Source organism: Oratosquilla oratoria, chromosome 16 (assembly GCF_046742065.1).
Source record: "Oratosquilla oratoria isolate Oo_2021 chromosome 16, ASM4674206v1, whole genome shotgun sequence".
NCBI lineage: Eukaryota > Metazoa > Arthropoda > Malacostraca > Stomatopoda > Squillidae > Oratosquilla > Oratosquilla oratoria.
The window spans coordinates 53,859,040-53,931,128 of NC_134792.1; the positions used below are offsets into that span (position 1 = coordinate 53,859,040).

The 72,089-nt window shown below is 40.4% G+C and overlaps 3 protein-coding genes across 3 annotated transcripts in view; all 3 read left to right on the forward strand.

Moving 5' to 3' along the window:
* The first annotated feature begins 4,742 nt into the window (after nucleotides 1–4,742).
* On the forward strand, nucleotides 4,743–5,540 carry LOC143033774 (52 kDa repressor of the inhibitor of the protein kinase-like). The gene is made up of 3 exons (XM_076199261.1): nucleotides 4,743–4,992; nucleotides 5,096–5,263; nucleotides 5,367–5,540. The coding sequence occupies exons 1-3, from the start codon at nucleotides 4,961–4,963 to the stop codon at nucleotides 5,383–5,385; spliced, it is 219 nt and encodes a 72-aa protein (XP_076055376.1). The 5' UTR covers nucleotides 4,743–4,960; the 3' UTR covers nucleotides 5,386–5,540.
* An 18,503-nt stretch (nucleotides 5,541–24,043) lies between these two features.
* On the forward strand, nucleotides 24,044–41,092 carry Rheb (Ras homolog enriched in brain). Its single transcript, XM_076199856.1, has 5 exons — nucleotides 24,044–24,231; nucleotides 28,775–28,866; nucleotides 38,947–39,134; nucleotides 39,259–39,388; nucleotides 39,493–41,092. The coding sequence occupies exons 1-5, from the start codon at nucleotides 24,183–24,185 to the stop codon at nucleotides 39,577–39,579; spliced, it is 546 nt and encodes a 181-aa protein (XP_076055971.1). The 5' UTR covers nucleotides 24,044–24,182; the 3' UTR covers nucleotides 39,580–41,092.
* Nucleotides 41,093–61,430: 20,338 nt separating this feature from the next.
* Nucleotides 61,431–72,089, forward strand: part of LOC143033682 (transmembrane protein 26-like) — a 29,428-nt gene continuing 18,769 nt past the window's right edge. Inside the window, exon 1 of the mRNA XM_076199170.1 lies at nucleotides 61,431–61,621. Coding sequence (XP_076055285.1) covers nucleotides 61,431–61,621 — 191 coding nt within the window. The remainder of the gene's footprint in view (nucleotides 61,622–72,089) is intronic.

A 72,089-nucleotide genomic window follows, 5' to 3' on the forward strand; every position in this document is an offset into this window, starting at 1 on the left:
TAGGTGCATACTTACTCCATATTATCACACATCAAATCGCTTGAAATCTAAATATCATCATATCCTTAAAAAGGAGTCTAGAGTATATATATATATATATATATATATATATATATATATATATATATATATATATATATATATATATATGAAGTTATTTATATCTGACGGGTTATAGACTGGTATCACTGCACAGTCGCAGAATGCAGTGTCTGGACGCTGTTAACGGCAAATCCCCGTCCAGACACTGCATTCTCCGACTGTGCAGTGATACCAGTCTATAACCCGTCAGATATAAATAACTCTATATATATATATATATATATATATATATATATATATATATATATATATATATATATATATATATATATATATATATATATATATATATATATATATATATATATATATATATATATATATATATATATATATATATATATATATATATATATATATATATATATATATAAAGTTATTTATATCTGACGGGTTATAGACTGGTATCACTGCACAGTCGGAGAATGCAGTGTCTGGACGCTGTAACGGCAAATCCCCACCCAGCCTTGGTTTTTCCACACTTGTTTATATGAGAGTGAATTATCACACAACGGCACTAGCCCTCTCTGCTGCGTAGACGCTCAGCAGACGACGTCTGCGTAGTAAAGGACGTTCGAGACGTAGGCGGTGTGAGAGGCATGTGCGCAGGAAGGGATCACGTTCAATCACTGATTAAGTATGACCACATGGGATTCTACTTATGATGATAAGACATCCACTGCACCACACGTGACTAAAAATTGTAACAGAATAGCATAAAGCCACGGATATGATCCTGGGAGGAAATACTATGGGGGGGGGGGGTTGTAATTAATTAAGCATATTTAATATCTAGACATACTCGTATATAAGTTATTTATCACTTCTGGTTGATGAGTGTTTCGTATGCTGAAATTGAAAATGTTTGCAGGATTTCTCTATTACGTTTTTCAGCTCATCCGCATACAGTTCGTGTACGCACAGCATGTTATGCATTAAATTTGTGAAACGCAATAGCTTCTTTGTAGCATAAGCTTCAGTTGTTGGTCTCTGTCACTTGTAGGTTAGAACTAAATGTATAATCAATGTCTTTTCCACTCTGGTGTCAGGTTTTGTATACCAGTGCGTTTACTTCCTTCACTATTACGATAGAAATTATGTAAATGCAAAAATTAAAAAATATGTAAGTCTTCAAAACATCATTAGCTGTTATGACCAGTAATTTGATTTAAAGGACAAATATAGATGTTATAACATCAGAATCTATGCACAATGTTTGATAGCTTCGTTTACTATCAGTTATGAGGCACCTCACACTTAGAAGACACCCCGAGAATATTGACAGCGAGTGACGATGAGTCTAGTGCGTATTAGACTAAATCGACGACAATATGTATTCAAAATTCAAATTTAATTCTTCCATAGGGGAACCCTATTTCCTAAGTCAAACAGTTCTTAACGAACTTGCTCGCAATTTGAAATTGTCTGCGAAATAAACTGAACTTTCGGGTTCTAAGATGAATGGGTGGATTTTTTTTTTATGGAAAAATAATGTTTGTTTTTCGTTCTGATCGCCATAACGTAAGGTATTTTCTCCCGTGAGGATAGTCTGGTGTTTTGCAGTTATGCAAGTTCATGGAAACATTAATCCACAACTATAATACAGGAAAGTTGTGCTAGTTAACTGATTCTTCAAAATAGATTTTGATATTTCTACTCCTCAAAGAAAATATGTTTTCACCTCCGTACTTTGGATCATGCAACTAACACAAAGGTGTCTTATGATAATGCAAAGCTTCTTTTGAAAAAAGTAGGTATAGGGACTAATTAAGTAGAATGCATATGATGACTTAAAGGTCAGATATCAAGACTTCCGTAAGTTTTTGTATTTACAGTTTAATATACATAAAAAAGCATACTGACAGTATTCTATATAATTCCACCATCTACATCTTATCAAATTTGGCAAAAACAGTTGTTTGTCTTCATCTAATTGCGTCGTCTGCTATTCGAAACAACCCGCCCGTGCGCTTCGGGAACGTTCGGGGAATTCCGCGTTCGTGACGTCACAGTTGCCAAACAATATTGTTATTCTGAGAGTGCATCGTATCGCTTTTGCATTGTCAGTCGTGTGTCGTCTCTTGAGTGTCTAATTTTTTTTTTTTTATTGTCACAAAATTGTGATAATAATGGTGTACTGCGTTGCCGCAGGCTGCAACAATGGTAGTGGAAGTGGGAGGAGTTTCTTTCAATTTCCTACGGAGCCAGCCCGACGATCAGAATGGATAGAAAGGTGAACAGAGCAGGCAAAAGACCGGGCAAGCTGTGGGAGCCTTCGAAGTTTTCAGAACTTTGCTCTGACCACTTCGAAGAGGAATGCTTCGAAATGAATCTAGCGTTATCGATTGGATTTATGGAGAAGACCAGGAGACATCTAGAACCTGATGCCGTGCCCTCAATTTTTGCAGCTACTACAAAGCATTCCACGCCGAAACCAAAAAAAGAAAAGTAGGGGGTCAGCGTTTGATAAACGCCGGAGGCTTGAGGTACCGTAGGCAGTTTACTTTTCCTGACTCCATGCATCATGTGCATGCGTTAGGCTTAGGCCTATGCCTATGTCAGAGAGGGCTTGTTATAAATTCCATGGACATGCAGGATGGCCTATATAGGCCTAGTGAATTAAACTGGACCGGAGCAGTGGCGGCGCCAGGGGGGAGGGGGCTTGGGGGGGCTTTAGCCCCCCAAAAAAGTGGCCAGCCCCCCCAACTGAAATGAGCAAATAGAAAATTTAAAACTCATTGAAATAATTTTATTAAGTGGAATTTTTAATTGCCTGGGCTAAAGATTTGTCAGCCATCAGTGCTAGCCCTACCATTAACCCCCTCCCCTTCTGAAATGAGGATAATATATGTGTATTATCATATTACTATTAGCCCCCCAAAAATTTGCTCAGCCCACCCTTAGCTTCCCCAACTAAAAATTCCTGGCGCCGCCGCTGGACCGGAGGTATAAAATATTGCAGATACCTACAAAAGACACACTAAATCAGATGTAGTGTCTGAAAGACAATCGCGAACACGGTTTAATCATTGAAGCACTGACTAGGTTGTGTACAGCAGCAGTATTGCCATCACATAAACATGATAAAGAGTCAACAGACTAGTACATGGTACATGAATTTGTAATCAAACTAACATTGATTTCATAAGTCCACATTGCTTCCTGATATTTCTATCACATGTCATTGCGTTCACATCAAACTTGGGGATATTTGAAACCACAGTATGTATAGTCCTCACTTTCCCACTGTGCACGAATTCGTGAGACTGCACAAGATGGCAAAACTTTTCTGTTTTTTTTTTTTACCAAGGATGTGGTAAATCCATCTGGTGAAGTGCCGGTAAGCAATATATCTGTATAGCCTGAAAGAAACAACTGCATAAATATTGATAGTCATTTTATGATGTTTTTCCTTGTACATATTTTTATTTTTATGCACTTTACTGTGTTTAGTACATATACCATACATACATATACCAAGGCTTTTTCCCCCTTCCAAGGGAGGTAGCCAAAAAGGGAAAGGCATAAAAACACTCCCACCCTTCCTCTCATCTGAGCACCTCCTGGATGACGGGTCATCCCTGCACCCTGCCCACCGCCCTGGGTCAGAAGCAGTGTCGCAAGACACAGTACATCCACAGCAAGGCCGCTTCATTTAATCGGCGACCCCCCCTCTCCGTCCCCCTTTGCATATAAGGCGAGGACGGGGAGAAATCCCTTCGGGCTGCGTCAAAATTTACTCACACATACTACCCCACCCCCCCGCCCATTCCTCCTCATGCAGTCACAACATCATCCATATACAACCATTCTCCACTCTCCAAATAGAAAATACACAGTTGACAGTACTTATTAAAAGATTATTTGGCTTCATTTTATTTACATGTATTCATTCATTCATTCCAGTAGTTTAAATGAATAATCTCGATCTTGCGGGAAGAAATGGCCACAAGGCAATTCATATCATTTAATTTTCCCCCCATGCTTGGAATTTTAGAGAGAGACTGACAAATGATCGTCGACATAAAAACAAAGGACCCCATCCCATGCTTGCAATGATAGCCTAAATAAGGTAGGAATAATGCACTGAATTTCATACCAGTTGGTATTCCCAATCCTATGAGAGTGGTCAGATCTTTTGCGTTTGGGTCTAGGAGGGGTGGTAGGCCCATCTTGATTCTCGGCACCGTCTAAATCAACGTCGCCGTCGAATTCCGTCTCCTCCCCCGTGGTCTCGGGTTCTGAGTCTGACAAATCGCTTTCCCCTTCTTCTTCGCTATTTTGTTCACCACTTTCTTCCTCTTCACTTGCACTGTATTCCGACGAAGAAACGGGCTGTTCTATTATCAGTTCGAACTGGTAAGGCTTTACAATGCGATGTTAGGCGATATCAAACTCCTCTTCCTCTTCTTCTTCCACCATACATACTATCCTTCCGAATTGGAATGCACAGTGGGCCATTTTTGCGAACAAATTTGGATTAAAAACGAACATGAAGATGAATAACTCGATTGGAATGACAGAGCTGAACTACAGCGTGTGTTTCTTTGTCCGATTGTTTGGCAACTGTGACGTCACCGCCGGTTAACCTAGCGGCGATTACTGGTACTAATTACTAATCGACTAGAACATCTAGACCAAAGACTATATACGAAAGACTGGAAGGCACGAAAAAGGTGTAAATAGCCTAACTGATTACTCATGAGTTTAGTTACTTCAACCAACGCTAGAGATCGCTGTGCTTTATTCGGAAAGAATTAGCGGGCTTTTTGGATCGTCTGCATGTTTACATTTCAGCCATATGTGACTTGGAACACATGGTTGGTTCAAACGGTCCAAAAGTTCTCATCCTGAATTCATGTACCATCGGTTTCCTAAAGAACCACAAAGGTAAGTGTATATTGTACTGCCAACATTAAGTATTATAGACATATAAGTGTCATTTTATTCATTAAGTAAAATTGTAAATCAACATTCTCTTCTTTTTTGATAGATGTTCAAAGTGGATACAAGTAACCGGTATATCGACATTAAGGAAGAAAACACCTACACAATTAAATAAAAGTCAAAGGATATGTAGCCATAATTTTTCTCAACGGCAATATGCATCATCAACCCGTTTGTGCCCCAATGCATACCCAGATCAAAATTTGCCTGCTGAGTGAGTCAATGCAGTTTTATATATACATTATCATAAGATTACAATAATTAACATTGTTTGGTAAGAAGTAATGATTTTCATTATGCGTTATATTATCTATCAGATCCAGCACACCCAGATGAGCCAGAAATAACCAGTATGGATGCAGGTAAGTGCTTGATCAATGTGTAAATAGTATAGTACAGTTATAAGGTTAATTGAAATGACTTTATTTTATTAGCACATTGCATTTGAAACAAAACATTGGTTGTCTCTATATATTATATATTTCTGTATTACTTTAAAGTTGAACATTATTTATAATATTCTTTCATTGCCATTAGTAGTGGTGGGCAGCTACCGGTAAAGTTACCGGTTTTATCGGTAACAGCCTTGACGGTAGCTTACCGGCAATAATTCTGCTACCGTTAAGGTTCCGTTAACCGATAAGCTATACCAAACACTCGTGGAGCGGTAAGCACGTCTCGGCTTGGTGGTACTGAGTGACGGTAGTGGTGGGCAGCTACCGGTAGTTACGGGTTTTATCGGTAACAACCTTGACGGTAACTTACCAGCAAAAAATCTGCTACCGTTTAGGTTCCGTTAACCGATAAGCTATCCCATCAAGATCTAAGAATATAACCTTGTATCCCATAATACTCAGAGAGCGGTAAGCACGTTTCGGCTTGGTGGTACTGAGTGACAGTACTGACGGCCCTACGTAGGATGAAAATTAACAGGAACGTATTCAACGTGCTAGATCGTCCTGCTCCCTTCTCGGCCCACAGATGCACAGTACGAAATGTACGTATTCGAATATGAAAATTAACAGTCGTGCTAGATCGTTTTGTTCGCATCTCGGCCCGCAGAGGTTCAGTGCAAAATGTACGTATTCGATTAGTCAGCCTATGTTCCGGTGGGCATGTATCCAAATGGATGCACAGAATAAAAAATTAAAATAAAACATATGCGTGTGTTTTTTGTCCATTTAAAGGTACTATAATATAAATATAGGGATCGTAGAGTCCTGCTAATACAAAATTAACGTAATTCCAATATAAAAAATGGCAACTATGAACAATTGAAAAAAAACTTTGACAGAAATTCAAAGGGTTGAGATTGTGTTCCTGAGCCTAATATAAGAGGAACTTGGTAAAAAAAACATTATGAAAATGACCTACGTATGTCAATTCATCTCGCACAAAACCTTTAAAACCTCAATTGTACAAAAAAAACTTTGTCCTGACTAAATGAAAAATGGGTGATTTTGGAAATGAATTTTTATGTGTAATGTGTAAAAATGATGCATGTAATTATTTTTCTTTTATGAAATTGTGTTTCTATGTGAAAAATATATTCTTTGTATGAAATTGCACTTACATAGAGACGGAAGTGGAGTGTGAGAGGGGGAGGGGGGGATTGGTGCGTAGGCCTATGCACTGAGGGAGAGGAGGTAATGCTGTGACCTTACACGCACCCCCTCCCCACGAGAGTTGGAGTAACGACTCGGAGCGCAGGATTTTTATAGTGACGACGTTACAAAACTTGTGACTACACACCATAGTAGGATGAAATTTGTTTAGATTTAAGTCATAAAGGCGACTCGAACTTGGGACGTCACTACTACCTCACGAGTCTTTTACCGGTAAATTACCGGTAATTCCGGTAACGGCATTGTTGTTTACCGGTAATTCCGGTATTGAAATTAGCGGTATTTGCCCAGCACTAGCCATTAGCTAATTTTTGTATTTGCACAAAACATATTTCAACTTGAAATTACAAACTAAATTCTGAGCATAGATACCTTACATACATTATCTGTTTATAACTACAAAACATCACATATATTATTTTACAGATATTGACCTGCACTTGGATACTGCAAGTACTTTGCAAGTACTTTGCATCACCAGCAAATTGAAATGGAAATCTTGCCAAGTTCATTGGATGAGAACTTTGGTTAGTACTGACCATTTATTAGCATTGCATAATTCTATAAGACCTGTAAATCATAAAAAGTAAGCAACATATGTCAAATTGCAACAACAGATATTAGTACCACAATTGAGTCCACAGTTATATAGATGTTTTATAGACCTGCTTCACACTCTTGGCATAAATGTGATAATGTGATAAGAATAGAAATTGTTCTGGTAGATGTTCTTTGGAATTAATAAAATTATGAAATAAAACCTAAGCTTTCATTTGCCCATATTACCACATATAATACCCATGAAGACTAATGATAAAGAAATTCATATGTATATAAATCAAATAAGAGAATTATATATATATATATATATATATATATATATATATATATATATATTATGTGTGTGTGTGCGTATGTATATGTGTGTGTGTGTATATTATAATTTTTCTTTATATTTTATGAAAAATTCAGAGGTATGAAAGATATTATATATACGAGATATTGTCAAATGTCAAGTATGTGAAAGCAAATACTATTTACACAGTAATGGTTACAAATGAAGTAAAAAAAAAAGTATTGAACTAAAATAATAATCATATACAAGGCCGAAAATATCAATCAATATATAATTCTAAAAATATATAAAATACAATAAAATGGCAACAATAGCTATCGCTTCGATTTTTAAATTTTCAACCGCTCAATAGATGGCGTTAAAACCCCAATAATCTAGCGGTATTTGGCATTAATTCTGGCTACATATTTTTGCTAAACACCTTACGAACCCTTCCTGTCTTTCTTTTATAGTCTTTGATCTAGACTTCGGAAAAGTGGTATGTGAGGCGCAATTAAAAGTGAATTTTCTGAATAAATTCTTCTGTAACAGGTAAAAACTTTATTTCTATGCTTTTGTAGTGACGCAGCCACAGGCGGTCACACACTTCCCATAGTTGGCAAGAGGTGAATATGAGCTAGCCAATCAGGAGCCAGCAAATGATGGAATGACCACACGTTCTGGGCGAGTGATACGAAGGCCACACCGATTCAACCACGTCGCGCGCGTCGCTCCCTATCTCCCTCGACGCCCGCTCTCGAAGAGAGGGGGAGTGGTGTAGTGACGCAGCCACAGGCGGTCACACACTTCCCATAGTTGGCAAGAGGTGAATATGAGCTAGCCAATCAGGAGCCAGCAAATGGTTCTCGAGCGGCTAGCGACCTCTCTTGCCAACTACGCTGAGCCGCGAGCGACCCTTAAATAGGGCAGCGGCGGCTAGTCAGGACAGAATGGTAATAGCCACGGCAGCAGCAACAACATCTCGTCCAGTCTTGTAGCAGTTCCATCGAGCCTCGCCGTCATCAGCCGCCACCGCCTCTGACGTTCGGCTCACCGTCCAGCTACGACTGATCAGATCCACTAACCAGTGGCTATTACTTGTGGTTTTACCAAAGAGATTAGAATAAGAGACCAAAGTGAATTTCATTTTCCCTGGCTTGTTCGAACCAAACCACTACAAATTGGTGACCCCGGTGAAAGACAACCAGGATTATGGAAAATTCACAAGTGAAACTTCCCAGTTTCTCCCGTGACTTGGAGAGCTGGCTACTTCACACAGAAGCCTATTTAGCCACTCAAGGTGACGTTCCAGACCACCAAGCCTTCGGCGCGTACATCGCCGCTCTACCAACGGACGTCATCGCCCTTGTCCGTAACGCCGTCTCTTCTCCTCCGGAAGAAGGCAAGTGTGCCGCCCTCAAGACTGCCTTACGGAAGCTATGCGCCAGGCCTGACGACCAGCTCTACCGAGATATCCAGCAGAGCGAACTCGGCGACACCACCCCCTCACAGCTATACACCCGTATGGCCAACCTCAACACCCGTGCAAAGGTGGCATTGCCCAAGGAACTCCTCCGCTCCATTCACCTCTCCAAGATGCCGGACGCCCTCCACTTACACCTGGAAGCTTTAGCCGGCGATAAGGACGACGAACAATACTGCGAAATAGCAGATAGGTTGTTCCAGCGACATACCTCGGTACACAAACCAGTGCATAGTGTTCGCGCAAAGTGTAGTGACAACCCAGGTGTTACCGACCATAGTGCTGTGAGTGAAAACAATCCCATGTCATATAGTGCCAGTGACCAAAGTATGCAGCAACTACGGCAGGAAGTCGCCGACATGAAGACCTTGCTCAACCAGTTGCTTGCCGAGAAGGGAACCCCCCCTCAACCACCACCTAGCCCCGCTCCACGACAGGATACTGCCTCCTGTTGGTACCATACCCGCTTCGGAGCCAAGGCGCTCAGATGCACACAACCATGCAGCTGGTCGCAGGGAAACGCCAAACGCGGGGGTCGGTAAGCACTCCTACCCCCGCTAACCATACTCACACCCTCCTCTCAGTGCGTGATCGCCACTCTGGCCTCTCTTTCCTGGTAGACACGGGCTCAGCCGTCAGCATCATACCCCCGACGGAAGAACCCAACCACGGTACACGGTGGCCATCCTACGACCTGCTTGCAGCCAACGGTACGCCCATTGCAACGTACGGCAGCCACCACAGCGTCCTGGACCTCCACGATGTCAAGTTCCCTTGGACATTCGTCATAGCAGCGGTCCAGCACCCCATTCTTGGCTACGACTTCCTCCAGCATTACAATATGGTAGTAAACGCCAAGGATAACTGCTTGTACCACGGCACGACAAGCATACCGGGAACCACCACTAACGCCAAATCCCACCAGATATCGTCCCTCCAGTCCGCTGGCGATTATGTACGCATCCTGCAGGAGTTTCCCCAGCTAACATCGCCAGACAAGACCAACACCACCACCACCCCTCACAACATCATGCACCACATCCAGACATCTGGACCGCCAGTACACAGCAAGCCTCGACGACTTTCCCCAGAGAAGTTGGCCGCTGCCAAACAGGAGTTCCAAGAACTCCTAGACCAGGACATCATCCAACCATCGGAGAGTGCTTGGGCATCACCACTCCACATGGTTCCCAAGCCACCCCCACCGCCCAACCAATGGCGGGCTTGCGGTGACTACCGTCAACTTAACCGCATCACGAAGCCCGACCGCTACCCCATCCCTCACGCTCAAGACTTCCACTTCAAGCTTCACGGGAAGCAGGTCTTCTCCAAAATTGACCTGGTCAGGGCGTTTCATCAAATCCCTGTAGCGCCGGAAGACGTCCAGAAGACAGCCATAGCCACTCCGTTCGGCCTCTTCGAGTGGAAGATGATGGCCTTTGGCCTCCGGAATGCCGCCCAGACGTTCCAGAGGTTCATAGACCATGCCCTCAGAGACTTTGACTTCATCACCGTTTACATCGACGACATCCTCGTAGCCTCCGATACCCACGACCAACACCGCCAACACCTCCGCCTCCTCTTCCGCCGCCTCCAAGATTATGACCTCCGGGTACATCCGTCCAAGTGTCTCCTCGGAGTTTCATCTCTCGACTTCCTCGGACACCGCATCTCAACAGCAGGTCTGTATCCTCTCCCTCAGAAAGTAGACACAATCCAAGATTTCCCACAGCCAACAACCATCAAGATGCTCCGACGATTCCTAGGAATCGTCAATTATTACCACAGATTCATCCCCAACGCAGCTGCAAAACTCGCTCCCTTGAACGACCTCACCAAGAACCATTCCAAGCGGTCGGTCAAACCTGTGAGATGGTCTTCCGAAGCGACCCAGGCATTCGAACAAGCCAAGGCGGCAATCGCTGAAGCCGCCCGCTTGTCCTACCCAGTAGCTCACGCACCCACATTCCTTACCACTGATGCCTCCTCCACAGCAATTGGCGCCGTCCTCCAACAGAAGATCAACGGCCAGCTCCAGCCTATCGCCTTTTTCTCCAAACGTCTGGAACCTCCTCAAATTCGCTACAGCGCCTTTGACAGGGAACTGCTAGCCATAGTCTCGGCTGTCAAGCACTTCCTTTACTTCCTGGAAGGCCGGCCTTTCGTTATCCTTACAGACCACAAGCCACTCGCCCATGCCCTAGACAGAGTCTCCGACCATCACTCCCCAAGAGTCTCCCGGCAGCTGTCCTTCCTCTCCCAATTTGATACTCGCATTGAATACATCAAGGGAGAGGATAACCAGGTAGCCGATGCCTTGTCTAGAATCACCTCCAGCATCCTCCCTAACCACAACATAGACTACGCACGCATCGCCGCATCTCAGAACAACGACGGTGAACTCCGCCTCCTACGTATGCACGACACCTCGTCCCTACAGCTAAGACAGCTTCCCAACAACCCCGTACCATTGTGGTGTGACATCTCCACAGGCAAACCCCGTCCGTACATCCCCGCCTGTCACCGTAAGGACGTCTTCTCCTCCTTCCATGACCACAGTCATCCGGGCATCCGCGCGACACAACGCCTCATCACGGATCGAGTCGTCTGGCCAGGCATCAACAAGGATGTCAGACAATGGACCCGGACCTGCCTCCCCTGCCAGACGGCCAAGGTTACGCGCCACGTCCACGCACCACTCCAGCGTTTTCCTGCACCAACGGCACGTTTCCAGTCAGTTCATGTGGACATTGTGGGCCCCCTTCCACCTTCTCGCGGCATGCGTTACCTCCTTACGTGTATCGACAGGTACACCAGGTGGCCAGAAGCGATCCCCCTTCCGGATATATCCGCCGAGACGACCGCCCGTGCTTTCCTCTCTGGATGGGTATCCAGATTCGGCGCACCTCACATCATTGTCACCGATAGGGGCTCCCAGTTCCAATCTGACCTATGGTCCAGCCTCCTCAAGTTCCTTGGCACCAAACGTAACCGGACCACCGCTTACCACCCCCAAGCCAATGGACTCGTGGAACGGTTCCACCGCCAACTGAAGGAGTCGCTGAAGGCACAACCCTCATGCGACTGGGTCGACGCCCTTCCCCTGGTGCTTCTCACGATCCGCGTCACACCTAAGGTCGACAATGACATTTCCCCATCGCAGCTACTTTACGCTGAGAACCTTCGCCTCCCTGGGGAAATTGCCACGCCTGCCGTCGGCGATCCGGATCGTCACGCCCTCCTCCAACTCATCAAGGACACATTCGCCAACACCCGTCCAACACCCCCTCGTCCACCACAACCACAGCCGGAGCACCTTCCCCCGGCCCTGTCTACAAGTGACTACGTCTTCGTCAGGAAAGACTCCACACGAGCTCCTCTTCAGCGCCCATACGACGGCCCCTTCCGAGTCCTCAGCAGATCACCAAAGTACTTCGTGATCAACCGAGGTGCCAAACCGGATAGCGTCTCCATCGACAGGCTCAAGCCGGCCCATCTCCCCATCAATCCCCCTACCAAACCTCCAGGGCCACTACAATACCTCTTACAGCATGGTCCTAACCCCATCCTCACCACCGAACCAAGTCATTCCTCACCCCCCGAAACACTCTCCCTTCCAAACCAACACTCCCCTCCAGGGCCACTACAATACATCTTACAACATGGTCCTAACCCCATCCTCACCACCGAACCAAGTCATTCCTCACCCCCCGAAACACTCCCTTCCAAACCAACACTCCCCTCCTGCCCCTGACTCTTCACCATACACAGATCACACGCACACGACAGCGAACCCTTCTCCTTCTCCCACCCCGCAACCACATCCTTCTACAACTGTTCCCGGCACCCCGCAAGATCCTCCCCACCCTACGCCCCCACTCTACCATGCAATGCAACAATTCTCACCCAACCTTATGTCTCCACAGCTCCATACTCAACCGACCCCACCTCGCCAGGCATCTGACTTCGACCACACCACCCTGCATTCGAGCCCCCCTCCATCAAGGCCCTCCTCGCCAGACATGCCCCCTGATGGAATGACCACACGTTCTGGGCGAGTGATACGAAGGCCACACCGATTCCACCACGTCGCGCGCGTCGCTCCCAATCTCCCTCGACGCCCGCTCTCGAAGAGAGGGGGAGTGGTGTAGTGACGCAGCCACAGGCGGTCACACACTTCCCATAGTTGGCAAGAGGTGAATATGAGCTAGCCAATCAGGAGCCAGCAAATGGTTCTCGAGCGGCTAGCGACCTCTCTTGCCAACTACGCTGAGCCGCGAGCGACCCTTAAATAGGGCAGCGGCGGCTAGTCAGGACAGAATGGTAATAGCCACGGCAGCAGCAACAACATCTCGTCCAGTCTTGTAGCAGTTCCATCGAGCCTCGCCGTCATCAGCCGCCACCGCCTCTGACGTTCGGCTCACCGTCCAGCTACGACTGATCAGATCCACTAACCAGTGGCTATTACTTGTGGTTTTACCAAAGAGATTAGAATAAGAGACCAAAGTGAATTTCATTTTCCCTGGCTTGTTCGAACCAAACCACTACACTTTTAAAAAGTACTTTTTCGAGCAATACGATGATTTCACTGTATAACAATGAAAAAAAAAAAACCGGAAATGAGACTATCCTTTTCTAGAGTTATTTTTTGCGTAGATCACGAATATAACATCCATTTCTTTCTGTGACCCTCCAGTTCTTCGTAAATAGCAGTGCCCGCAATGTCTATCTGAACGGTATTTTTTGTTGCTTTTACCATTTATATAATTTTTCACATATGTGTTTTTTTTTTTCTCAACAGGATACAGAGTTAAGATGCCTAGAGAATGCAAGAATTCGCCAGACAAGTTTTGTTATATATGTGGATCAGTTACATTAAGGCAATACAAGAGACAGTTGACTCAACGTGTAAAGAAACTTTATGAGCTGTACTTTGGATGTAAAGTGGGTGACCAGGACAAAAGCTGGGCACCTCACATATGTTGTGTCAGGTGTACAAGTTCCCTTTCTGCCTGGGTGAAAGGCAAAGGGACTGGCCTCATGTTTGGCGTACCAATGGTCTGGAGGGAGCCAAAGGACCACTCAACAGATTGCTATTTCTGCTTAACGGATATTAAAGGTGGGTGTTCAGTGTTTATTTTTTACTGTTTTTATATATTTTTTCAAGAGATGTATCAATAAAAAAGATCGAAATACATAATAAGTTGCACTTCCACTATTTTTGCACGTGATCACAACCAATAGTATCCATTTTTAGTCTGATTTTATTTTATTTTCCTGCAGGTCGCAACAGAAAAGGCAAGAAATCTATCGTGTATCCAGATCTTCAGTCTGCTATTCGCCCAGTTCTACATTCAAGTGATATTCCTGTACCACAGCCGCCCTCTGAACTACCAAGCGATGACACGAGCAACTCAGACGATTCAGAATCTCAAGATGCAACGTATACGACACAACTTGAATCTGATAAGAAACCACACCTCATCACCCAACCAGAACTCAATGATCTAGCTCGTGATCTAACACTTACTAAGCAACAGAGTGAACTCCTGGCCTCACGTTTGCAACAATGGCACCTGTTGGATGAAGAAGCTCGAATTACAGTATTTAGGAAGCGTTCTGCAAATCTACAGGATTTCTTCACTTTGGAAAACAACTTGACTTATTGTAATTATATCAGAGGCCTATTCAGTGCCCTTGAGCTGTCCTATGAACCCAATGAGTGGAGGCTATTCATAGATGGATCCCTTTACAGCATAAAAGCAGTTCTGTTGCACATTGGGAACACCATGCCTTCAGTTCCAGTTGCTTACTCAGTCATTTTAAGAGAGACATATGAGAACCTTGCTTTTATTCTAGACCGCATAAGTTACAAAGAGCATGAGTGGTTAATTTGTGCAGACTTGAAAGTAGTAGCCATACTTAATGGGCTACAAACTGAATACACCAAATTTATGTGCTTTCTTTGCAAGTGGGACAGTAGGGCCAGATCAGAACATTATATACGCTCAGAATGGCCATCTCGGGAATCTATGACGCTTGGATGCCATAATGTAATTCATGAGCCACTAGTTAAGAAGGAGAAAATCATTTTGCCACCACTGCATATAAAACTAGGCCTAATGAAGCAATTTACCAAAGCACTGCAACATAACAAGCCATGTTTCCAGTATCTCAAAGGGATCTTCCCTAAAATTAGTGATGCCAAGATTAAAGAGGGTATATTTGTAGGCTCTCAGATTCGCAAGCTTATAAATGATGAGGATTTTGAGGCGACAATGGATGAACCTGAGCTAGCGGCCTGGCATGCATTCAAAGATGTATGCAAAGGGCTTCTGGGAAAGCACCAAGAGTCCCAGCGAGAGCGTAAAGTGGAGAGGCTAATCAAATGCTACCAAGATCTCGGATGCAATATGTCACTGAAGATACACTTTCTTCATTCTCATCTGTCCTTCTTCCCAGAGAATGCAGCAGATGTGAGTGATGAACATGGAGAGAGGTTCCATCAAGATATAGCGTCAATGGAAAACAGGTACAAGGGAAAATGGAGCCCTGCTATGCTGGCTGACTTCTGTTGGAACCTGAAGCGTGACACGCCTGAGACGTCTTATAAAAGAAGAAGTAAATAATAGATTGTAGGTTAATACATCATATAAAGCTAACAAACATGCCGATTCATTATATATTAATTAAATAAATACAATGAAGACATTTAATCTGACTTTGGGAGCAAAATACATTTATGGAACCTTGGAAATCTCTATTAATTGCATAATTATTAAAACAGCGATTTACAAAAAATTGTGACGTGGCATGAAATTTTTGTTATCAAATTTGAATTCAGCACACTGAACTTCATAATAAAACGCACATGAGAACTATGTTTTTTTCTTAATCCTAAAATTTGTTGTACAGTGAAATTTTTAGCGAATGGTATATCTGTTGATATCTGACCTTTAAAGATTATGTCAATTGCACTCGGAATGCAACTTGGTTATACAAACTTCTGTTGTTTTCCTGTAAGTAGAACGGCCGAAAAATAGGTAAATAAAATAATAATTAAATGAACAAATAAATAGAAAAATGGGTAAATAAATTAATCAATGAATAGAAAATTGATATATGATTAAATTAATAAATGAATGAACCAATAAATAAATGAATAAATGAACGGATGAATATATACATAAGTGAATATGTAAATATGTAGATAAGAGAACAATAGATTAATAAATTTATGTATAGTTAAGAATGCGACTATATGGCCATTTACACGGTCAAACGGTTCGACAAACCGGTTTGTCAAGAGGTTTAAAGAGGTGTCATACGGTCAAACCAAACGATCCAACATCAGTGTGACTCATGTAGTTGTTAGGTAAAGATGGCTCTCGACCAAGACATATTAATTGCTATTGGTTTAGCGGCGGCATCAAGGAAAAAAGAAAAGAAGATCAAAGTGGAGAAAGGATTGGCTGTTGAAAAGACACAAAAATTCACATACCAACTTGCATGTCGATTCATAATTAGAGCCAGATAACCACTCATTTAAAATTAATATTAGCTATTCTGTTAGCATATTCCTTCGATTTCACCTTCCATAAGGCTTGATGTTCTCTATATTTCTCCATATCCATGTTTTTGATAGATGTAAACGTTGTTTCCACTTTAGATGTGAATAGGAACTGAGGTTTGATGTTTGACCGTCGTTCTCACGATCAAACTGTTGATGACGTCATGTCGCTTGAAGGCCGCCCACAAAAGTCGGGCTCAGCCAGTTTCTTGGAACCGTTTGACAAACGTGTTTGACAACATAAAACCCCATTCACATGATCAAACATAACTTCAAACAAGTGTTTGATAAACCGTTTGACAGTATAAATGGCCCTTAAAACGAACATAACGGACTTTAGAGAATAAGTTAGGGTTGAAGAATTTTATCAATAGTATGGCAAAAAAATGGCCATGGATTTACATATTTGAACATTAAATTCCCCCAAATCATGAAAAAAAAAAACAGATCAAGGAACTGCTTCGAGATTAAATGTTTTATGAAGAACTAAATGGAATTTATATATAAAAAACTACTTTAATTAAGAAAAGAGTTTGCAAATATTTAGGTTGAAAATCACCCATTAGGAAATTACTGAGATGTATTAAAACATTACACCCTCTTAGGTAAAATACTAGTGTAAAATTTAATTTCTAGCCTGCTTGGTATAAAAGAAAAAGGTTTCTGAGGACTGATATAGCCGAAAACAAGATATGTCGACATCTTAGATATATTTTTATGTGTGATACTAGCCTTATTAAAATGTGAATGAATGACACGCATCATTGTAAAGCCTAATTGTTGTCACTTAGAAAATGTCTTATTGTTTTTTTAATATCATATCTTAATTCTGCGTAAAAGCTACTGACTGGTCCATTTAGTTAATTGCTATTCGTTTGAACAAGGAGGACGGCGATGGCAAAGGAAATTCTGGCAGATAAAAGTTATCTGATTCGTCAGAAAAGACTGTTTCCCAAGAAAACGGCAAGGAAAAAGGATAACACTTTCGGAGCCTGTCCGCCTACTCTTCGATAACAAAATGAAAATTAAAAGTTGACCTAGATATACTAAACAAAATGTTGCAATGCTTCTTAATTTCTTTGTTTGGCTATTTATTTACATATGGCGTGTATTTCCATATTCATCCGACCTCTGTATGGACCAAAAGGTCTCCTGTCGGTATGTTTGGCCTTTGTAATTCGTTGTCTCGTAGTAGTGTCGTTCTGTCTGCAGCGGATGTGCGTAGCAGACGATATTAGCGTAGCAGATAATACCTCAGTAGCAGACGATGTCTGTGGAGCAGACAATGCGCATAGGCGTGCGCACAGTAGTAGACTTGGCAGACTGATTACGTAAGATCACTGATTATATAAGATTATTTTTGTACTCCCTACTTTCTCCGCTATTTTCGTAGTTATCAGTAATGGAAGGGGGTTTAGAAACTAGAAAAATACCGAAGTTATGTCCATGATTTATGGATGAAAATAGTATTTCCGATACTATAGACTGAATAAAAGAAGAGGAAAAGTAGAAGTTACACAGCATATACCATCATATCCCCTATTACTCATCACTATTAATGTTTGTGATAAATCATAATATTCCTTGCCAGAACTTAATAGTGTGTTTTTCATTCTGCCGTGAGAATAACGTAGGAAGCCATTACGTTTGTTCTGTGGCCGATGACTATAGCAATCCCTATAATAATAATGGCATAATATGTAATAAAAGGGATCATGCCTTTAAAGAATCGTAGTACATATTTAGTATGAGTTAGATATGAAAGGGGCCCAGTTATATTTTCCAACTAAAGACTGTTATTCGTACTTTTCCTTGGACGAAGCCCTGTCCGAAGACTTACTTTGCCATGCGTATCCGTGAGTTCGAGATTACATCCATCGAGATGGCGCAAGGTTCTGTCTCTGTATGGCTGTAATATTTTTCGCTTAGTCAGTACAGAGTTGGGCAATCATGAATTGTTCAGAAGATTATAAAGCATCTCTCCAGGCATGGGTTTTTCTTTGGTCGTCAATACAACTTCTTTTGAGGGCAATCTAGAGAAAGTAGTTCTTCACCTGAGTCCAGTAATAGTTCTCAGAAATTCATTTCTTAAAAAAAAAAAAAAAAACACGTATTACGTATTAAGATGAAATCGTTAGTGCATAAAATTTGGGCAGAGCTGTGCATGCTATTTTTCTTATGAAATATTCATCTTATTTTTGTACGATTTCCGAATGTAAGTTTGAATTTTCATGTTCATTTTATCTATTTATTTATCTATTTGTTCATATGTTCGTTTTTTTTATTAATTGAAAATTACCATATTAGTTCAATTTGGGTTTGCAAGGCCAAGGGTTTGAGTCGTGACGGTCGCCTGTTAGACTATTGACGAACTTTAAAGGATAATGGAAGAATTATGTTGTACTAGACATATCAATAATATGTGGCAGAGTTCTACACTAATCTTTATTTTTAAGCTACCACCATACAGTATTTATTCTTTCTCTACTCCTTTGTTTCTTATTTCCTATCTGACCTTTCAGTGGCTGCTACTGGACACGTCACGTCCACCTTCTCCGGTTTCAAAGACTACTGGCGTCCCACAGGCTTCTGCTTTATCTACAAGTATTTTCCTCCTATTTGTGGTTACCTGTTCATTGTTTCACTACCCTATGCTTACAGCTATTTATGGAAATGCATGCATATCTTGCCTGAGAACCGATATTTTGACGCTGGCGAGTGGGATTATGAATCTTGATTACTAAAGCTATGTCAAGGGGCAATCGTAGTAAATATGGCTTGTAGAAAATGTAAATGAGCAACAAAGGGAGTGTATACAACCGACAGTAAAGATATTTTGGTTTAGGATGGGAGGGCGTCAGATCGAGGGCCTTAGGAACAAATTGAAAAAAAAGTCTCAAGGATATCAAGAACCCGTTTGCTGTGCAGGTGCGTCAACCCCTACAGGACGATGCTGACTACTCGAAAAACATAAACGAATATAAAACTAAATATGACACACTGAGAAAATTAAATGGTACCCCAAGATAGTAATTCCTTTCTCGTATATTACAATTAAAAAAAATATTCCAAGCCTCGAGAACTCGATACCACCAAGCATATCCCTGGTAGTGAACAAGGAAAGTCCTTATATAAGGTACCGTTATAATAACGGTGTGGACCACTGGGCGCCCTGTAGATATATAGGGTTCCACCAAATATAATGAATAAAACTGAATAAGAAATGCATTTGATCAGAAAATGGGTGACAGGGGTGAGATGAAACTGTTACAACTATTCAATTGACTATGATGAGTACACAGGTTTTCCTGTTGGATTATCAGTACCTGTGTATTTACGGGTAGTGTGCCATCAAATGTGAACAAGCATATCCAAGTAGACTCACGTCTTGGTCATGAAACAACCTGAAAATGAGAATTTACACCTCGCAGAAGACAACTAACTGGAAAGTTTGGTGGAGGAACTGGATAACATTAGTTGAGATGTGAGCGAAATACAAAGGAAGAAAAGTTCGTGTAGCTATAAGGTAATCATTACTATACAGTTGAAAAAATCCAGTGGTTTTGGGAGTCTTAATTAATCGATGGATTGCTGGTAACGTAGTGAAATATAGTAATTCAACGGACAGGGTAATTTGGGTTGTGAATAGGTTATATAAAACATACGCTCTAGAAATACATCGGTTTAATGCAACAACTTCACAGTTCAGACATCGAAACTGAATCTTTAATGATTATGTATGTAATCCAATTGCCCAAGGAAAAAAATATAAATACATGATGATAATCGAAGACTTAAATGCCAAAGTATGGAAGAACACGGCGGGTGATAGGGAATTGGGAATAGAGGAGAAGTCAGAAGAATTAGAGAGGTGTTATGCTAATTAGTTTGGCTAACAATTGCAATCGAGGAATATCGTTAGGAGGTGAAATGTTTGAACATTAAATGCCATAATTCTAATCACCAGGGATTTATGGATGATATATTACAGAAACAACAGTGATCCCAGCAAGTAGCCTACATTCTCAAAATAGGTTTTGAGATGAATAAGATTAATATTCGACTATAAATTTCAATTCATATACAAGTTATAGAAAATAATTATCTAGGTCAAATGCTAAAATGAATTAAAGATAATGAAAATTGAAAAGACGTTTCGTAATTGGTCGGAATTTGATAACCCAGCACAGTATATATACAAAATAGCAACAAAGAACACAAAAATCCATATGAACAAACTGGAACAATGGTTAAGAAATAACAGAATGAAAGCTTCACCCTACAAATCGATGGTCGCGTTGTCCAGACAACCATGAAATAAAGAAATTAAAATATACAAAAATCTTTCATTGGAAAAGAACCCTGAAATTCAAGGACTCATTTGATACTCATATCACCCCACACATGGAAGACCTGGCAGCTAAACGAAACACGAAAACAAACCTATTTCGATCCATCGCAAGAATTAACTTTGGGCAACAGAAATTATATTTTATAAACATCTTCAGGCAATCCATAAGAATCGCCTTGATTACGCCTCCACAGTATGGTTGCCAATAATCAACTAGACGAACAAAAATTATTTATGGAATTTACTGACTGGAGTATTAAGAGTAATAACAAAATGCAACAAAAACAGCCCCAGTCGGACACCAGCACACTCAATTCCTCCCCAATAGAACACCACATAAAAATGACAACCACGATTCTATGCCAGAACACTAAACACCACACATTCTTTACATACCATTGCACTACATTTCACAAGCACCACCAACAGAACGGTATATATATATATAAATATATATATATATATATATATATATATATATATATATATATATATATATATATATATATATATATGCATGAGAAATCACATAAACTCGTGATTCTAAATGCGGAAAAACCACCAAGGAAAAAAGATAAACTGATGATCAGTTTATCTTTTTCCTTGGTGTTTTTTCCGCATATATGTATATATATATATATATATATAAATATATATATATATCAAAATATAAAGATATATATATATATATATATATGTATATATATATATCACAACTAACACCACAGTCGGACGAAAGAAAAAGTTGCGTAAGCGGAACTATATATTTCGATTGCTACCTGCAATCCTCTTCAGTAGTACAAAGTGGCAGGGAGGAGGCTATCTTAAGTAGCAACCTCTTACAAAAGAAAGGGAACATGAGAAAATAAAGAACATCACTGCCCCAACCCTAGTTGACCTGAGGCTGACACGAGGTCGGGTCAGGGGGAGGGGGAGGAAGCTTGTTGACAATATTTTTGGTGATGAATAGTCCTGAAATGATGTCTGGGGTCCATTGACCCTTGGAAATATTCATCACAATCTTTACATGGAAGGGAGTAAACACCTGGGATATGTTCTTCCTTCAACCTCATGTTCACCAGAGGTTGAAGGAAGAACATATCCCAGGTGTTTACTCCCTTCCATGTAAAGATTGTAACCTTTCATACATTGGCCAGACGGGGAGAGACCTACCGACAAGATTAAATGAACACAAAAGGTCGATTAGATATGGCCAAATAAATTCAGCAGTGTTTCAACACGTTAATAAATTTAATCACCGGATGGACTGGGAGAAATCTGATCTCATTTATAAATCAGGGTGTGGGTTCAGAAGGAAATTGGTGGAATCAACATTAATTGATTATCTGCCCACGATGAATATTTCCAAGGGTCAATGGACCCCAGACATCATTTCAGGACTATTCATCACCAAAAATATTGTCAACAAGCTTCCTCCCCCTCCCCCTGACCCGACCTCGTGTCAGCCTCAGGTCAACTAGGGTTGGGGCAGTGATGCTCTTTATTTTCTCATGTTCCCTTTCTTTTGTAAGAGGTTGCTACTTAAGATAGCCTCCTCCCTGCCACTTTGTACTACTGAAGAGGATTGCAGGTAGCAATCGAAATATATAGTTCCGCTTACGCAACTTTTTCTTTCGTCCGACTGTGGTGTTAGTTGTGATTTACAAATGTGTTACTACATTTCTCACCTGTGATATATGTACATATATAAATACATATATATACATATATATATGCATATATTATATATATATATTATATATATATACATATATATACTGCACCAGCCACATTTTATTCAAACATCTGTATCAAACTACCACGCAAAGGCACGTACATACTGAGATCACTAAATAGACCATTCATGACAAACCACCAACTTCCAGACATAGGCACCCACAAAAAGAGAGAGAAGTACATATATGTATAAATAATAACCCTGGCCACATATTCAAACTGCTCAAGATGTAACCACCACACAAAGACACAGAACACTTCATTCTAGAGTGCCCCACATTAGTATTCCCTCGACAACAGCACAATACATATTCCCTGAATGACTTTTGATCCCGCTTGGAGACTGCTGCCAGTTATCAGAAGTCCACATGTCTTCTGAAAGAGAGACCAGGGGTAAATGGATTTATTGACTGCTTAGAAGTATCATAAGAGACTCCTTTATCTGTATGTCTGAAACTCAAGCTTGATCATATACAATCATAAGACCTGCATATGTGAAAGTTGTAAACTGACGAAGGCAATGGAGACAAAGGTTGGGTGTACACGGAGGGCAGTGGAAAGATCACTGCTGGGGATAACACTAAAGGTCAGGAAAGGGGCAAATTGGGTAAGAATGCGACCTAAAATGAAAAAACCCCTGCGAGAATGGGCATTTTAAGTATCCAGAAAGGAGGATGGCGAGGTGGCAAGCGTGGAAATGGAAGACCAGGTAGAGAAGATTGCAGGAGTGACGTAGTGTCGCTGATGCACGAATCATGGAAGAAGTTGGGAGAGGCCTTTTTCCTACAATGGACTTTGAAAAGCTGGTTGATTTAATGCATACATGATATGAAATGCGTGGTTGGATTATTCTATCCTCACCTTAGTGATATCTCGTATTTGCTGTTCATTGTTTCGAGTCTATGAATAATCGTGTGAATTTGGTTTATGTTTATGAGTATATTAATAATATTGCATTGTAAGCTGCATTGTTACGTGACATAATATTCAGTGATGACATACTGATATTGTCGTGCAGTGTGTATGTAATATACTGTATGCATCTGCTATTTTGAGTTGGTGAACAAAATTAGTGACCACTTTATCTAGAATCACGATTCCATTCCTTCAAAAGTAAGTAATAACTACTTAACGAGCACATAAAGTTTCATTAAATTGCTCGTAAATGCTCCGTACCATATGTACGCAATATGAACACTGTATACTATTTCCAGAGGGATAAAATTGATAGCAGTCACTTGTTATAATTCTGGACCTTACTTGTATGTCATGTAACTCAAGCAGAATGAAAGAAAATGGACATCCTTCTCCAGTTTAATATGATACAGTAAATACACCACTTTAGGTAATAAAATAGAATATATTATCGAATCTCGTAACAACTCTGTATTTAATCCTTGCCGAGCAACCAAACAAATCAAAGACAAACGGAGGGAGGCTCCTGTACGGAGTAGTGTTCAGTCGTAGTGGGTAAACCTTGCAGAGGTGAGGAGTTAATCGTGAACCAAGAGAACGGCTTTCTTTGAAGTGAGATGCCTCCAAAAATTAGGAAGATAGCCATCATGGGCTACAGGAGTGTTGGTATGTGCAGGTGTTTTATGTTGACTAACACGTTAAAACCGGGATAAGCATGCAAAGGTAACATTGTGGGTAAATAGGTGTGCACCAGAGGCACTGATGGTCAAGTCAACGGGATTACCTCGTTGATGGTGTTTTTTTTTTTAATGATTCGCTATGGCCCTCATTTTCAAGATTGGTTTTAAAGCCATATGTACCTTTGATCAATATGAATTAGGGGTATTGGATTATAATCTTTTGTAATATGCTCTGGGTCGAAGCAGAAATGGCGAACGTAACTTACGAACTAAATACCCAGCCCTCAATTGCTCGTATTGTTTGGACTTTCGAGCAACGTGGATATTTCAAGTGTATTCTATGCTTGCTAGGAGATATTATGGGTTGTTTGAGAATCCAGCTTGCTTTTGGCCAAAAAGAAGTTTTGTGATGATACTAGTCTGATTATGTCATAGTTGGGCAATAAATTTAGTAACATTATTGAATACAAAGATGAAAATGTGTTACTTATTACTCCCTCATATTATATAATAGGTAAAATTATTTATTTTCAGTGCTTGTTTTGATATATGTACTATAATGTGACTAGATTACAGATAGAAATTCACAAATACTTGAATCAAATAATGTTAATTTTTCTTCATTGTGGAAGTTGTTTGGTAGTTATATGGTAAGGTAAATTTAGTGAACTATTACACTATGTAGTCTCATGGTTATTCTGGTTACATAAAGGACTTTCAACATAGTAGATGTATATATATTATTTTATAGATATATATATGTTATTTTAAAGTGCTATTGCTTTGATAAAGTAGGGATAACTGATGAAATGTTTTGAAACCCGATGCAGGTAATGATGTAATAGTGTAATTTGTATGAGGAAACCAGATATGAGAAGTTGATGGAAGTCCCTTAAATTTTAACCGTTACTGTAAATCGTAAGGGTGCCCATTTTTAGGATTACCGAGTTTAAATAGACAAAACGTGCAAAGCTTCATTACAAGGGAATTGTTCTTGTGTTTTACCAATAAGGTATTTATGAATTTTTGTCTTGCCTGCTTGCATAGCAATTTCTTAGTTTTTTTTTCAAGTTAGGTTAGGGTGAGATGAAACTTCACAAATTCTGTTTTTTAATGTTGAGGCAGAAAAAAAAAATTAAGAGGTTTTCTCTATGATATTTTATTATTTTTATTGTTTATTTGGTTCTACTCCGCTAGATCACTCTGTAGTACAGTGAGGCCTTATACGGCAATTCTTTATCCGGTAAATTCACAGTTACGGTATTGGTAATTACTACCCTCGATTCTATTTACGGTAAGGAAAGTTCACAGATATGGTATCCGATCATGTTTTGAAGAGGAAAGAGCAGGGAGAAGGTACGTCTGCCATATCCTATTATTACATGTTATAATGGGTTCAGTATACGGTAATTTCAATTTGTGGTAAGGTTTTCAGGAACACATATGTACCGTATAATGAGGACTTACTGTACCAACAAAATTTTCTTGGATGATATATAATATAGACATAACAAAGCTAATATTAGAAGCACATCAAAGTTGAAAAAATCTGTATGAAAGTGAAAGAAGAATGAAAATTCACCTTTAAAAATCACTTAATCAAAAAATGACAGAAAAACAACAAGGATTCATACAAAAAGTCATCCTATCCAAAAAAACAGGACAACCAAAAAGAAGACTTGTTACAAGAAATCAGAGTATATTTTTCATTAGTAGTGAAATCATGAGATGACATCATTTTGACTTCAAGCTTTTGATACTATCCATCTAAAGTATGTGTAATATCAAGCTGATATATACCCTATAAGTAGCAAATATAAAGGCACAAAACCCAGCATTCAAAGAACATCATGGTGCAGACAACGTGACACCATGAGCAGTTTTTAAGTTTATAGCCTCTATTAGTTAGTTATGCCTTTTTGTTTTTGGCTACCTCCCTTGTAAGGGGGAAAAAGCCTTGGTATATGTATGTATTAGTTAAAGACTTGAAATACATCCCTCAAATATTGTTGACAACCTGTTATTAAAGTCTGATGGGTTAACACAGAATTTGTATGTACTCTTACTCTTGTAGGCAATTAGTGAAGTTCAATCAGAATAGGAGTGATTCTTTCCCACCTGAGGACACCTTTATCAACCTTGCAGCTCTACTAATAATGTATTGGAATTTCTTAAGCTGACATTTATGCAGTATGGTGAGCTACAGTAGTCCACTCTTATAATGACGCTATTTATAATCAACTTTGTACAGAAACCTTATCAAGATACTTTTTAACAAAAGCAATAATAATATATCACCCACATATCTTACCAATGTTGTTAATCTGACTAAGTTCAGATTACAATCAAATAGTACCTCTGTCATGGATACTCAGGTACATGGTTAAGTTACCATTAATATCATTGTCAGTATCACTTTTACTTCGTTTATTCTTCCTATCCACCAACATATACTCAGTTTTGCTCTCATTCAGTTTTAGATGAATTTTACCCATCCACTTGTTACACATGAAAACTATAATCTTTTCAAAATTTTCATCACTATCAGTAATAGCAAGATAAAACTAAGTATTGTCAGTGATTAACTTAACTGTACACCTTGCTGCTGTTTTCCTTATCTTCATCACTGTTGCATAATCAACAATGTTTTTAATTTTGTTGATGAGACCACAGTGCTTTCAGGGAAAGAATGGAGACATTGTGGAGAATGTATCTTCCCACTGAGTTTGATGTTGCTTTGATGCAAGAGGTCACCACTACACAAAGGTGTGGTACCTGGTTTCCAGATCGCCCAGAAACTCTCCACTTTCTATCAATTTCCAACTATCTCGCCATCTTTCATTTCTGATTTTTCACATAAGGAGGTGCCTGCCTTATTATACCCCTTTCTTTTTCTAGCCGGAGACATAAAAACCATCCCAAGTATACAGATGTCCACCATGTAGAAAGCTTTTAATTTCTCACACACATTCACCAATAACACATGCTACATAAATGGATCCACTTCACATGCCCATGGGATACTATTGTATATGTTTCTGGACCTCATTAGATAGTTGTTTTGATATGCCTGCTTGGAAGTGTATCATCTATTTCTTATTATTTCACATTTCAGTTGTATTGATTGCATAGCATGCAGTCAGTATTTTGGGAGGCACATCACTTGGCCAGAACCACACAGCATTCATTTGTCAGACAAATATCTGCTCGTAGAGGAATGCTGATCCACTTTCTTACTTTTGCTCATCCCTATGAATCTATTCTTTACCACTCCTAAGTCTTCCTCTCTTTTTCTTGTTTCTGTCATGGGGAAGTAAATAAGTCTGCCATAGTGTGGCCATATGTATTGTAAAAAGTAACTAGATGGGACAGAGTGAGGGGACAAGGAGTTCCTTTTTTTTTTTTTTTTTTTTTTTTTTTTTTTTTTCTGCTGAGAGTTGAGCCAAAAGTGGATCTGAGAAGTAACATCATCCCAGAACAATATTAATTGGGTTTTTGTGTATGGATGTGGAGCAAGTGAGAGCAAAAAGGAGAATGGTAGTATGTTGTGAGAAGAAAGTTGGATGTGTTTAGAATTGAGTGAAATTAATTGAAATAGAAAGATGAGTTTGAGTGTTTGAAAATGGAAGCACCCTCAAGGATAATGTGGGTAAAAATGAGAATAGGTTGGGGAGTAGAGTCTTTTGTGAGTGCCTATGGTCCTACATAGTGAGAAAAGTGAGTGGAAAAGAAGAGTTTTGGAACAATTTAGATAAGTGTTGAGTTTGGAGATGATTTGAAATGTGGTGTTGGGTTCCAGTTGCAAGAGTAGGGATTAGCCAGTGGATAGAGTGATATGAATATATGTTGTCAGGAAGGAATGAAAGCAGGGGGGTAAGAGATCTTTAGTGAAAGAAATATGATGATAATAGATGGTGTTTAAAAAAGAAATACACAAATGTACATGGTCAGAGTGGTTGGTGTAGAGAGGAAGAAAGCATTAATGGATTATATTATGTAATGTACAATAACACACACAATCTCCATCCAGAAACCAAACCAAACAAAACAAAAGAGAACACCACTTCCTATAGCCTCATATCTCTCCTCTTTATCATAACCAAACTGATGGTAAGAATCGGAACACATCTACCGCAGGAAATCATGGATTCAAAGAAAGCCATGCCACCAACACTGTTCCGAAGACTATGTACCTGCCCCTTGGGGTCACACCTTGGGTGGAAGGGGTGGGTGCACGTTTTGGGGGCTGCTGTTCTATTGAGTCATTTCAATGGGGGGAGTCTATGTTGGCAAAACAAGCACTCCAAGACAGTTTTATATCATACTCCACCAGACCCCCCCCAGGCATCAGCCTAACTGAAAAATTCTTCTCAAGAAGGATAGGAGTCATAACATGTATTTACATCTATTTACCTAATTATAGTATACAAGAAAAGGAACGACACTCATTGGGTCCTGTCTCCTATTCTCTGTCTGTGTGTAGGTAATATTAGAATAGCATGTGTTTTATTTAATATTTTTCTTTTCAGGCAAATCATCACTTTGCATCCAGTTTGTTGATGGACAGTTTGTTGACAGTTATGATCCAACTATTGAAAACACCTTCAACAAAAAGCTGAAGGTGAGTTGTTTATGGCAAAATAATTCACTTGGAACACAATGGCTTATTTTTTAGTGTATACAGTGATGTAGCAGTTGCATCTTGATTACACTTTTTTGTTCAACCTCTTCGGCCTAAGATCTTTTTGTACCTTCATATCTAGTATTAGCCAGAACAGAACTTGTAATGAGTGTCATCCTAGTAAAAGGGTTTGATATTTAATGTGATTTTGATATATAATTTTACAAGATCTGTTATATTTTTGAAGCTGAAGAAGGTAAGTTGTTTTAGATGTACAGAAGTTGACTTCCTAGGCATTCTGTTCTGATGTTTCTGTCATAAAGGATTAATGATGGAAGCCTGCATGTCTTAGAAGTGGAATACAGAAATTAAGGAGAACATTCTCCCCATTGCTCTTCAGATTCCATTAACATACTCACCACCATGTAGAGGATACCTACATGTACACACTTTTACGAGACTGCAGGTTTTCATTCAATGAGACTTGAGCAACCATTATTCATATCAAAATGCCTCTATGGGGTGACTGTATAAGTGTTGTATAGTCAATACTTGAACTTCAGTGACATGACATCCCTACAGACCAGATTCACAGCTTTCTCTTATGATTGGAGGCTAATGTCTAGTCAAAGAGGAATGGCAATTCAATTTGCATTTTTCTATCCCTCCTTTCTGTGACCCTCCTTGAATCCCTCCTTCATCACAACTAGGATTCCACCTCTTCACTTTTCCATAACAGTTTGTGGTCATGGGCATTGTGTTCCCTTGCATGGTTTAATGGGACAGGTAAACTCTCTCTCTCTCTCTCTCCCTCCCTCTCCCTCCCTCCCTCCCTCCCTCCCTCCCTCTCCCTCCCTCCCTCCCTCCCTCCCTCTCTCTCTCCCTCCCTCTCTCTCTCCCTCTCTCTCTCTCCCTCTCTCTCTCTCCCTCTCTCTCTCTCCCTCTCTCTCTCCCCCTCTCTCTCTCCCTCTCTCTCGCCCTCTCTCTCTCTCGCCCTCTCTCTCTCTCGCCCTCTCTCTCTCTCGCCCTCTCTCTCTCTCGCCCTCTCTCTCTCTCTCTCTCTCTCTCTCTCTCTCTCTCTCTCTCTCTCTCTCTCTCTCTCTCTCTCTCTCTCTCTCTTTCTCCCTCTCTCTCCTTCTTCCTCCTCTCTCTCTCCTTCTCTCCCTCTTCTTCTCTCTCTATCTTTCTCTTCCCCCACCCTCTCTCTCTCTCTCTCTCTCTCTCTCTCCCTCTCTCTCTCTCTCCCTCTCTCTCCCTCTCCCTCTCCCTCTCTCTCTCTCTCCATGATCCATTATTAAAGTAAAAGAGGAGAAAAACTTGGAAGTATTGATACAAGACAACGTGTCTCCTGATTGACATATCAGGAGGAGTATGGGAGAGATGTATGGACTGTAGAATATTAAAGTGTAACTATATGGGTGAAGATATGATGAAGAAACTCAGAAAACCCTGATCCGTACATGACTAGAATATGCGTCAGTGGTATGGTCCCCACAGAGAATGATAAGACATTAAGCAAAATCAAGAGAATATAAAGGGCAGGACTAAAAGGGTTTCCAGCCTGGCGGATAAACTGTATGAGGAGAGACTAAAAGCACTGGATCTGGTAACACTGAAAGAGGGTATGATTACAGTATTTTGGTTGCTAAAAGGGATACACTACATTGACAAAAGAGATCTCTTCATTACGGTTAGGAGGGCTTAAGAGGGCATGAGAAGAAATTAAGAAAAAATGTCTATTCCTCTCCAGTCACTCTCCTTTCATAAAATCCAGGTAAGACTACCCCCAATATATATATATATACATACATACATACATATACCAAGGCTTTTTCCCCCTTCCAAGGGAGGTAGCCAAAAAGGGAAAGGCACAAAAACACTCCCACCCATTACATCCCCAAATACACTCCACACCCCTCCCACCCTTCCTCTCATCTGAGCACCTCCTGGATGACGGGTCATCCCTGCACCCTGCCCACCGCCCTGGGTCAGAAGCAGTGTCGCAAGACACAGTACATCCACAGCAAGGCTGCTTCATTTAATCGGCGACCCCCCCTCTCCGTCCCCCTTTGCATATAAGGCGAGGACGGGGAGAAATCCCTTCGGGCTGCGTCAAAAATTACTCGCACATACTACCCCACCCCCCACCCCCCCGCCCATTTCTCCTCATGCAGTCACAACATCATCCATATACAACCATTCTCCACTCACCTCTGTCTTCCGTCCTCTCCCTTCCTTCCTCAACAGACATTCCCCTCTTCCCCAAAGCCCCCTTCACCCCATCCATCCACCTCATCCTAGGATGTCCACTCATGTTCACTCCCTCCACATCTGCCTTTCATACCTCTTTTACTAGTCTTTCTTCACTCATTCTTTCCATGTGTCCAAACCATCCTAATATTCTTTCATCAACCCTATCTCCCAAATCCTTTTTCACCCCCTGTTCTCCTCCTCACCTCCTCATTTCTCACTCTATCCAGCCTAGTAACCCCCACCATACTTCTCAGACACCTCATCTCAAACACATTCAAACTCCTTCTCTCTTCTTCTCTTATGTTCCACGTTTCTGCCCCATACAGTGCTGTTGGCACAATCACTCCTTCATACAGTCTCCTCTTCGCATCCATTCCCAAATGTCTATTCCTCATTACACTCTTTAAAACACCAAGGCATTTACTCGCTTCTCTCAATCTACATTCTACCTCCACCTTCACTCCACCTTTTCCTGCTACACTTGCACCCAAGTATCTAAAAGTATCCACTTCCTCCAGTCGCTCTCCTATAATGTTCACTTCCAGTCTACTGCCACTTTCACCCCTTGTACATCTCATCACCTTACTTTTACCCACATTTATCTTTAGCTTTCTTCTATCACATACTCTCCCAAACTCTGCCACCAGCTTCCTCAATCCCTCCTCTGACCCTGCCACAAGCGCAGTGTCGTCCGCAAACAACAGCTGGCTCACCTCCCACTTTTCTCCATTTTCTTTAACCATCTCCAATCCCTGACTCACTACCCTAGCATTCACCTCTCGCACCACCCCATCCATGTATAAGTTGAACAGCCAGGGCGACATAACGCATCCTTGACGAAGTCCCACCTTTACTTCAAACCACTCACTCTCTCCATTTCTAATCCTAACACATGCTCTACTACTCTCATAAAAACTCTTGACAGCTCCCAAAAGCTTTCCTCCTATCCCATAAATCTGCATAACCTCCCACAGTGCCTTTCTGTCTACCCTATCATAAGCCTTTTCCAGATCCATAAAAGCCCAAAAAACATCCTTCCCCTTTCCTATAGCTTTCTCACATATCTGTCTTACCACAAAGATCTGATCTACACAACCTCTACCCGTCCTAAATCCACACTGTTCCTCACCAATTACTCCTTCTTTTCCTCTCCTAATCCTCTCAATTAAGATCCTCCCATAAGCGTTCCCTACTACACTCAACAGGCTAATCCCTCTGAAATTACTACATTCACACTTGTCCCCTTTTCCCTTGTAAAGAGGAACTATACAGGCACTATTCCAGTCCTCCGGTACTCTACCCTCTCTCCAGCAAACATTAAATAACCTCACCAACCAGTCCACCATCACTGAACCTCCCTTTTTCAGACATTCTGCATGACATCCATCCAGACCAGGTGCCTTACCTGCTTTCATCATCTTTACAACTGCCTTCACCTCATCCTTCCTTATTTCTCCTCCATTCTCCTCACTCATCACTCTCATTTTCTTCGCATTTCCCACTGCAGCTATCTTTCCTTCCCTATCCTCCTTCACATTCAGCAACTCCCTAAAATATTCTGCCCATCTTCCCCTCACTGCCATCTCTTCCATTATCATCTCTCCATCTGTACCTTTTACCTTTTCTTCCCTACTTGATTTGCCTCCTCTTCCTCTCTTAATTTCTTTCCAAAACATCTTTTTATTACTTTCAAAATTTTCTGTCATACTCCTACCCCATGTCACATCTGCTCTCCTCTTTGCCTCCTTTACCTTTTGCTTTACTTCTCTTTTCTTTTCTTTGTACATCTCATATGACTCCCCTGTCCTCTTTTGTAACCAATCTGTGAATGCTCGCTTCTTCTCTTCTACAACCTTCTTTGTTTCCTCATCCCACCATTCACTACCCTTTCTTCTATTTCCCCCTGTCCTTCTTGTTCCACACACCATCCTTGCACACTTTAAGACTCCCTCCTTGAACCATCCCCATTCCTCCTCCACACCCATCTCTGTTCTATCCTTTACTCCCTCCCACTCCTCCTTCAGCTTCTTTTCGTATTCCTTCTCCTTTTCCTTTTCATTCAAGGAGTTCACTCTAAGAACCTCCCTACCTTTTGTCCCTTTCCTCCTTCTCCATCTATCCTCCACTCTCAGCTTACCTTCCACCAAAAAATAATCTGATATTCCCCCACCCTCTCCCCTTAGCACATGTACATCCTTAACTCTTCCTATCATAATCCTATTTACCACTACATAATCCATTAGCGCTCTATCTACCACCCTTCCCTCCACCACCCTCTCCCATGTGTACTTATGCTTGACTTTCTTCCGAAACACTGTATTTGCTATCATCAACTCTTTCTAGACACATCTAGACACACTTGGATCGTAAGAGGCGAGAAGAAAGGGACGGGGAGAGGGACTAGGCATCCTTCTCCCTGTAGCCCCAAGGGGCAGATTCCTAAAAAGAAAAGGAAAGGCATAAGGGGTGCTGGAGGGCCTCCGGCCAGCACCCTAAGGTTTGGGTCTTTTAATGTGCGTGGATGTGGTACAGATGAGAGTAAAAGGGAAGAGATAGGTAGTATGTTTGTGAGAAGAAAGTTGGATGTGTTGGCTTTGAGTGAAACTAAGTTGAAAGGGAAGGGTGAGTGTAAGTTTGGGAGTGTAAGTGGGAGGTTATCAGGAGTGAAGAGAGGGCGAGGGAGGGAAGGGGTGGCTATTCTAGTAAGTGAGGAGATAGGTAAAGGGGTAGTGGAGTGGAAGGAGGTTTCCTCAAGGATAATGTGGATGAAGGTGAAACTGGGAAAGGAGATGTGGGTCTTTGTAAGTGCATATGGGCCGGGCAGTGAGAAGAGCATGGAAGAAAGGGAGGCCTTTTGGATAGATTTAAATGAGTGCATAGAGGGTTTAGGAAGAAATGTCAATGTAATAGTACTGGGAGACCTTAATGCTAGGGTGGGAAATGGTCCAATCGATGGAGTGGTTGGGAAATGTGGAGTTCCAGGAAAGAATCATAGTGGAGAGTTGATGGTGGAAATATATATATATATATATATATATATATATCCAGTTGCCTTCACAAATTACCAATGCAGACTTAGAAAAAAAACTGTCTTGTTCCAACTTTCATGGTAACTGAATCACCAATCCCTCGTATCATTTCTCTAAATATGCATCTGCACAGGTTGCAGTGCCACAGTACAGGTGTTTTCCATAGTATATCAGTAATAATCTTGTATGCTTTACATCCATCACTCTTTGTTAGCACTACCCCATATTTTCATACTCTTCAGCCTTTCAACCCTTCAAGGATTTTACTTACCCCTTCATTACTCACTCCAACAACTTTGGCATAGTCACACTATAAACACCAAATATCCTTGGTACCAACTGATATCATTTGACAATCTGTTCCGACCATCTTTCCATTAATCTGCTAATAAGTTGACAGAAACTTGCTGCTCAAACTGAGGAGTTGGTAATGCAGCATTCTCTCCTACAGACACAGAACTTGCAAGCATCCCTCTGGTTCTTTGGTGTACTTCCCTTCCACACATTAAGCAACCTCACTAGCCAATTCAATATAACCATTACTCCCCTTGTTAGACACCCAACCCAGGTGCCTTACCCGCTTTCACAATTTTCAAAGCTCTTTGTATCTCATTACCTTGTCTTTTTCTATAAACTTTTCATTATTCACTCCCATCACAGTCAACTTCCTGTTACCTCACACTGCCAAAACTAATCCCTCCTCAATCTTCCCTACATTCAGTAATCCTCTGAAATACTCTACCCATCTTCTTACCACTTTTACTTCCATCTCTATCCTTTTGCTCTCTACCTAACTTGCCCCCCTCTTTCTCTGCTTCCTTCCAAAACATCTTTTTATTATTTTCAATGTTCTATTGTCAGACTCCTCCATTTTACCTTTGTTTGCCTCTTACTTTGTGCTATGCTTTCATTTCTCATATGCTTCCCCGGTTCTACCTAGCAACCAATCCTCATATGCACACTTCTCTTCTAGCACTGCCTTCACCTCTCTGTCCCACCATTCACTACCTTCCCACTTCCTCCCATCCTCCTCCTTTGTACCAATGTTGTGCATTTTGTCACATCCTCCTTGAAATGTACCCATTCCTCTTCTACTGCTTCACCTTTATCCATCACCACCTCTCACACTTCTCTCAGCTTATTCTTTCTTTTTATCATTCACATTCAATTTGTTTATTCTCAGCACTTCCCCCACCATCCTCCTCTTCCTCCACTCCCAGTTTCCCTTTCACCAAAAAATAATTTGACACCCTAATTCTCTTTCCCAGAAAAAATAAGTATCCAGAACTCTTCCAATCTTTCCTTTGGGTACCAATACATAATCCATTAACACCCTCTCTACCACCCTTCCCTCCACCATCCATTCCTATTTATAGTTATGCTTAGCTCTTTTCTTTGACACTTTCATCATAAACTCTTAAACGCATAAATATCAGTTTTCCACTATAATTCTTGCCTGACACCTTAACATTCCTACTACTACATCAATTGGCTCATCTCCTTTCACATTGAGATTGTCCAACATCAGTACATTTTCTTTCCTCCCAAAACTCTCTACCTTTACTCATCATTTTTCTCACTACCAAGACTATATGCACTCATAAAGACCCAGATTTCCCATCCCAATTTCACCTTTGCCAACATTATCCTTGAAGACACTTCCCTCCACTCCATCATGTATTTTCCTATCTCATCGTTTGCTAGCAGAGCCATTTCTTTCCTCCCTTGCCCCTCATCACTCCTGACATCACCACTTACCCAAACTCAAACCCCCCTCCCCCCAACTCAGTCTCAATGCTAACTTCCATCATTGTTCTCGCAAACAAACCACCAATCTCTTCTCTTTTACTCTCATCTGTACCACAACCACATACATTTAATGATCTAATTACCAGGGTTTTCTATGGAATACTCCTTCCATAGCCTCTTATGCTTTAACTTTTTGGAGAAGCAGAGATATACATGGGAAAATGTGGCAGGAACCCTCACCACCACCACCACATTGGTATCCAGAAAAAGTACAAAGAGGTAAAAGACAACCAGTCACTCAGTTGCCCCTGGTGTCTCTTGCAGAAGGCCTGTAGCCTCCAGGTAACTGACAAATTATGTACTGTCATCTATTCCCTCAACAAGGCTATATGTAACAGATGCTGGGAACAATATTCAACAGAATGTCTAAAAGTGATCAAGCTCCTTATACATTAATGGGTATCTTTACATGAACATTACTGATGTTTTTAAACAGTGCTTATATGCCTGAGAGCAGGACACTCCCATTACATAGTCACCTCATGGCAGGAAACAAATCCCCTATGTTTGCTAATGTAAAGCCCTTTTCACAATATCACACATACTGCTAAACGACTCAATTTAAACAATACCATGCAAACTGTTTGTCATCTACCTTATCAACCAGCACTGACCCTACACCAAATCCTGGACAACAAATCACCAATACCTCTATCATCTCTCCACAACTTCCTACAGAAAGTAGTACTAATCATTAAAATATTAATACTCTTGATAAACTAAACCAGAATATGAAATACAAGATAATGTATGACAGCAGCTCAAGATTCTAGAAGTGTGTGCATTTGCCAAGTTGTATCTTATGGGAAGGGTAGCTATGCTCATGGTGTCCCAGCTCTGTATCTCTCATTGTCTAGTTTGCTCTTAAATTTGTGTATGGTTTTTACACACTATTGTTTTGTCCAGTTTGTTCCATACATCTACCACTCTGTCGGGAAAGCTGTTCTTTTTCAGGTCTTTGTTATAACTGTCCTTTTTGAGCTTCCTTTCATGTCCCCTTGTATTTCTCATATCCCAATGTAGTAAGTCTTCTCAATCAATGACTTCCATGCCTCTCATGATTCTATAGATGATCAACAAGACACCTCTCTCTCTTTTTTGTTCCAGGGTCGCTAATTCCAGTTTTGACAATCTCATTGTATGACAGCTTTGAAAGTGTTGGGGCCATATTCATAGTTGCTCTTTGGATTCTTTCAACTTTCCTTGTATTCTTTTTAGTACTGGGTGACCATAGTGTTGCTGCATACATTCTTGGCCTTGTTAATGTGACTAGTATTTTCTTCACCATTTGTGTTAGTGTGTACAGTAATATTTTTATATTTATTCATATTGTTAGTTGGAAAATCAAGCAAATTATATGTGTAGATTTAAAATAATGAAATTGATTAATTTTGACTAGCTTGCCTAAATTATACAGTAGGATGGTTGGCATACTTGTAATTAACCTCTATTCTTCATCTTTGGGATATAAACTTGTTTGACTTCATCATAGAAAGAGCCTCTGTTTAACTTAAGTCAGCAAGTTCTTTTCAATGGAGAGCAGACTGAGGCCACTCAACTTCTGTTGACTTTGTGCTCCATGGTAGCATGAATTTACCCTCTTTGGGGCAGAATATGAGTCCCCTGCTGAAGCTGTGTTGCTTGGTATGATTAAGATTTATTCACCCAACAGGAATGCTTCTTTAAAACCAATATGAAGGCAGTGTTATTCCATGAATTCCACTAATTCATGGACTTTTTTTTGTCTACAAACTCAGATGTATACAGTTCAAGTTATTCTTCAAACTGAGTTGGTGACTCAAGGTCAGAGTTCAGTTTGTTTCATTCATTAACAGCATCTGTGACTGAGGTTGCACTCAATATTTATGATTGAGTGGTTTAATAACTTTTGGTGTCATAATAAATTATAATTCCTGCAAGTCTTGATTATGCCCATATAATGAATGGCAAAGACACTTTATACCTTCTAGCCAACATAAAATTTCATCAGCAGAAATGAACTTAGCAGTGTGTGTGTGTTGATCCACACACCTAAGGCCTATATTTTCAACAGTCTCACTTCACGCCCCACCATATGTGCAATACTGCATAGTGATACAGTTAATTGTTGGGTGTGTAGTGCCTCTACAGAACACCTATAGAGGAAAATATTATAACAGGGCTAAAAACATTAAGAAAAATATTTCCCCATTTACTCCTGAATTTATTTATAACTATCATGCATTTCTCTCTCGGGCTGAAGATGTGCAGCGTAAACTCAGCACACCCTGAATATATGCCCTTGATGTGCCTCCTGGTGGAGGTTCCTTACCTGCTGTGTTTCATGTGTGTACTCTATCCGGTCTACTTTGATGTGAAGTTTATAGAAGTTGTTTTGTCGACATCAATTCAGCATTTATATCATTGGAGACAAATCTCCACTTGTACAAGATTGCTGAGGCACGTTTTTAGATTTTACTAACGTTTTTGATAATGTTGAATATATGGAAGGAAACTTTATCAGCGCCACAGAAGACAGAACTTGTTTCCAGGAGAATGCTTTTTGCTAGTTATGAATGCACACCTGTGTAACTTGATATGCATGCCTAATTACCTCATCTTAAAAGCTTCTTGTAGGTATAGTTGATTATTCATATTTTCTTTTTTATTTGGACTTGAAGTAGACATCTTGCTCTGTAATCTTTGCAGATACATAGGATGGAGTGGTATTATACCCTTTATATTTAACTATTGCATTTTTATTACTGGCTTTCATATTTGCCAGTGGGCATTTGTCAGTCCCATTCTAGAGCATGAGAAGGGTTGTAGCCATTTCATGTCATTAGATTAGAGATGGATACTAGATAAGCCATTTCCCAAACATTCCCAACACTGAAAGCTGTGTAAAGTTGGTTGACAAGATTGGTATATATGTCCAGGTGAGTTAGACATCAATTCTCATAGGCATTAATTTCAATTTTGCAAATTCTCATAAGAAAATATATTGCAGGTGAGAGGGCAGGAGTATGGACTGGAATTGGTGGACACCGCTGGTCAAGATGAGTATAGTATATTCCCTGCTCAGTACTGCCTTGGCATTCATGGGTTTGTCTTGGTATATTCCATTACATCTGAGAAGTCATTTGAAGTTGTGAAGGTCATCTACGACAAGATTCTAGACATGATGGGCAAAGTGACGTGAGTTGAAGCATTTAACATGGATTGCAATTTAAAGAGAAATAAATAACTCCTGTTATTATCATGGATAAGTTGAGTATTAGGATTGGATGTGGTGGATTATAATGGTGCTTGTTCAAAAAAGGGTCCCAGTTGTACTTGTGGGCAATAAGCTGGACTTGCAGCTTGAGCGAGTCGTGACAGCAGATCAAGGACGGAAGTTAGCAGAGACCTGGAAAGCTGTGTTTTTAGAAACTTCAGCAAAACAGAATGAGGTAAAAAAAATTGTGAATGTTTGTTTTGCCTTATGACTTACAATGTGAAGACATTTTTGTAAAGAAAAGAGGTTGAATAATTCATATTTTAATTTTTATTTCAGGCTGTTATGGACATATTTACTCGTGCCATACTAGAAATTGAAAAGGCAGACGGCAACATCAGTCCTGACAAATGTTTAATTTCTTGAAGATGATGGTGACTTAGGATTTGATACTAATTATCTAAATCAGTGCCAGCCATGGACACAAAACACATATTCACACCAAGCCTGACCATACTGCCATCCTCAACTCTCTTAGAAGTCAACAGTCTCAACTCCAGGGTTAAACCTTGGAATGTGTCATAGTATATTTTGTTCTAATATAGTTTTTTTCATGTCGTTTCCACATGTTGGTTGTAGCACAAGTGGATATACAGGAAATTGTGTTCATATAATTTCTTTTGTTGTACTTTTGTTGGTTAAGGATTTGCATATTTAATGTGTGATATATAAACAATTGTTATTATTATTTTTATTTATTATTATTATTATTTTTTTCCTTTCTTCCAATACTGATGCAGTGAGAATTTCCAGATCTTTGTCTGGATGCTGTCACTGCACACTTGAATATTTCAACATAAGGAGGTTTTAGTAACCTTTTTTTGTTATACATTCCTGAAATTAGTTCAAGCATTGGGAGTTCTATAGTATGAATGTTGTGAATGCCAGGAAAGTGTAGCTAGATTAACTTCATGAGTAGAAGCCTGTATAATTAGTCTAAATTTCATAATCATGTGTAAATAACGTTCTATGCATTTTGAAGTCAAAAAAATTATGTAAAGTATTTGATCCCACTGCTTGATAATTCCCTAATACAATTTCTTAAGGTTCAGTCTAAAACCACTCTTATATGTTGACATTCTTTATTGTAATTGCCCAAATGTCCACATTTGGATGTCATGAGATACTGTGTAGGAGTTTAGGAGAAAGTGTGCAATATAGTAAGGGAGTTAACATGAGTCGTATGGAATAGGAAAGTGGTTTATAGATTGTGCAACTGTAGAATTGAAGGGAAGTGATTTGCCGTGGCTGACATGTTAAGTCCTTGTTTCCTCGAGTTGGTCTGCTATTTGAGGGTTTTGATGAAATGGCTCAAGTATGAGAAATAAACCCAACAAAAGGTAAGGCCAATGTTTTTTATGCATTGTATATACATGAAGAGAAACTTTGTGCGTGCAATGGTCTTAAGTCAGGGTAGGAGGAGGTTTTGCCAAGTGCTGCTTCTTGTCAGGTGGCCTTCCAGGGCAGTGAAAGACATCAAGTAGCACTGTGTCAGTTCAATAAGTGTGGACTGAAAGAGCCACTGTTTTAGCCTATCTTTGAAGAGCTGAAGGCTGATAGAGTACGATTGAGGATTTAATTCTTGTGGTGACGACTCAACTTACTCTCCAGTCTGAAGAAAGGTGGCGTCAGCCTTCAGCCTTTCAGGGGGCTTGTTTAGATACGTTTCCAATATTCCTGAGGAAGTAGTGTGTAGAGTGGGAATGATGCAAGTCCTTATACCCACTTTGCACACATGGCAGCTGAAGAGGTAGGGGTGGATGCTTAAACCGCACCACTCAGTATTGCCTTATCCACAGTAGCATTCAATATTGTCATCCTAGACTCTTTCAGGTTGTAAAATTTTGGAGTAGGATGTTATAATAAAAAAGTCATCACACAGAGTGTCTGTATATCCATGTTTATGATCCATCAACTGACTTAAGTGCTGGTTACAGTTTGAATTACTGAGGAGCAAAGGTCAACCCCCCAGGTATCCAGTACCTGCCTTAAATTTAATTTAGAGGTTCACTGATCCTCTGCCTCATTCACCTACTAAGAAAAGGATAGCAGGATTTCGGAGTGAGATATTGGGACTGGAAACCTGGAAAAGGAGGACCAACTGGTTATCCACTGCCAAGTGGTGCATCTTGGGACCTGCTCCCACCTACGGGTTGCCAAGACTGAGAAAGTGACTGAGACTGACAGTATACAAGTCACTGGCTCTCCCACTAACAGTAACTTAAATTTTTTCTAGCTAACCACCATGCATCCTCTGACAATTGTGCTCCATAATAAGAGCAGGAGATAATGATCTCTGGAAACTTAGTTATTACCCAAATAGCAGGCATTATAGAAATTGTAGACTGTTGCCTGTGTTGTGACAATGTATAGTATAGATGGTACTGTGACTCAAGGATGGGGAATGACACAGCCTGAAGGGATTTTAATGAGGGGACAGAGAAGGGAGTTGCCAATTAAGTGAAGTGGTCTTGCTGTGGATGTACCATGTCTTGCTGCATTGCTTTTGATCCAGGGCTGTGGGTGGGATACAGGGATGTCCTTCATCCATGAGGAGCTTAGATGATAGGGTTGCAGATGAGCGGAGTGGGTGTCTGCCATTTCACCTGTGCCTGATGAGGGGGTGAGGGAGTATGTACGAGAAAAAATTGACGCAGCCCGAAGGAATTTCTCCTCATCTTTTCTGCATGAGGGGATGGAAAGGGGGGGGTCGCTAATTTAATGAAGTGGCTGTGCTGTGTCTTGTGACACTGCTTCTGACCCAGGGCTGTGGACAAGATGCAGGGATGACCCGTCATCCAGGAGATGCCAAGATAGGAGAGTGGAGGGGAGTGGAGTGTGATAGGGATGGAATGGGTGGGAGTGGTTTTTATGCCTTTGTTTTTTGGCTACCTCCCTTACAAGGGGAAAAAAAGCCTTTCGTATATGTATGCACCTTCCTTATAAGGGTGAAAACCCCTTGGTAAGTAGATAGATAGCCTGTGTTGTATCGGTACAGGAATGTTTGTGTAAGGCATGTCCTAGCCATAGCCAGCCATGTGACTTGTGTGCTGCATGAACTGCAGCCAGTTGCGTGACCCCCACAAAGTCCCTTTAAGGAAATAAATGTGCAGTTCACCAGCCTAGGATTTTGGGCTTCAATGACTGACCTGCCTTCCCAGCCAGCCACGTGGAAACGCACGAAGGACTCTTTGAGGAACATGTGGAGTGCCAGCATCAGTCCCAGTGATGACTCGACTAGTGCCTCACCTAGCCATGCGAGACAAAGTTTCTTTGAAAAATACACTTGCGATACCAGCCCCCCACCCCCATACCCTCTGTGTTCGTCAGTCAGCAACATGAGAATGTTTTGCATCGGACTTTCCAGACCTTGAATTTGACCTTGCACCAATTAAGAGCAAGGGTCATGAGCAGACCCATGTAAAGTTTTGGAGTAGGACAGATGAAACTGATGAAGAACCAGATTGCCTTGGGACATGATCTGAAATGTACTAGTCCTTACTCACTTCCCTAGCCATCTCGTCCCCTTCCCATTTTCTCACCCTTAGAATGAGCCATATAACATTGACACCCAAACTCATTGCTAATAAAATTGACACTCCATCAGAGTTTGCCTTCAACCAGCCTAAAACTTTGTCATTAACTGAAAGATAGGGAAAGGAGAGCAGTTGCTAATTGTGTTACGGGCGCTGGTATGTGAAGAGACGTTACGTATAACGTCTAAGTGCATAAGAACCAGCGCACTTCTAGAAGCCACTGTAGGACTGAACTATCTGGTCAGGGCCTAGATAATTCGTAAGACTAGAAGTAAAGGTAACAAAGAAGATTCCAGGAAAGGAATATTAAACTAGCGATAAAACTAGTAAACGAAATTATTAATGGAAAATATTTACAGGCAATCAACACAAAAGAGAATGGGCAGTAGGGTCAATGGGACCGTTACATGATTATAAGAATATGGAAAGTATCGTTCAAATAAGAAACACAAGATACGTATACAATATGGTACTATCTAAGTACAAAGAGATCAGGAACATGTATCAAAATAAGTAATAAGTACAAATATAAGTATAAAGTAATGCAATGTATATAAGACACGTAATGTAGGCAAAAAGGGTGATCACTTCACACCAATCGTCTCATGAGTCTAAACTTCTAGTTTTTATCAAGAGATCAATATGCGGGAAATGACAAGGAGTGAGCGATTTCCACCGCTTATATACCATTGGACCGGAAGCCGGATACTTCCGGTTAAGGGTGCGGGTGAGGAGGAGGGTAAGTTAACACGTCAACATGGGTAGTTTTTAGGACCCTCGACTCGCTTGAACAATCTATTTATTTAGTAACTGTCAAATCTGTGCGCTCCGAACTATTCAGGATTTCGCTTGTCTGTTCTACAAGAATGCGCACCTCTCCGCACGTAGGCAAGATTACATATAGTGGACGGGCGTTACTGCTTAACATTGTTACAATACATACATAGACAAGAAATATGAACATAGTTATGTAATACAAAGGAACACAATTCTATAACATAATTACATATATGACGTAATATCTAATATTACGTTACACCTCCACCGTTTGGGAAAGCTTTTCACTTTCCGTTGAAAAGCTATGTTCTAGAAAGGACGTCGGCTAAAACATTAAAGACGCCTTTTATATGATGAATTGTTAGATTAAAGGGTTGGAGAAATAAACTCCAACGTGTAAGTCTCGGATTCTTGTTTTTCATAGTCTGTAGGAACTTTAAGGGGTTGTGATCCGAATATACTTGAATGGTAGTTGAGGAACCCAGGTAGACTTCGAAGTGGATAAGGGCCTGGACCAAAGCGAGCGTCTCCTTCTCAATTGTTGAGTAGTTCTTCTGCGCAGGGGACAGCTTCTTGCTGTAGTAGGCGATAGCGTGAAGAACTTCATTGTGTTCTTGCAAGAGGGCGGCACCGATACCGGTGTCGCTGGCGTCGACTTGCAGAAGAAAGGGTCGTTGGAAATCGGGTGCCCTTAGAACTGGTGCGTTAGTGAGAAGGGACTTCAGGTTTTTGAAGGCCGTCTCACAGGTAGGTGTCCACACGAAGTCGTGGTCTTTTCTCAACAGGTCAGTCAATGGTTCTGCTACATCTGAAAAATTTGGACAAAAACGGCGATAATAGCCACTCATTCCGAGGAATCGACGTACCTCTCTACGATTAGTGGGTGTTGGTACATCATTGATGGCTTTTATCTTGGCGTCTATTGGAAACACTTGGGAATTTCCAACTTTAAATCCCAAATAGGGGACCTGTGTATGTCCGAAATCACATTTGGACAAATTGATGGTAAGGTTTGCTTGGTCTGCTCTATAAAAGAAATTATTTAGGTGTTCAATGTGTTCTGTCCAAGACTGACTAAATATTATCACATCATCTAGATAAGTTTTTACTCCTGGCAATCCTGCAACAAGATTACTTATCATTCTTTGGTAAGTGGCAGGGGCATTTTTAAGCCCAAATGGCATTGCTCTGAATTGGAACAATCCCTCTTCCGTAATGAAAGCGGTAACTTCTCTTGAGCGAGGGTGTACAGGGATTTGATAGTATCCCCTTAACATATCCAACTTGGATACATACTTGGCAGTTCCTAGACTGTCTATGATATCATCTATCCTAGGGATAGGAAAAGCATCGGCCTTAGTATGGGCATTGATTTTCCTGTAGTCAATGCACAGGCGATAAGAATTGTCAGATTTAGGGACAAGAATGCAAGGAGATGCCCAAGGACTACTGGAGGGTTCAATTATTCCCTGTTGAAGCAGAGTGTTTATTTCTGCTTTTATGAACTCCTTTTTTGGATTGACTCTATAAGGGGCTTGTTTGATAGCCCTTGGCGAGTCTAGAATTATTTCATGTTCTATCAAAGAAGTGAATCTTGGGGAATCTAGAAATAATTTTGGAAAACTTCTTAAGAGAGAAAGAATGTCTCTACCTTGTTTCTCAGATAAGTGTCCTACTTTTATCTGAAGATTTTGTAGTATCTGAGAGTTTTCCAAGGGAATCTCAGGAGGATTAGGCAGGTTATCAGGAGGCTCTTCGGATTCTATTGTGGTAGAGCTGCAAGCTGGAATTGGATCTCGGGAATGATAAGGTTTTAAGGTATTTATGTGACAGAGACGGGAACTCTTTCTTCTGTCTGGAGTTTTGATTATGTAGTTGAGATCACTGGCTCTGGACAAGACTTCATAGGGTCCTTTGTATTTAGCCTGCAATGGATCTCCTGGTATGGGAAGATAAAGTAACACTTGATCTCCTGGAGAGAAAGTTCTAAGTTTAGAATTTTTATCATACCGACCTTTCATTACTCGTTGAGCATTCGTCAAGTTCTCTCTTGCCAACTTCCAAGCTTCTAACAACTTCTCGGTGACCTGGGACACGTACTTCAAAGAAGGAACAGGTGGTTCTTCTTTCATCCATTGTTCATGAAGTATCTTTAGGGGACCACGGACTTCATGACCGAAGACTAATTCTGACGGGCTGAATCCAAGGCTTTCTTGAATTGTTGTTCGGGTGGCGAACAACAAAAAGGGGAGTCCGTCTTCCCAATTTCGAGTGTTCTCAGCACAGAAGATTCTTAACATTGTCTTGAGCGTTTGGTGAAAGCGCTCTAGAGCACCTTGTGATTGAGGGTGATAGGCGGAGGAAGTTACATGATTTATACCTAGTGTTACAAGAGTTTCTCTAAACTTGTTGGAAAGAAAATTACTTCCTTGATCACTTTGAATGTTCTTGGGAAATCCTACCATAGTGAAATATTTCAACATTTCTCTGATTATGTTTTGAGCTTTAATATTTTTCAAAGGAATTACTTCTGGAAAACGAGTGCTCATACACATGATTGTGAGAATGTACTGATTTCCTTTACTTGAAGGAGGTAAAGGTCCTACACAGTCAATAAGAACTTTTTTAAATGGCTCTTCCATTACAGGAATGGGATGGAGTGGAGCTTCTACAATTTTCTGGTTGGGCTTACCTACAAGTTGACATGTATGACATGTTTTACAATATTGGGCAACATCTTTGACAACCGTGGGCCAATGGAAATGTTGGGTTATGTTGAACAAGGTCTTTCTTACACCTAAGTGACCTGCTAAGGGAGTATCATGAGCCAATCGTAGAACATTATTCCTGAAACCAAGAGGGAGGACTATTTGATTCCTTACTTGCCATGGCTGGTCAGCGGTTGCGGTGGATGTTCTCCATTTTCGCATTAGGACTCCGTTTTCTATATAGAAACCTCGTGACATATTTTCAACTTCTTCTGGAGAAGAAACAATCTCGTACAAATTTTTAAGAGAATGATCTGACTTCTGTTCTTTGATTAATTCTGCTCTAGATAGAGAAACTGGTGAAGAAGAAGATGGGTCAGTTTGGGAGAATAGGGATTCTAAATTATAGGTCTCCTCTTCAGATTTCTTGTACTGAGATCTGGTTACAGCACAAGCGGGAAACAACTGTAAGTTATCTGAAGGTTCTACTGAGGTCTTAGGGTTATTTGTTATTAAGGGAGAAATGACTTTGCTTCCAGCGATGTCATTGGCCAACAATAAGGATATTCCTACTATGGGAAGAGAGTCTACTACTGCTACTTTAACCATTCCGGTTGTTAAATCAGACCGCAAGAAAACATTATGTAATGGACATTTTACAATTCCTCCAACTCCTTCTATCAATATATCATAACCTGTATATGACTCACCCAGATTCTGCAAGACAGAATTTAAAATCAGACTTTGCTTTGCTCCTGTGTCTCGGAGTATGGAAATAGGATATTGTTGTGAACTACTACTATGAGATATAGTTCCTGAAGATACAAATGGTTTGAAACAAGGATCATGATCTGATGAGGGGGGTTCTACATTACTTGACAATACCGGCTTCTTTGGTAGTGTATCCTGAATAGAGGATTTTGAATCATCTGATTTTATATTACTGACAAGAGTTGGTGTCTTATTGGAGAATGTGGGTGTCAGTCTCTTTCTGCAATTAGAAATGTGATGGCCAACCTGTTTACAATATGAACAAGTTACAGGGGGATTAGTCTTAAACCTTTCCATTCTTTGCCAAGGTTGGTTTGGAGGATATTGATTGAAATCAGACCTGTAACTGAAATGTGATGGGCTAGACTGATTTTCAAAGCGTTTCTTTGGGGACCAAGGATCAGAGTATTTTGTTGAATCTGGAATATATGACTTTGACTTTTGGGATTCCATTTGTCTTGACTTAGGTTTATGATTTAGTGTGAACTCATCAGCCAATACAGCAGCTTTAGTTAAAGTTTCGGGAACATGATCATCTATAAAAATCCTAAGATCTGTCTCTAAGGTATTCTTAAACTGCTCCAATAAAATCAACTGTTTAAGTCTATCTAAGGTGTCCGTTTCACTAGCCAAACACCACCTATTGAATAACCTCTCTTGTTGAGCCGCATATTCTACGTATGTTAACTGAGGTGTCTTCCTATAATTACGGAATTTCTGTCTATAGGCCTCTGGTATTAGTTCATAAGCTTTTAAAATACAAGCTTTCATATTATCATACTCGCTTTCTGCTTCTGAAAGAGAAGTATAAATTTGCTGAGCCTTACCCTTAAATTGTGTTTGAATGATTAATGGCCAATTTTCTTTAGGGATTTGTAACTGTTGCGCCAATTTTTCCCACTGAAGAAAGAAAATTTCTGGCTCTCCTGAAAATTGGGGTAGAAGTTTTACATACTTTGAAATATCTATATGACCTTCCTGAACTACGGGTTGTCTATCAACAATCCTAGCTTCTACTTCTGCCTTCTTTAATTCTAACTCTGCCAATTTGACTTTAGTTTCGTTCTCTCTTTCTATTTGTTTCAATTTAGCTTCCTCTTCTCTAGCTCTAAATTCTGCCTCAATTTGCATTTGTTTCAGTTTAGTTTCCTCCTCTTTAGCTACTCGTTTCGCTTTAGCTTCCTCTTCTCTAGCTCTAAATTCTGCCTCAATTTGCATTTGTTTCAGTTTAGCTTCCTCCTCAATTTCTACTCTCCTGACCTTTAATTCAATCTCCTTAATCTTAAGTTCGGTTAGTCGTGCCTCTATTTCTAACCTATTTGAAGGAATTTGTATAGCTGTAATCTCTTCTGGAGAGAAGATCTCATCTTCGATCAGATTTTCAACGAGTTCCTGAAGTATTTTTTTCTTTCGCAAACTTGTATCAATGTCTACTCCAAAGTGCTTGCCTATTTCTATCAAAGTGTCTTTAGTTTGTTTCTTTAAGAAACTTACCTTGGGATTTTGAACGAATTCTTGAACTATATCATCCATCTCTATAAGAATGTGTTAAATACCTGATCCAATATATCCTGGCAAGGTCGCCACTTTGTTACGGGCGCTGGTATGTGAAGAGACGTTACGTATAACGTCTAAGTGCTTAAGAACCAGCGCACTTCTAGAAGCCACTGTAGGACTGAACTATCTGGTCAGGGCCTAGATAATTCGTAAGACTAGAAGTAAAGGTAACAAAGAAGATTCCAGGAAAGGAATATTAAACTAGCGATAAAACTAGTAAACGAAATTATTAATGGAAAATATTTACAGGCAATCAACACAAAAGAGAATGGGCAGTAGGGTCAATGGGACCGTTACATGATTATAAGAATATGGAAAGTATCGTTCAAATAAGAAACACAAGATACGTATACAATATGGTACTATCTAAGTACAAAGAGATCAGGAACATGTATCAAAATAAGTAATAAGTACAAATATAAGTATAAAGTAATGCAATGTATATAAGACACGTAATGTAGGCAAAAAGGGTGATCACTTCACACCAATCGTCTCATGAGTCTAAACTTCTAGTTTTTATCAAGAGATCAATATGTGGGAAATGACAACGAGTCAGCGAATTCAACCGCTTATATACCATTGGACCGGAAGCCGGATACTTCCGGTTAAGGGTGCGGGTGAGGAGGAGGGTAAGTTAACACGTCAACATGGGTAGTTTTTAGGACCCTCGACTCGCTTGAACAATCTATTTATTTAGTAACTGTCAAATCTGTGCGCTCCGAACTATTCAGGATTTCGCTTGTCTGTTTGTTCTACAAGAATGCGCACCTCTCCGCACGTAGGCAAGATTACATATAGTGGACGGGCGTTACTGCTTAACATTGTTACAATACATACATAGACAAGAAATATGAACATAGTTATGTAATACAAAGGAACACAATTCTATAACATAATTACATATATGACGTAATATCTAATATTACGTTACAATTGTCAGCTGTCCATGTATGAAAAAGTATAAGAAATACAGTTGAAATTGATAGAGATTTTGGGTCCACTCCTGGGACAGTGTCTGCACCTCCTGATACAGGTTGAAGGGGATAAATTGGTTATGGAAATTTGCAGCTTTGTTGTCCATTTTTATGGGCCACCACGTACAGGCACCCTTTAATTGATCCTGATGTTGCTTCAAATGACCAAAAATATCCTGCCTCTGATCTTGTAATCTGAAACTATCCAACATAAGATATGGAGCAGATAGACAATCATGAGAACTTAGGCTCTTGTGTAAAGCAGTGTCCCTACTTGAAATGAGATGTGGATCTCTCCCATCTCTCATTGCCTCAATCTTCACAGATTTTTTTCTATCTCAATCCTCTGCCTTATATATTGTCCACAACTTCCCCTCCCCCTCCTACATCATATTTGTATAATCATTGAATTCACAAAGTGCTCCAGAAGCAGTCTCTACCTTTAAATTCTGACATCCTGGGTCATCCAAATCTGTATCCTGCTCCGTCCCATCCCATGAAGACATCCCCAGCAATATAAAAGTTGACAAAATGGCTTCCAGAGCAGTATCCACTCCTTTCAGTACTTCTATCCCTCTGCCAGTAACAAGCTATTACCCAGTTCTTCAATCAATGATACTAAACATGTGACAAAGACACTGGAAACTACACCCAATGAAGTGTCTAAAAGTCATCAAACCCCATATTTATCCATGGCGTTCTTCATGTCAACATGTTTTGAAATATTACAAATATGCCTAAGAACAGTGACATTCCCACTTCATACATGGTCATCTCATGAGAGGAAATGATGCCATCTTTTTGCCACTGTAAAGCCCCTTCACAATATCACATATGCTCAGTTGCTCAATTTACTCAACACCCTGCTAAGTGTCTACTGTCATCTACCCCCTCAACCAGCACAGATCCTACACCACATCATGGTTGACAAAACATCAATATCTCTATCATCTCTCCACAACATCCTACAGAAAACAGGACTGTCAACCAAAATGTGAATACATTTGACTAACTAATCCAGTAGCTCCCAACCTTTTCCAGCTTGAGGCACCCTCGCCAAGCCTTTCAGAAGTCCCTGGCACCTTTATTAGAAAATCTAAATTCTAGTTTGTCAGTATTTTGTTGATTCAACATCAGTGTAACAAAATTTTGTCCCTGAATAATATGAAAATACTCATCTGTACACTGATGCTGCTTTAATGAACAAAATTGGATGACAGTCGGTAATTTGAAAATGATTTTTGCTCTGAATTTTGGCAGCACCCTCAGTTGATCTCATGGGCCTCTTTGGTGCCATGGCCCACTGGTTGGGAACCACATGAAATGTGAGATGTGTGACAGCGACACTAGATTGTCCATAAGTATTCATCAATCTGTTGTATCGTATCTCTCTTGCAAGAAGACTTGCAGCCTTCAGATAACCAGGAACAGCCTCTGGGCAGGACCACAAGTCACTCGGGGGGGGGGGGGGGGGGAATGTGTTGTTGTGTGGGGCAATGTGGTACATGGTGTCCTGTGGCCTCTGTGTGGTGGTAGCATATGGGGGACTGAATCTGCAGCCAGGTCTATCCCGTGTTGCTACTGTTTTCATGCTGGACAGTGTCCTAAGTGCAGGTGTGCCAGTGAGGTTCTTTTCAGGTTTGTTTTTTCTATGGGACTTATTTCTGGAGATGTTGGAGTATTGAGTTAAGTGGTCTGTTTTGAAGGGCTTGTTTAGTGATTTGAGTGGGTATGTGTTTTTGTATGGTATAGGTGAAACATTGTTAGATGTTTAGTATGCTGCTTTTGTTTTTTGTTGCATTTTGAAGGTGGTATCTATATACTAAGAGGCTTCTTACCTCTTATAAGGGAGGTTTTGGTGGTGTTGGTGAAATGTAGTGTGAAGGATGTGTGGTGCATAGGGTTCTGTCATAGAATTATGTTCCTGTCATTTTCATGTGATGTATTGGGATGATTTTAGTGTCTGGATGCAGGTGTCCAGTTGGGGTGGTTTTGGAAAATGTGGTTAATTCTGTCTCTGCACTATTCTATAAAGTTTGAGAGTTGTTTGTGTTCATTTTGGTGGTTGTTAGGAACCATACCATGGAGGTGTAGTCAAGGATTGTTCCTATGAATTACTTATATATTTTTGTTTACCAAAGTCAGTGCTTGTGATGGATTGAAGTAGATTTGCTTTCTTGTTGAATTTTGCTATCAAGTCTTTGATATGTTGGGTGAAAGTCATGTGAGTTTTAAATAAGAGGCATAGAATTTTAGGGTTCTTTTCCAATGGAAAAATTTGACAATTTGATTTTGCTATAGGGTGTTTTTATTTAATCATGATGGTGTGAACAGTGTTGCATGATTTCTGAAGTAAAGCTTGTATTCTGTTGTTTTTGAGCCATTGTTCTAGTTTGTTCAAGTGGGCTTGGGTGTTCATTACTGCTATTTTGTATTTACTCTACTGGGTTATTATTGTCAGGTTATCTGTGTATGAGAGAACACTGATGTTTAGTTCTGGCTCTGTAGTTGGGAAATAACTTATGAAGAGGCTGAACAGTAATGATGAGAATATTAAACCATGAAGGACTCCATTGTATCGACATTTTGTTCCTTAGAGTTTTTTTTTTTTAGGTTACTCTGCACTGACTTCCTGCTATAAAGTTAAACTATTTCTTGTCATTGTTGTATATATGTCTCTTAATGATCTTTTTGGATATGTGGCTAAAGACCTTGTCTTGCCTCGTTTATATCTATGGCTATCATAGCTGTTCTTTTATGGTAGGGCTTTTATTTTTTTATTAAATCCATCCAGTATTTACATGATCTTCATGAGTAGCGTGCTGGTCAAGTGGCCATTTTTCAATCCCATGTTGGTTGTTGAATGGTAGTGGAGAATGTGGCGATGAAATGAATGGGAGTGGATTTGTGCCTTTGACTTCGGCTACTTCCCCTACAAGGGGGGAAAAAGCCATTGATATGTGTATGTATGGTTGGGTGAAGCAGGTATATCTAGTTTGATTCATGCTGTAACCACCCTTTCAATTAGTTTGGATATTGTGGATAGTGGCAAAATTGCTCTAAACGATGCAGGGTTTTCAAGGGGTTTGGTTTAAAGATAAGGATAGAAACATCAGCATAGCAGTCCATAACAAGAAGAGCGAAGGAAAATCCCCCCCCCCCAGGAATCCAGTACAGTGAGTCCTTATACGGTAATTCTTTATCAGGTAAATTCACAGTTACAGTATTTGGTAACTACTACCCTCAATTCTATTTACGATAAGAAAAATTCACAGATATGGTATCCGCTTGATATTTTGAAGAGGAAAGAGCAGGGAGAAGGTATGTCTGCCATATCCTATTATTACATGTTATGATGGGTTTGGTATACGGTAATTTCAATTTGCGGTAAGGTTTTCAGGAACGCATGTGTACCGTATAACAAGGACTTACTGTACCTGTCATGAATCGTTTTGAGGTTCTATAGCTTTTCACTTCATCTACCTACAAACTGTGCCACTCCCCATCAAGCATCGGGGACTGGAAACCTGGAAAAGGAGGAACAATTTTTACCCAACCACGTCCATGAGGTAATCCTCGTGACCTGTTTCCTCCTAGAAGTTGCCAAGGGTGAGGCAGTGACTGAGGCTGACAGTATATTCAGGTACCATCTCTCCTACTAACCAATAATAACTTCATTTTCAAACTAACACCCATAATCCCGCTGGTGGTGGTGTGCGACAGTGGAGGCAGGAGATGGTTATCTGTGGAATCCCTTAGGCACAACCCACATACAGTGAGACTTAATGGACGTTAATTAGCTGTGTTTGCGTTGTTTTCACTGTGTTTTCAGTGTTTTGGAGTGGTTTTTGGGTGGCATAGTGATTGCACGCACTAAACAACAGCACCAAAAACACCGAAAACATAGAGAAAACACAGCAAACACAGCTAATTAACGTCTGCTAATGAGAGGTCTCACTGTACAGGTGATGTAGGCCCAGTGGCCACCCTGTGTGAAGATGAGGAGTGACAGCAGCAGCCCACATGTTTGAGCAGTTCAATTTAGGTTCAGATCTGTTTACCACCTGACAGAAAGGTATTGGTGGCACCATACATAGCTCCTAGATTCATTCTGTCATAAAAAAGGAACTGAAATGTACAACAGTGACAAGAAAATGTTTACAAACTTTCCTTGTTGGTAGTGAGTGCAGTGTCTCAAAACAAACATCTATTGGGAACTGGGAGACACAATAAAGTCTCTCAAGGGGTAGTGCTATAACCAGCACTAAGATATTTACGCACCTCGTGCTGTGGTTAGAGCTCTCGCCCACCGCTACAGCAGTCTAGGTTCGGCTCCTGCCCAGGGCTGAAATAGTTTCAGTATCACTTCACTGCGGGGTGTTACTCCAACTCTCGTGGGCATGGAGTTGGGGGTGTGTGTGCGTGTAAGGTCACTACTACCCATAGATCGGTCATACAAGCTCTGAGCTCTCATCCGGGAGGTTATAACTGTCAATCACGAGTCCAACACGTGATCCAGGACCATGGTGAATCACATAACATTCCCAACCAGGAACACAACACCAAATCTCTTGCGTAAAGGGTTATTATACTGGACTACTTTTCCTCCAACCTCTGATAAATTGGCTATACTGCCAACCTCCAACACTTTTTCTGCTATAAAATCACCATCTATATACCAAAGGCTTTTTACCTCTTACAAGGGAGGTAGTCAAGTCCAAAGGCATATACCCTATTCCACTCTCATTCACTACCCTCTCCTACTCCTCATCTTAGCTCCTCATTGATGATTGGTCATCCTTGTATCCCACCCACTGCCCTGGGTCAGAAGCAATTCATCAAGATGTAGCACATCCACTACAAGGAATGTTCACTTAATCAGCGACTCCCCAATCCCCTCGTGCAGAAAAAGCGAAGACAGAAATCCCTTTGGACTGCATTAAAATACCATTCGTACATAACCAATCCCTACAATCATCCCCTACCCCCTCCCTCCCTTGTATCACAGTATAATCTATACACAGTCATTATCCACATACTCCTACCCTTCTCCCTTCCTTGCTCAACAGACATTCCCCTCTTGCTCAATGCTATTTTCATCCCATCCATCTATCTCATCCTTGGTCATCCCCTCAAGTTTACTCCCTCCACCTCTGCCTTCCACACCTTTTTAACCAATCATTACTCATTCTTGACATGTGTTCTGACTGTCCCAGTACTCTTTCATCAGCCCTATCTGCCATCTCCTTTTCCACCCCTGCTCTCCTGCTCACTTCATTTCTCACTCGATCCAACCTAGTGACCCCTACCATACTTCTCAGATGTTTTATCTCAAACACATTTAAACTTTTCCTCTTTTAAATACCAGGTCACTGCCCCATTCAGTGCCATTGACACAATCACCCCTTCATATAAGCTCTTTGCATCCACTCCCAATTGTCTATTTCTTATGACAGCTTTTAATCCCGCAATGCATTACTTCCTCTCAGTCTACAATTTACTTCCACAACCTCTCCTCCCTTTCCTGCCACATGTGACCCCAAAATTCCTGAAGCTATCCACTTCCTCCAGCCTCTTTATCTACATCCAACTCACTGACATCCACTCCCCTTGTACATCTCATCACCTTACTTTTATCCACATTTACCTTCAACTTTCTCCTATCACAATCCCTCCCAAGCTCCATCACTAACTCCCTTAATCCCTCCTCTGACCCTGCCACAAGCAAACAAGTGGCTCACCTCCCACTTTTCCCTATTTTCGTTTACCATATCCAGTACCTTGCACTGTACCCTCGCATTTACTTTCCATACCACCCCATCCATGTATGAGTACATATTGAACAGCCATGACATGACACATCCCTATTGCTGTCCTAAATTTACCTCAAACCACTCACTCTCCATTTCCAATTCTAACACAGGCTCTACTACACTCATAAAAACTCTTCACTGCCCTTAACAGCTTTCCCCATGTGTCTGCAAAACCTCCCAGTGCCTTTTTGTCTACCTCGTCATAAGCCTTTTCCAAATTCATAAATGCCCAAAAAAACTTTTGCTAAAGCTTTCTCACACATCTGTCTTACTACAAGAATCTGATCCACACTACTCCTACCTTTCCTAATCCCATACTGTTCCTCACCTATTGCCCCCTCTGTTCCTCTCCTAATCATTTCAATTAAAACCCTCCCATAAGCATTCCCAATTACACTCGACAAACTAATCCCTATGAAACTACTACACTCACATTTATTCCCTTTTCCCTTGTAAAATGGAACTATACAGGCACTCTACCCTCCCTTAGACACACGTTAAACCTCACTAGATAGTCCATTATTACTATAACTCCCTATAACTCTGCATGACACCCATCTAACCCAGGTGCCTTACTTATTCTCTTCATTTTCAAAACTACTTGCATCTCATCTTTTCTTATTTCTTCTCCATTTTCCTCTCCCATCACCATTTTCTTGATGCCTTCCACTGCTACCACCAGTCCTTCCTTATCCTCCACATTCAACAGTTTTCTATAATACTCCTTCCCATCTTCCCCTTACTTCCTCTTCTGTTAACATTTGTCCATCTGTGACTTTCACCTTTTCTCCTCTATGTGACTCACCTCCCCATCCCCTCTTAACTTCCAAAATATATTTTTGTTATTTTCTAAACATTTCTGTCATATTCCTCCCCCCCCATTTTTGCATCTGATCTCCTTTTGCCTCCTTTATCTTTTCTTTTCCTACTGATTTTTCTTTGTACCTCTCATGTTTCATCCTACTTTGCAACCAGTCCCTGAATGCTTGTTCCCTCCCTTCTGCCTTCTTCACTTCATCCCACCATTCACTACCTCCACTCCTACCTCTATTCTATCCTTCAATTTCTCTCAGACTTCTCGCAACTTCTTGTATTCATGTTCCTTTTTCATTTAAACAGTTTACTATAAGCACCTCTCTACCTTCTGCCCTCTTCCTCTTTCTCTACCTGTCCTCCACTCTCAGCTTACCTTCCACCAAAAAATTGTCTGATATTCCCCCTCTCTCTCCCATAAGAACATGGACATCCAGAACTCCTATTCTTTTACTGGATAACACTACATAGAACATTAATGCCTCATCTACCACCCATCCACCACCCTCTCTCATGTGTACTTATGCTTGACAATTTTGTTGAACACTGTTAGCTATCATCAATTCTCTTTCTAAACACATCACCATTAACTCTCCACTATGATTTTACCTGGCATTCCACATTTTCCGACCACTCCATCCATTAGTTCATTCCCTACCCTGGCATTGAGGTCTCCCAAAACCACTACATTTACATTTCTCCCATACCTCCAAGCACTCGTTTAAATTTATAAAAAAAAAAAGCTCCCTTTCTTTCACACACTTCTCTATACCAGGGCCATATGCTCTTACAAAAATCCACATCTCCCTTTCCAGTTTCACCTTCACCCACATTGACATTAAAGAAACCTTCCACTCCACCACACGCTTACCTATCTCCTCACTAATAGAGCCACCCCTTCCCTCCGTCCTCTCTTCACTCCCGACACATTCCCCACTACACTCCCAAACACAAAATCACCCCTCCCTTTCAACTGAGTTTCACTTGATGCCAACACATCCATCTTCCTTATCACAAACATAATGCCTATCTTTTCCCATTTACTCTCATCTGCACCACACCCATGTACATTACAAGGCCCAAACCTTAGGGTTCTATTTGGAATTTTCTCCCAGACCTTCTTTTGCCTTGACTTCTCGTAAGAATGTGTCCCTGAGGATTTCAGAGAGGAGGATGCCTAGTCCCATCACTTTGTTAGGTTTTAGCCGCTTTTAAGACCCGAGTGGGAAGACTTGATGGCAGTACTCTTTCTTCCCCCTACCACAGGGGACAGGTGAAAATGGAAATATATATTTAACGAAATGGTGTAGGACTGTCAAGAGGAGGGGGGGGATGGTACAGCATGACGGAGGGACAGTCGCACCACATTAAAGTAGCATATTTTCTCTGGGAGTAGAGATTTTCTCCAACAGACAAAATTATGTGTGCCTCTGCCATAGGGGCGTCCCATATAGCCCCTAAAGTATCTGCTGCATGCTACTGCGTAAATTATATTGAACAATGACATGCAGCCATACCACAGACGGAATATCTATGGCAAACTCACTCACTCTATATATATATACATGTATATATATATATATATATATATTATGTATATATATATATGTATGTGTATATATATATATATATATATATATATATATATATATATATATAATAAAATCATTATGGCAATTTTTTTTTTTTTTTTTTTTTTTTTTTTTTTTTTTATGTCATTTGATATGTTGGAAGAAAATTGTTCTCGTCTAGCATATCTGATTCCTTCTCGAAAGCTGTGGACTGCAAATCTGCTCCAACAGTTGGACGAAAAATAACCCAGTAAGATAACGCCTGGAAACAGGTCCACTGGTGGTATCCCAAGACAAGACTACAACTATAAACGAGGAGCCAAAAACACTCGAACATACCTTGAAGAGTTAGAAGTACGAATGACACAAAACAATGTCTGCATTGCCTAAAATGTCCTTAGTATTGCTTACGCACAAACTACCCTGAATCAAGTAAAATTCCAGTGGTCAGATTAAATTGTCAGTCCCTTCTACTGGACAAAAATGATGAAATATTTGGCCTCACAAGCGCCGCACGGGCTGTTATAGCAATGGGAATTAAGAACACAAAACACGTTCTGAATGGGTGGAAGTGCAAGCAATGAACAGCAGAAACACTACTGTGTACAAATAGCTCTTCGAAGCCACACTTGACTTTACTTCCACATTATAGAACAAAGCCAACCAACAAACAATAGGAAATAAAGCTGTAAGAATAACTGGCTGCACTAAAACGGCACCTCAGAAGGGTACATGAGTATAATGAACACCGTTCAGTTAAAAAAAAAAAACCTCAACCCCATGCAAGCACCACACGCGCGCGACCTACTGTACGCAATAGTAAGGATAACTCCAGCAGTATTCCACTCAGGCGTCTGCAGTGTCCTGACATAAGTGGTCCACAACACTTACATGCGAAGGCACAAGTATACATTCATATCGCAGAGCTGACATTCATTGACAGACCGCCGGAGCCCTCCAGGGGTCCGCTCGACGCATTGGAGATTTTTCGTCTTCGGGACGAATGGGGATTGCACTGTCAATCAATCCATTGTCTCGGTCTCTCTTGCTCCCGCGGCCTCGGGAAAGCAGGCACGGCCACCAATTCAGCCCACAAGACAGTTGATGAAGAGATTTTGCCTCCAGCTGCGGGGAGGAGGAGGCAATCCCCACAGATACAACGCCACCCGAGGTGCGACCCCACCACGAAGGGACCGTTACCATGTCTCCGGGACAAGTCCTACAAGATTCATAAAGTGACAGTTTTAACCAAGATGGTTCCCCTTCACTACCGAAGAGGTATAAGGATAGAATTACTGGGGAGTTGTCGGGGATACAGTACAGTGCCAAAGGACACCATGCAGCTTGATGAATCCATTTGTCATAATCTAGAATAGAATAAACGAAGCGACCAGTACGGGAAAGTGTTGGGATAAGTATAACCTCAGTGTTTTTTTAAATAGGATTACACAGATGAACAAGATCGTCTTCTGCTAAACAGAAAATAACCCCCTCTGCACGAAAAGGGTTATCCTTTATGTTAGCCCCTTCGGCCCAGAGTCACGCAACATAATTTTATCATTTTCAGCTTCAAACATCCCTCCGTTCTGCTGTTACCTGCATTATGTTGTCCCCCAAGAAGTACGAGCTCTCTGCGACATGATTGAGTCTTCCAGTACGGGTTGCAATATATATCCTTTTTTAGGACATTTTCCCATGTTTGGTAGTTCTTTGTCCTTCAGAAAAGGACAGTTCTCACTGGCACCCTCATTTCCAGTCAGCAGAAGGACATGGGATTTATGAGTCTGGCGAAATAATGTCCTTCGAATTTTAATCACTTAGCACATATTATATGTGATACTATACCAAATGGTTGCAGTTTAAGTTTAAAATATTTAGCCACGTTTTAGTCCACCATTGCTATTCGTTATATTCACACCTATTTCAACTCGCCAGAAGACCACCATTTACGTCTTTAGTGTCTAGCAACCCATGTAACAAAGTTCTAGCAGGAAATATTTGTAATCTTATTAAATTGGAAATATCCTATTTCAACACTCCTTATATATGTCCTTTTTTACGCCTTTGGCGTCGACCAATGTTGCAACACGTTCCAGTAGGATAGGGGGAAGAAGGGGAGGGGGCTTGTGTTGGTGTAGGGGAACGAAGCTCCCCTACCCCGGTCAGTTAGATCACAGTGATGGTTGTCTGTATACGTGGTTACATGTGCTGTACATTGCATTTTGCACGATACACGAAAAAAAAATCGTGTGGTTTTCAAATACTCAATACAATGGACTGTGGTGGTTATAAATTATATATCTTGTACATGCGGGATTTGTGTGCATCGTTTTGATAAAATATATGAGAATCCGTTAGTGGCGATATTTTGAATTGGTGACATGCGTTTACCGGTCTCGTACGCTAAACTCATAGCTATTTTTCCTCCCACACCCTACCTCCAACCTCCATTTAAATAACTAGAATATAACTTCGCTAACAGGAATCTAGACTTCTCTAACAAAATTTCAACAATATGTCTAACATTCGTACAGGTTTACAATATTTGTTCATTAGTCAGCTTTGCTACATGTGACGGAAAGATAATTTGATGTTTGGAGATTTGAAAAATAATATGTAATTGGGTTCGTTTTTACTCGAACTTTCAACTGTCGGCGCTGGTGAAGCCCGTGGAAGACCATTGTGATAACCTTTGAAGCCCGCGTAATTGATTACCTGCACATTTGTCTTGACCAAGCAATCTTATTCAACCGAGTGCCGGGTAATGTTTACTCAAATGAAATGCAAATGCAAGTGAATATTAATCTCTCAACATCCAGGTGAATAAAGGCAATTAACGATAGCTAGAACAGAATTCCTAAATATAAAACAAAAATTGCACCAACTCACGGAGCGATGTTAATTCCTGGATACGCCATGTTTCGTTTTGTTCTCTGTCGCATTTTGTTGATCAACAATAGCGAATTATTATTATTTCATTACTATTATTATTGTTATTTTTAATATTATTATCACCAATATTTTTATTACCATTATTATAACAATATTATATTCTTAACTGAAAAAATACAGGTACAGTTGGGCACAGACTTGGTTGAGTAGTCGACGACTTTCTCAAATATTATATACAAAACGACTGCCGACAATGCTGAAACGATTTTACCTATTTCACTGCTTCATCGTTTATATTATTTATCTATTTGCTCATTTAATCATCATTTTATTCGTTGATTTATAGTACTTATATGTATCTATTGGTTTATTTTACTCAATTTCGCATCATTGGTATCCAGATTGGTGTAGAGCAGCCCCCGCGGTTTTTTGATAAATTCATTCCTGAACACCATAGTTTTCTTCAAGCGAATCCGTGTTAATATACATTTTGTTCCCTAATACTTCCTAATATACAAATGTATGTATGTTTATTTTATATGTAAACGCACATACACTCGTGGTGCAGTGGTAGAGTTCTCGGCTACCACTACGGCCTCCTCAAACGAATAATACTGCATATAGCCTATTTCTCACCCTGTAGCAAACACCACATACGTGCACTAAACCGAATAGCAGAAAATGAAAAGAGCATTGGAAACTGTAATCCAAATGATAAATGCAAAATAACTTGGAGTAATTCCTCGTCCTTACACCTGCTTCCAACCGACGCCCCTCAAGCTCTCCGCCGAGGACCAGAGACGAGATGGGCTGCGTCGACTTCGTTAAGGCCGTCGTCACGAGGATCATCTTCGGGATTCACGGACTCTTGGCCATCTGGAGGGTGACCTCCATCAAGGAGGACCCGTACTATTGGTATCTGTTTTTGTCTCTCCTCCTTCTCTTCTTCGAGGGCGTGTTCACCATCGCGATCAAGGCCAATCAGGAATGGAAATGGTGAGTGTATAGAGTGTATATATATATATATATATATATATATATATATATATATATACATATATATATATTTACATATATATATGTATATATATATATATATATGTGTGTGTGTGTGTGTGTATACTTGTACTTATTTCTAGTATGGGAATTTGGTCAGAAAGTCATGAGAAGTATGAAATATAATTCCTGATTTCTTTGTTTACTTTACCGAAATAGAATACCTAACAGTAATCTAGACATTTAGAAATCAAAATCATCTGACATCCTACTTTCTACCGTGTGTTTATCAATTTTCTATCGTGTTTACACTATCGTATTAGCTGTCTTCTTGTTCCTTAATATCTAAATTTGAGTCCCATCTTACTAGGCCTTGTCAGATGTCGCCTAGCGGAATTGAGGTTGAATTATATTGATCTCTGCGTTTTGCTACCGGATGTGACGTCATGTCGTCTCTATCTCATTTGAAACGACAACCGTCTTCTCTCATCGGACGTCATTTTGAAAACTCAACCGTGAAGTAAAAAAATACAATTTTGTTCATGTTTCACTGCCACAGTATTGGGGAACCTTTATTTGTATGTCTGAGTTGAGAGAGGGAGAGACAGAGAAAGAGAGATATGGGAAGTAAACAAATAATTGTTTATTTCAATGATTAATTATTAGTTCTAAATTTTGCACGTGTTTCCAAGACAAGAAGTGTGACAGCGTGAAAGTAGATGAGAAAGGAGAAGGACGAGAGAGGGAGAAAGTGGAGAAGGACGAGAGAGAGGAGAAGGACAAGAAAGAGAGAGAGAAGAGAACGACGAGAAAGAGAGAGAGAGAAAGGAGAAGGACTAGAAACAGAGAGAGAGAAGAGAACGACGAGAGAGAGAGAAAGGAGAAGGACTAGAAACAGAGAGAGAGAAGAGAACGACGAGAGAGAGAGAAAGGAGAATGACAAGGAAGAGAGAGAAGGAAGAGGGAGGAGAAAAACGAGAGAGAGAAAGAGAGGTGAAGGACTAGAGAGAGAGAGAGGAAGGAAAAACGTGCGAGTGGATGAGGGCTGGTGGAGAAAAGGGGGGGTAGGGTGGCGAAAGGCGGTGTTGGTGTTGGTGATAGTGGTGGTGGTGGCAGTCTTGATGGGCCGTTTTACGATCGCGATTCCTTTTCTCACTTTCCGTCGATCATTTCTTCCAGATTCCGGAGGTAACGTTGGGGGGACACACACACACACACACACACACACACACACACACATCTGAATCACATCTGAACCTGGAATAGTGGAAAAGATTGAATATAAAACACCAATAAGTAAAAGTGACCATATATTGATTGAACTGGAATTAAATGAGGAAAAATACATGAAAAGAAATGAACAATATAGAAAAGGAAGAATGATGTATAAAAAAACAAACTGATAAAATAAGAGAATTCTTTCAAAAAGAAAACTGGGAAGGAATATACAAAGAAGGAACAACAGTGGAAGAGAAATGGAATATTTTGAATTTTTTTTTATAAAAAAGGAGTGGAACAGTATGTCCCAAGACAAAAACAAGAAAAGAAATATATAAAATGTTGGTACAGCAAAAGTTGTGAGGAGTTAAAAGACAAAAGAGATAAAGCTTGGACTAAGTGGAGAAAGGACAAAAGACCTGAAAAGTGGAAAATATATACTTGCTATAGAAATGAATATGTACAAGCGTGCAGAGAGGAAAAGAGAAAATATGAAAAAGATATCATAGAAAAGTGTAAAGATCAACCAAAACTATTTTACAGATTTGTAAACAACAAACTGAAAAACAGACAAGATTTGGAAAAATTAAGGCAAGGAGGAGTTGAATATACAGAGGAATTAGAAATGGCAGAAATAATTAACAAACATTTTAAATCAGTGTTTACAAGAGAGAACATACAACCTGAAGAGATCGAATGGAAAGAGAAAGTTCCCCCCATGAAAGAAATAGAAGTAACAAAGAATGAAATATTGAAACACTTGAGTAATCTAGATGTTAGAAAATCGCATGGACCAGATGAAATAGCAAACTGGATTTTGAAAGAATGCAGGAAAGAACTGGCAGACAAAATACATAGCATAATAAACAGTTCCTTGAAAGAAGGAAAAGTCCCAGAAGATTGGAAAAGAGCAAATATAGTACCTATATATAAAGGGGGGAATAAGGAAGACCCTACCAACTATAGACCAGTCTCTCTAACAAGTACAATAGCAAAAATTTGTGAAAGAATTGTCAAAAGTAGATGGGTAAAATATTTAGAAAAAAAACAACGTGCTAAATACAAGGCAATTTGGATTCAGACAAGGACGATCATGCGTCACCAATTTGATATGTTTCTATTCAAGGCTAATAGACATAATACAAGAAAGAGATGGATGGGCTGATTGTGCATTTCTGGACTTGAAAAAGGCTTTTGACAAAGTACCACACAAAAAGTTGCTTAAGAAATTAGAAACTGAAGGAGGAATACAGGGCAAACTGCTTAAATGGATGGAAAACTTTTTGCAAGAAAGAAAAATGAGAGTGGTGATAAGAGATAAACACTCAGAATGGGATGAAGTAATAAGCGGTGTCCCACAAGGAACAGTTCTGGCCCCAATAATGTTTGCTATATATATTAATGATATGGATGAAGGAATTAAAAGTTATATGAGCTTCTTTGCAGATGATGCAAATCTGTTGAAAAAAGTGAAAACGGATGAAGATTGTGAGTCACTACAGAATGATCTGAACAAAGTACAGGAATGGAGTAGGAAGTGGGAGATGGAGTTCAACACTAAAAAGTGTAGTATAATGGAATTTGGAAAAAGCAAAAACAGAATAATAGGATCATATAAATTGGGAGAAGAAGGAATAAAAAAAGTAGAGAATGAGAAGGACCTGGGAGTCATTGTTATGAATAATATGTCACCTGAGAAACATATAAATAAGATTTTTGGAGAAACTTATAATTTGATAAGAACAATCAAAGTGGCATTTGCATACCTGGATGAAGAAATGGTGAAGAAAATTCTAACCACTCTGATAAGACCAAAATTGGAATATGCAGCAACAGTATGGTCACCAAGTACAAAAAAATGTATAAAAAAACTTGAAAGAATACAAAGAGCAATTACAAAATTGGCACCAACACTCTCAAAACTATCATATGAAGAGAGACTAGCAAAACTTGAACTACAGACATTAGAGCAAAGAAGAGAGAGAGGAGATTTGATAGCTATTTACAGAATCATGAAAGGCATAGAAGTTATTGATAGAGAGAATCTGATAAAATGGGATGATGGAAACACAAGAGGACACGGAAGGAAAATCAAGAAGGACAGCTATAGAAGAGATCTGAAAAAGAACAGCTTTCCTCACAGAGTAATAGACAGTTGGAACAAGTTGGATGAAAAAATAGTGTGTGCAAGAACAATACATGAATTTAAAAATAGTTTAGATAAAATGAGATATGGAGACGGGACCCCACGAGCGTAGCTCTTCTTCCCGTGAAATACAACTAGGTAAATACACACACACACACACACACACATGACTCGTGGCGCAATGGTAGAGATCCTAGCTCTTACTACGGCGGTCCGGGTTCGACTCCCGCCCAGGGCTGAAATAGTTTCAGTATCGCTGCGCTGCGGGTTGTTACTCCAACTCTCATGGACGGGGAGTTGGGTGTGTGTGTGCGTGTAAGGTCACAGCATTACCCATAGATCGGTCATATACGAGCTCTGAGCTCTCTTCCGGGAGGAAAAAGCTGCCTATTACGAGTCCAACATGTGATCCAAAGACCATGGTGAATCGCAAACGATACAAAACTCAAGAAAAGAATAAAATGTGAGGAAGTCTTCAAAATTGTTACAAGATAAAGAATATATATATATATATATATATATATATATATATATATATATATATATATATATATATATATATACATACATACATATACCAAGGCTTTTTCCCCCTTCCAAGGGAGGTAGCCAAAAAGGGAAAGGCATAAAAACACTCCCACCCATTTCATCCCTACATACACTCCACACCCCTCCCACCCTCCCTCTCATCTGAGCACCTCCTGGATGACGGGTCATCCCTGCACCCTGCCCACCGCCCTGGGTCAGAACCAGTGTCGCAAGACACAGCACATCCACAGCAAGGCCGCTTCATTCAATCGGCGACCCCCCCTCTCCGTCCCCCCTTGCATATAAGGAGAGGACGGGGAGAAATCCCTTCGGGCTGCGTCAAAATTTACTCACACATACTACCCCACCCCCACCCCCCTGCCCATTCCTCCTCATGCAATCACAACATCATCCATATACAACCCTTCTCCACTCACCTCTGTCTTCCGTCCTCTCCCTTCCTTCCTCAACAGACATTCCCCTCTTCCCCAAAGCCCCCTTCACCCCATCCATCCACCTCATCCTAGGACGTCCCCTCATGTTCACTCCCTCCACATCTGCCTTCCATACCTCTTTTACTAGTCTTTCTTCACTCATTCTTTCCATGTGTCCAAACCATCCTAATATTCTTTCATCAACCCTATCTCCCAAATCCTTTTTCACCCCTGCTCTCCTCCTCACCTCCTCATTTCTCACTCTATCCAGCCTAGTAACCCCCACCATACTTCTCAGACACCTCATCTCAAACACATTCAAACTCCTTCTCTCTTCTTCTCTTATGTTCCACGTTTCTGCCCCATACAGTGCTGTTGGCACAATCACTCCTTCATACAGTCTCCTCTTCGCATCCATTCCCAAATGTCTATTCCTCATTACACTCTTTAATCCACCAAGGCATTTACTCGCTTCTCTCAATCTGCATTCTACCTCCACCTTTTCCTGCTACACTTGCACCCAAGTATCTAAAACTATCCACTTCCTCCAGTCACTCTCCCTTAATGTTCACTTCCAGTCTACTGCCACTTTCACCCCTTGTACATCTCATCACCTTACTTTTACCTACATTTATCTTTAGCTTTCTTCTATCACATACTCTCCCAAACTCTGCCACCAGCTTCCTCAATCCCACCCCTGACCCTGCCACAAGCGCAGTGTCGTCCGCAAACAACAGCTGGCTTACCTCCCACTTTTCTCAATTTTCTTTAACCATCTCCAATCCCTGACCCACTACCCTAGCATTCACCTCTCGCACCACCCCATCCATGTATAAGTTGAACAGCCAGGGCGACATAACGCATCCTTGACGAAGTCCCACCTTTACTTCAAACCACTCACTCTCTCCATTTCTAATCCTGACACAAGCTCTACTACTCTCATAAAAACTCTTGACAGCTCCCAGAAGCTTTCCTCCTATCCCATAAATCTGCATAACCTCCCACAGTGTCTTTCTGTCTACCCTATCATAAGCCTTTTCCAGATCCATAAAAGCCCAAAAAACATCCTTCCCCTTTCCTATAGCTTTCTCACATATCTGTCTTACCACAAAGATCTGATCTACACAACCTCTACCCGTCCTAAATCCACACTGCTCCTCACCAATTACTCCTTCTGTTCCTCTCCTAATCCTCTCAATTAAGATCCTCCCATAAGCCTTCCCTACTACACTTAACAGGCTAATCCCTCTGAAACTACTACATTCACACTTGTCCCCTTTTACCCTCTCTCCAGCAAACATTAAATAACCTCACCAACCAGTCCACCATCACTGAACCTCCCTTTTTCAGACATTCTGCATGGCATCCATCCAGACCAGGTGCCTTACCTGCTTTCATCATCTTTACAACTGCCTTCACCTCATCCTTCCTTATTTCTCCTCCATTCTCCTCACTCATCACTCTCATTTTCTTCGCATTTCCCACTGCAGCTATCTTTCCTTCCCTATCCTCCTTCACATTTAGCAACTCCCTAAAATATTCTGCCCATCTTCCCCTTACTGCCATCTCTTCCATTATCATCTCTCCATCTGTACCTTTTACCTTTTCTTCTCTACTTGATTCGCCTCCTCTTCCTCTCTTAATTTCTTTCCAAAACATCTTTTTATTACTTTCAAAATTTTCTGTCATACTCCTACCCCATTTCACATCTGCTCTCCTCTTTGCCTCCTTTACCTTTTGCTTTACATCTCTTTTCTTTTCTTTGTACGTCTCATATGACTCCCCCGTCCTCTTTTGTAACCAATCTGTGAATGCTCGCTTCTTCTCTTCTACAACCTTCTTTGTTTCCTCATCCCACCATTCACTACCCTTTCTTCTATTTCCCCCTGTCCTTCTTGTTCCACACACCATCCTTGCACACTTTAAGACTCCCTCCTTGAACCATCCCCATTCCTCCTCCACACCCATCTCTGCTCCATCCTTTACTCCCTCCCACTCCTCCTTCAGCTTCTTTTCGTACTCCTTCTCCTTTTCCTTTCCATTCAAGGAGTTCACTCTAAGAACCTCCCTACCTTTTGTCCCTTTCCTCTTTCTCCATCTATCCTCCACTCTCAGCTTACCTTCCACTAAAAAATGATCTGATATTCCCCCACCCTCTCCCCTTAGCACATGTACATCCTTAACTCTTCCTATCATAATCCTATTTACCACTACATAATCCATTAGCGCTCTATCTACCACCCTTCCGTCCACCACCCTCTCCCATGTGTACTTATGCTTGACTTTCTTCCGAAACACTGTATTTGCTATCATCAACTCTCTTTCTAGACACATTTCCACCATCAACTCTCCACTACGATTCTTTCCTGGAACTCCACACTTCCCAACCACTCCATCGATTGGACCATTTCCTACCCTAGTATTAAGGTCTCCCAGTACTATTACATTGACATTTCTTCCTAAACCCTCTATGCACTCATTTAAATCGATCCAAAAGGCCTCCCTTTCTTCCACGCTCTTCTCACTGCCAGGCCCATATGCACTTACAAAGACCCACATCTCCTTTCCCAGTTTCACCTTCATCCACATTATCCTTGAGGAAACCTCCTTCCACTCCACTACCTGGAGTATGTATATATATATATATATATATATATGTTTGGCACACGTGGGAAATAGCTGCCTATTACGAGTCCAACATGTGATCCAAGGACCATGGTGAATCGCAAACGATACAAAACTCAAGAAAAGAATAAAATGTGAGGAAGTCTTCAAAATTGTTACAAGATAAAGAATATATATATATATATATATATATATATATATATATATATATATATATATCACAACAAAGATATGTCGTAGCACATTTGTAAAATAATACTGATGACCCACTTTCGGAGAAGAATAAGCGAAGACATAGAGATCTGTATATTTCGATCACTTACTGTGATCCTCTTCAGCAGAATTAAGTGATCGAAATATACAGATCTCTATATCTTCGCTTATTCTTCTCCGAAAGTGGGTCATCGGTATTATATATATATATATATATATATACATATATATATATATATATATATATATATATATATATATAGATATATATATATGTATATATATTTGTATATGTGTGTGTGTGTGTTTGGCACACGTGGGCATTTTTAGTAGTCCCATTGTGATGTTACTTTATATAACTTTATCATAATTTTCCTTTTCTTTTATCGTTCAGAATTGGTTTTGTTTTGTGTATTGTTTTGTTTCGCTGCTGCTGAGTTAATTGTCATTTTGTTGGGTTTGGCTTCATTTGCTTTTTGTCCTCTTCCCCCCCCCCTTTCTTTTCTTTTGCCTTTTTATTTTTATTTTATTCTTTATTTTTTTATTATTATTATTATTTTCAGCGGACACTTTTTCACTTTGCAATTTCTTTTTGTCATTCAGTTTTGGTGGCGTTTGTTAGTTTTGATTTGTACTGATGAAGGGAGCGAAGCACAAGCAGGACAGAAAGAATGGCGACCCGTGTGGTGCTTTTGGGTCCGGACCGTGATTTTTTATATTTTTATTATGTCGGTTTGCCATTTATTTGCCTTTTGTTATTCTTGTGGACACTTTGTAATCAAATTTCTTTGTGTCTTTTAGTCTTGGTTTTTGTTTTTGTTTTATTTTATGGTTTGATTTGTACCGATAAGTAGGCTACATACAGGACAGTTAGAGCGGTGACAGATGACACGTGTAGTGCTTTTGTGTCTGGTTTGTGCCATTTGATATTTTCTTTTTGCCCCCTTTTTAATTTTATTTCTTATTTTCAGTGGAGCCATTTGGTGACACTGTACTTACTCTGTTATCAATTTCTGGGTGTCGTTTAGAATTGGTTTTGTTCCATTTATTATGACATGTGTTATGAGGTTTTTGTCCATTTTTTTTTTTTTTTTTCATTTGGGTGACGCTTTACACAAATTTGTAATTACCTTTTGTCATTAGGAATGGGTTTTGATGTTGTTCAACTTTGTACACTCCAGTGGGACCTGTCCCAGAGAACATCGGTACACTATCTAAATGAATCCTTTTGCTTACTATGAGGACGAACCCCGGACAGGGTTCGAAACGTGGGTAATAAATTCTGTTACTCTGAGTCCAGTGTTTCGAAATTTTTCCGATATATATATGTATGTATATATATATATGTATATATATATATATATATATATATACATACATATCACAACAAAGAAATGTCGTAGCACATTTGTAAAATAATACTGATGACCCACTTTCGGAGAAGAATAAGCGAAGATATAGAGATCTGTATATTTCGATCACTTACTGTGATCCTCTTCAGCAGATATCCTCTTCTGCTGAAGAGGATCACAGTAAGTGATCGAAATATACAGATCTCTATATCTTCGCTTATTCTTCTCCGAAAGTGGGTCATCAGTATTATATATACATATATGCCTCGAAAAGGAGTTCAAAGGGACCTTTATGAATCATTCAACGGAGTTGAAAGAAAAAAAGAAAGAAAGAAAAAAAAAAAAAAAAAAAGGACCTGGATTGTGACCGAGCCATATACCTGGCTGACGAACATTAAATAATTATGGACGGAGATATGAAAAAAAACAACAACAAAAAACATGGAGACCTAATCCGCCCTAGATCAGAATATGCAGCGCCGATGCCGTCCCCTCCCAAAGAGAACATACGAACATAAGAATGAAGGAGACTACAAGACACCATAGGGCCTACACTAGGCAGTTCAATATCCCTTACCACCTGTCACCCCCATCCATAAAGTTGTCTAACATTTTCTCAAAACAACCGATAGTTTCAGCGCTCATTACATAGTTACTAAGTCTATTTCATTCGTTGACCACCCTATTAGTAAACCAATTCTTGCCCATTTCCTTCTTAGATATAAATTTGTCCAATTTGAATACATTACTACGAGTCCTGCCCCGTTGTCTTAATTTGATGACCTTGTTTGCGTCACCCTTGTTAAAGAGAAGAGATCAGAAGCACTGGGCTTCGCGTCATTGGAAGAAAGAAGAGAAAGAGATGTTCAGTTCGCTGAAGGAGAGTGGACGAAACTAACAGAGAAGATCTCGTGGTTTGGGACGAGAAGGCGTCACGAGGTAACGGAAAAGAAAAGAAAAATCGACATAAGCGTTAAAAAGACTAGGGTCTATCCTCAGCTTCTTTCAGAAAGGTTGGTACGCCTGCACTCGACCTTGTTATGACGTCAGGCAATTTGATTCATCTCCGTGGGGCACCTCGTCGACGGCGAAGGGATTTTGGGACCGATAAGAACTGGATTGGTCAAGGACGAGGGGGGGGGGGAGTTCGGTAATGGAAGGCAAGTTCGGAATCTCTTCCTGTCGCCATCAGCCCCTCTGGGGGGTTATATCCGGTGGGGATTAGAGGGGAAGGAGGGGGGGAAGAAGGGGGGAGGGGGGCGCACTCGATAATGAGATAAATAGGCCGAGGAACCCAAACAGGACAAATCTCTAGAGATAAACACCAAAGCGACGCCAACGATGACGACTGCGATGACTATGAGGAGGAAAAGGAGGGCGAAGATGATAAAGATGAGGAGGAAAAGGAGGGCGAAGATGATAAAGATGAGGAGGAAGAGAAGGGAAACGGGAAGGAGGAGGAGTAGGAGGAAGAAGAAATGGAAGACGAAGATAATGGTGATGGGGAAGGGAAGGAGGAAAAAAGGAGGAGGAGGAATATGAAGAGGACAAAGATAATGATGATAAGGAAGAGGAGAAGCTGGGCGGGAATGAGGGAGAGGAGGAGGAAGAGAAAAAAGAAAAGAGAGTAGAAATAAATAATTTTGTATAACGATGGTATTAACAACGATTAAAACAAAATATTTAGTGAAAGCTGATGACAAAATTAACAGATACGATAATGGAAGAGTAAAAGTACCATGATTAAAATAGTGATAAAAAAATCGATGTAGAAAACAAAGAAAATAATACGGTAACCATAATAACGATGGGAACAAGAAATTGTACCGGTAATAGTTATGAAGAATATATCTACGATAACTCCAGCACCTACGACGATTCTTGTCAGATAAAAAAAAAAAAAAAAAAAAAAAAAAATATATATATATATATATATATAATAAATATATATA

Coding starts and splice junctions, on each gene's coding strand:
- Rheb (XM_076199856.1), top strand. CDS start 24,183: ATGCCTCCAAAAATTAGGAAGATAGCCATCATGGGCTACAGGAGTGTT. Junction 24,232..28,774: donor CATGGGCTACAGGAGTGTTG/GTATGTGCAGGT, acceptor TTTTCTTTTCAG/GCAAATCATCACTTTGCATC. Junction 39,135..39,258: donor GACATGATGGGCAAAGTGAC/GTGAGTTGAAGC, acceptor TGTTCAAAAAAG/GGTCCCAGTTGTACTTGTGG.
- LOC143033774 (XM_076199261.1), top strand. CDS start 4,961: ATGTACCATCGGTTTCCTAAAGAACCACAAAG. Junction 4,993..5,095: donor TTTCCTAAAGAACCACAAAG/GTAAGTGTATAT, acceptor CTTTTTTGATAG/ATGTTCAAAGTGGATACAAG.